At 35.5% G+C, this 72,089-nt stretch overlaps 1 protein-coding gene across 1 annotated transcript; it reads left to right on the top strand.

Annotated features, from left to right (window-relative positions):
• The first annotated feature begins 17,063 nt into the window (after nucleotides 1-17,063).
• LOC138694407 (uncharacterized) lies at nucleotides 17,064-43,615 on the top strand. The gene is made up of 4 exons (XM_069818101.1): nucleotides 17,064-17,152; nucleotides 37,887-38,016; nucleotides 38,966-39,097; nucleotides 40,183-43,615. The coding sequence occupies exons 1-4, from the start codon at nucleotides 17,135-17,137 to the stop codon at nucleotides 41,589-41,591; spliced, it is 1,689 nt and encodes a 562-aa protein (XP_069674202.1). The 5' UTR covers nucleotides 17,064-17,134; the 3' UTR covers nucleotides 41,592-43,615.
• Nucleotides 43,616-72,089: the final 28,474 nt, after the last annotated feature.

The raw sequence follows: 72,089 nt of genomic DNA, 5'->3' as shown, positions 1-72,089 counted from the left end.
ACATCGAAAGAAAATTTAGCGCTAAGGATTACTTTGGCCTGAGCCAATATAGCCCCTACCCATGTGAATAGGTGCTATTTATTTTTAGATAGAAAATACTGTCAAGGGGTTCTATAATAATAAAATATTGTTTACATATCTTGTATGCCGATACTTTCAGCTTACAAAAAAATACACTTGGTTGATTTTTTTCAATCACCTGTATCGGCTGGAAAGGAGGAAGTTTACACAATATTAATTTACTACTTCTGCAACAACAAAAGCCATGAACATTGCAAGTGTCCAACAAAGGCCGCTATAGATAGTCCTGAGAGCGAGAGTTGTTCTTAAAACATCTGACTATCGTATGGCGCGTAGAAATGAATATTGTGGATAAAACTCGCAATCCGAAAAATTGTTTAAACTTTTCGTCGTGTGTGGGTCAAAGTAACCCGCGATGGGCCAATCAAACACCGGTTTACGGTACTTAAACTTTTAACGCTTAACTTATGCACCGTAAACACTGAAGCTAGCAAACAATAATAATTATTCATGTACGGTAACTATTTTCTCATATCAATAGCATTATATTAGATATAATACGTTATGTACTGCATACTATAATATATTGAGCGTCTGTAAAGATAATTTTGAAATTAATTGAGACCATACGCCGGTATTTGTATATTCTGAGAAAATATGCCCAATTGATTAATCTCCAGCAGACAGCAACTCTCACCACACAAAGAAGGAAGAAAAATTAATTATGATTTGTCCCATTATATTCTATTGGCGCTGCTCCTTTAATTTTTAATAACAAGAGTTGATACTTCGCAGAAGTTTAGTTTTAGTTCATTATTTTTTTGGAAATTGGAACAAAAGGGACTTAACTCTTCACTTCAAATTTGAAATCAAGTGTTAATATCAAATGTAGTATAAATATACATATATATGTATACCAGAGTTGGCCATGGAATGAGATCGGAGAAACAGAACAGTTTGACGTTATTTATGTGAACTTCTTAGTGTCATTTAAGGTGTTTCGACTTATTTTATGCACGATATACATAGTAATTATTCTTTTTCACACGAAGTAATATTTGCATAATGATTTATTGAATGACTTTTGGAAAATAGTGACTTTTTCGCCTTGTTTCCAGAACTGTTATGTGTTGCTATAGACATTTTATCAACAACGTCCAGTTTTTATTGATTTTGCATATCGTGATATGAAAGTTTTATAGTTCTGTGCTGTGTCTGATATAAGTTTTGGAATATACTGTTGGTGAGACTATTGCGATATATGAAACTTTACAAACACCATATATTATTATTAATTCATTAATTTATAGACCCTTACCTGGTCAAGTATAAGCAAATCTTTGATATTTCCTACTACATGGAGGCTGTAACAGGAGACGAGTCAACCGACATAAATAACATTTATTTAGATACTTGTAACTCAACGCAGGGTCCTAATCAAATTTAGTGTGATCATTGTGGAAAATGTTTCTTAAATTCAAGAGGAATAGCCATACATATTAGTAAATCTCACCCAGATATTAATCGAGAACGTCTCATTCGTAAACAACCCCAATGTTCAACCATCGTGTGGAAGAACAATTCCAATAATTTAACTAATAATTCTGAAAACCATTCTACTGCTAATACAAGTCCTTTATCCTTCTACAAACAAAATCTTTCTACTTGGAAGGATAAATTTAGCGCAGAGTTATCCGATAATGTGTTCGATGATGTGACACAGCAATTCTTGATTTTCTTATCCGAAGCAATTGATTATCTACCCGGACCCAAACATCCAACCAGAAAATATTATGAAGCAAGAAAACTAAAGAAAAATTTAAATAACCAGAGGACTTACAGCAGATCCACTAACCCAGAAAGAGCCACAAAACGAGACCGACAGAAAAGAAAAAACAGATTTCTCTGTGAGAAAACACAATTCGACTACTTCAATCAACGGCGGAAAGCAATAAGAACAGTACTGAGTCAAAATAAACCAACGTGCAAATTAGATGTTAGCGAGGTGCAACAACTTTACAGTTCAAATTTTTCTCAACCAAATAACAATATTCGATCAGAATATCCATTCCATTACACCGAAGCAGACATACTCGAATTAGATGAAACATTCCAGAAATCTATTACCAAGTCAGAAGTTGCGCTTTCAATATCTCGAATCGCGGTGGACACCGATCCTGGCCCAGACCACGTCCTGATGAGAGTTCTGAAGGATGATACTGCTGTAGAAATCATCTCCTCCATAGCTACAAGAATGCTCCAGACTGGTCACGTACCTCCATGCTTCCAGACCGCAAGAAGTGTTCTCATTTACAAATCCGGTGACGAAAATGACTTTAAAAACTGGAGACCAATTACTATTTGTTCCGTGTTACGTAGGGTAATTGAACGCGTCCTCGATAAACGCCTTCGAGAATATATAAAGTTCAATCCTCATCAGAGGGGATTTACAAATTCTCCAGGAACAATAGTTAATACATCCCTTCTCAGGTCCATTTTAATGTCCGCAAAATCTAAAAAATGTGATGCAACTGTCGTTTTCCTAGACATTAGTAAGGCATTCGATAATATTGGGCACTTGCACCTATTAAACACATTAGATAGCTTGCTTATTCCAAGCTTGTTGAAAACGTTAATTTTGAATCCTCAACTAAATAATTCCACTAGAGTAGAAATCAATCATAAAAAACTAACCCCATAGATTTACGAAAAGGAGTTATGCAAGGATCGCCCCTTTCACCCGCATTATACAATCTATGTACTGATCACATCCTTAATGAATTGTCAGAAGACTCGATCGCTGCCGAATACGGTTTCAATCTTGTTTCAGGTTTAAAACCCATTACTATACTTGGTTTTGCAGATGATACTGTTATCATAGCTAAAAGCAAAAACTCCGCTTTAGAACTCGCAAGGATGGCTATTGATCGTTTCAAAGCTATTGGTTTAGATATAAATGTCAATAAATCTGTAGCTATTAATATTTCTCGCGGTAAATTGCATCCAAATCAACTAAACATTTCTGATGACACTACTATTACATGCTTAACTGCAAATGAGCATGTACGCTACTTAGGTGTTAATTTTTCTGACGTCTGTATATTCGATTCCCAAACCGTTTTAAACGACCTGAAAACTAGATTAGATTTGCTCATTTCGTCGCCTTTATTACATCCTGATCAAAAGTTTTGTATATTAAATTCCTCAATTTGCCCATCATTAATCTACACATTTCAGACAATGCCCTTGAAAACAATACCCAATACCTTTTTAGATAACGCTGATAAAATTATTAAAAGCACTCTTAAAGAAATTTTGCACCTACCAGCTGACACACCCGATTCTATGGTATATACACATCGTAAATATAAAGGTCTTGGTCTTTTTAGGGTACGCTGGGAATCCACGCTACAACATATTAACGGCTTACGGGTATTACACAAAACTAATGATCCTTACATTACTTCCACTAGGGACCTTATTGAGGAGAGTAAAGCATGTTTAAATAGCCTTAAATTAACTCCTGCTAATTCTTTTTTAAATAATCGTGAAAATTTTGTGGACTCTCGAAAAGTTAGAGACGCTTTAAGAGAAAAAGAATTTGAAAATTGGTGTACGTTGCAACAAAAGGGTAAAGGAGTGATTCTTAACAAAGAGTTCCCCCCAGCAAACAGCTGGATAAGAAATCACAAAGGTATAACCCTCTCGGAATGGATAGACGCCCTTAATATGGTAGGCTATGTCGCTCCGGTCCGAGCTGTACCGGGTAGAAGTCGGGATGGTACCCGCTGTAGGCGCTGTCTCAGCGAGATTGAAACTCTTCCCCATATCCTTGGCTTTTGCCCCTATAGTGAGGCCCTTCGCAACATCCGTCACCATGCTGTCCGTTCTATGCTGGCCGAGGCACTGAAGGAAGTAAGGTTTACAGTCCATCAAGAGGTGCAGGGACTAGCCACACAAGGAAGTGTTCGGCGAATTGATATCATTGCCATTAAGAACAACTCGGCATACATTCTCGATCCCACCATCAGATTTGAGACACATACAGATCAACCGCATGAGGTGGACAGTGAAAAGAAACGGGTCTATGAACCAACAATCCCGTTCTATAAAGATAAATATAGCCTGTCCCACATTGATGTAAAAGGTCTGATGGTGGGAGCACGAGGTACCATACCCTCCTTCTTTGCCAACAAATGTAAAAACCTGGGCCTAACACACAGCATTGTGAAGGAAATAGCCATTAGTGCCCTCAAAGGATCGGTTCAGATATTGAGAAATCATTTGTATGGGAGTGATAATGGAAATTTCAAGTTATCTTAACCGATGGCTGTTGATTGGTTTAGATATCACTGCCAATACGTAAATCCGTACTATTATTTTTCTCGCGGTATATGGCATTCATATCATTCTAACCCATCTGATGATATTTCCCTCCCCCCTTTCTTAACTGTAAATGAGCACAAACGCTACTTAGGTGTAAATTTTTCTGACATTTTCTATATTCGATTATCTCATCGTTTCAAATGGATATCATTTTACCTTTTAGGTCTGTTTCCAAATTATATGTAATACGCTTTGTCAAATCTGGCAACCTTTTCATAAGGGAAGCTAACTTTCTTCTTTTTCTTCTTCTATAGACTGTTGTACCTTTAGCATAGTGTACCTTTGAACATTTTTTGCTACCTAGAGGGCTCAAACTGAAGTAGATTGTAGAGAAAGCCGCTAAGTAGCTCTGGTCGTAGTTTCTGTTTGATTTATTACAAAGTGTGAATTCTGTGGATAAAATAATTTTTTTAGCACCAAAAGTAAACATTTCGTTCATTGATATATGTTTTCTAACACAAAACCAGATTTTATTTGTTACTATCTATCAAGTACAGTGTGTTCCCTATCATCTGGTGAGTAATAACATATTTTAATATCCATGATTTATTTGAATCTCTAGTTTTGGGAGCCATATTTGTTTAAATATGCACCCTCCTGTACCTTTGAACACAAAACATCTTGTACTATGGAACATGTTCCAAGGTACATGATACTATCGGCTTTTGTTTTTCTTTTATTTTAAGATCATGTCACGAAGTAAGTCTGAAGTTAAGAGGTCCCCAATTGATCCGGATGCCTTGAAGAAAGCTGTTGAAGCAGTTATTGCTCCTCCAGGAATTAAAATCTCAATCAGAAAAGCCTGCTCTGGTTTAGGGTTGTAAATACATTTTAAATATGATTGTCAGTTCTTACAGCTATATTCCCACCTATATTCCATGTGTTCAAACTTACAAGAGTGTATGTTCCAAGGTACATGAGCCTGTTGTACCATTGAACACATTACATATCCCGTCATTTTATTTTTTCCATCCTTAATAGAGCTGTAAAACAGGAAAATACATACAGGAAGTTGTAAAGGAAACTTCAATTATTATTTCAAGCAATTTTTCATTTAAACATTTTAATTTCCCAAAATTAAAAAAAAAATACAATGTGAAACGTATTTAAAGGTACAACAGTCTTCCCTATATATACAGTATATATATATATATATATATATACACAATACTATCATTATGCAACGAAATATATGAGAAAGAGTGGACAGCTTCAAATACTTGGAATGTACTATAAGCAGTAACATGAGCTGCTGCTGCAAGGAAGTCAAAAGGAGGATAGAAATGGCAAAGGAAGCTTTTAATAGAAAATGGAACATCTTCTGCGGACCTCTGGGTAAAGAACTAAAGAAGAGACTAATGAAGTGCTTTGTATGGAGTGTGGCATTGTATGGAACAGAAACATGGACATTACGACGAAGTGAAGGGAAGCGAATAGAAGCATTTGAAATGTGGATATGGAGAAGAATGGAATGTGTGAAGTGGACAGACAGAATAAGAAATGAAGCTGTATTGGAAAAAGTGGGTAAAGAAAGAATGATGCTGAAACTGATCAGGAAGAGGAAAAGGAATTGATTGGCTATTGGCTGAGAAGAAATTGCCTACTGAAGGATGTACTAGAAGGAATGGTGAACGGGGGAAGAGTTCGGGGTATAGTCCGGATCAGCTTACTTAATACCCTAAGGATGAAACCTAACCATTTTTTCACTATGCTAGTGGATTATAGTGATTTTTTAGCTATCAGGTTGAATTTTCTTTTACAAACTTCGTTTCGAATTTCGGGTACTGACAAACACTACAATTGGCAGTTTTTTCTAACTGTTATGTTGGCAGCAATGATTTCGGTTTACAGTAAAGCAAACTGATGAAAAAGCAAGTAAGAAAATACACTTCTAGATTAGGTCTCATGAATCGTAAACTCTTTAGTCAAAGCAAAAAATTTCGTGTTGCCTGGTAAAATAAATTGTAATATTAGATCATACTAATCCTAATTACCAACATAATATGCGAGAAGTCCAGGGGGAAAACATATTATTTCATAAATAAATTATTGAACCATCTAGGAAACACCTCGCAACATAAAGATAAGATGTGGTAAATAAGCAAGACATTGTTATTGTTAACACTATATTATTATTATTATTATTATTATTATTATTATTATTATAGTACGTAGAATTGTGATTTTATCCTCTTTGGTAATATCTGGTATTAGTTGGCAACATTGAAGAACGACCACATTAGACTTTTAGGAACTACTCTTACGTGATCCTCACTATAGAAGAAGATATCAGATGATAGACGACATTAAGATATATGGATCATATGAGGAAACAAAGAGGAAGGTAGAAAAAAAGAAAGACTGGAGAAAGCTGGGTTTGCAGTGAAAGGCCTGCCCTTGGGCAGAACACTATATATATAAACACTAATATTATTAATTGCACCTGTATGTCAATACGATTGTGTATTGTTATTTCAAATTTTCAGGTCATAATTTTCAATTTTGATGTCATAGGCCTATAGTTATTTGCTTGATATTTTTAAATAATCATTAATAATCGGAATTCCTTTTCAATCGCTTCCATTGCGTAACTGACTATTCACACTTCAATTCTACATTTAGAATAGAATGTTTTATTTTATTTTCGCTGGCAGAGTTAAGGCCATAAGGCCTTCTCTTCCACTCAACCAGCGTCAATCAATATAATAGTTACACACATTTTTTAAATTATGAATATTTACAATATACTTAAAAGATTCTCCAGCGATATTCTTCAGTTAAGTTTTAACGACTAGTACATGTTTATTTAAATTGAGAAAAAAAACTTACAAGAAAAAGCCATAACTTAATTTATGAGCAAATGTAGCCTAATCCAATTCAGTCTATATGTAATATGTAAAGAATTATAATAAAGTTGAGATAGTAATTGGTTAGAATGATGAGAATTAACTTAATAGAGGTTTACTGGAACTATGTTATAGGGAGCAAAATATAAGTCTAAAATATGAGCCGTAAGTCAAAAATAGGTAATGAGGGTTAAAGTAAACATTCTGTAAAATATAGCGCAAAGTAGCAATTAATATTCAATTTATTTAAACTATTAATAGTTAGTGGATAGCGCGAAAGACATGTTAATTGCTACCTTGTGCTGTATTTTACAGAACTTTTACTTTAAACTTCATTACCCAATTTTGACTTACACAACTTCTGCTCTCAACGGCTCAAAAATGATATAATGAGAACATTAATGTAACGAGATTTTGTCATTAGAGGTTTTGTGTTCTATTTAGGGAAATTAATAGTAATAATAATAATGGACATATGTTAGTTTTATTATAAGTAACAAATATTAATCAGTACCTAATTATTCTATTAAGAAAGAATTTATGTAATTTTGACCTAAATGAAGTTATTGTCCAACAACTCCTTACATCACTCGGAAGCGAGTTCCAATTTCTAGCAACTGAAACTGTATAGGATGAAGAATATAAAGATGCCTTGTGGTAAGGTATAATGAGTAAATTTTTATGATGAGACCTGGTACTTACATAATGATATGCGAATAAATTCTGGAAACGAGAAACCAAGTAGATTGGGGTAGCGTGCGCAGAATTTGAAATAAGAGAATAAGAGAATGCAGGGCTCGTCGATCGCTTAGCCTTAACCAAGAAAGAGTTTGAAGAGACGGGAAACATGATCATACTTATGAATATTGCAAATGTAACGGACGCACGCATTATGCACACATTGTAGCCTGCTGCTCAAATTTGCATTTAAGTTAATTAATATAACATCGCATTAATCGAAGTGTGGCATCACGAGTGTTTGTACAAGGATTAATTTTAGTTCATCAGTCGCTTTAATGAGTGAATAATCGGAAGTATTTTTAGAAGTGTGATTCACTTGTTAATTCCATTCCAGGTGACAATCCATATAGGCTAAATGCCAAGGTTCTTCACAGTCTAGCTGTATGGAATAATAATATTAGCCTATTTACAATTTACAATTATCGGTGGCAAATTTTGTTTGTCACATTTCGATCTTTGATCTTCCATTAAGATAGCCTGCGACATACTTGCAATTAAAATAAGTCCGTACGTTTTCGACCATAAGGATATTGAATTCAAGTTATCATTAATTTTAATTATAGCGTCATTTAGGTAGTTAGGTCGAGTATGCAGACAGATTTGTATGTCGTCAGCATAAATATGATGTCGGCAGTATGTTACATTAGAAGAAATATCATTAATATAAAGAGAAAATAGTAAAGGTCCTAGGACAGAGCCTTGTGATAGCCAGTCCTCGTGGTACACCAACTGGAATAACGATTATTAATATACACGCACTGTTCACAAAAGTAGGAGTCCATCCACGCTAAAGCATTATCAGAAAAATGCAGTGCTCTTAATTTTGCAATTAGTAAGTCATAGTCTACAGTGTCGAAAGTTTTGGAGTAGTCTAAAAGTATTAGTATTGTGATCTATCCTTTGTCTAAAGCTTCACACGTATCCTCAGTCACTTTAAGCAATGCATTGGATGTGCTATGTCCCCTTCTGAAGCCTGATTATTAATGATCAAGCATATTGTGAGTATTGAGGTAATCCGTCAAATTTTGTTTGTGCACAATTCGTTTCAAAGCTTTTGAGAGAACAGGAAGAATATTAATTGGTCTATAGTCATCAGGTGTTACGGGTGGCTTAATTTTAGGGAGAGAACGAACAATAGCCCTTTCCATAAGTCTGGATAATGTGAAGTCATTATAGATGCATTGGATATATGGGTTAGTGTCGGGAGAATTATGTCTATAATTTATTTTGTTCAGAAGTTCTATATTTATATTGTCTACTCCTTGTGATATTGACTTGATGCGCTTTAGTGCTGATTTTACGTCAAAAGACGTTATGTAGGTAAAGAAGAACTTGTCTAGTGTTGGGATGGATGTAGAGATTAATGTAGAGATGTTAATAGTCTGTTGTTTCGTTGTGGCATCAGGTGCGTGGATATTGGTGGATGTGAAGTACTGTTATGAATCTAGAAAATGAGTAGGCCTATGAAAATATAAATTCACAATTTGGTAGCTCTACTTACTGGTAAGGGCTGCAAGTCAAAATAATTACTATTACCTTTCTGTTATTTATAAAACCCGTCTTGCGTACAAAGTAATGGCTACGAGACACTTGTAGACACTGAAGAACTGCCGGCAAGAATCCTCGTTGTCTGCGACTTGTTCAGGACGACACTAGGGATGTTAGAGAGGAAGCGACAAACCATAGTGCGACTCTATAGTATATTCTTTCATTCAACGCGTTAGTCGTTCTTCTAAGCACGTTACATTTTACTGTAATCATTCGCTATTATGTTAAAGTATAAGACTTAGCAACTTTGAAATAATTAAATTAGCAAATAACGCTACGAAATAAATCCCGTACCTAAGAGGTCTAATTACTCACTTAAAAAAATAAATCCCTGTAACGCAGGAGGAACATTACTCAACCTGAGTTTCTAATTTCATATTCCTCATTTGGATCCCATATGTCAGGGTAGGCATGTATCTTCGCAGGCGCTCTCAAGTTACAGGAAAAATATGCAGTTGAAAAGTGACGTAACACATGATTAGGTAGCTATTGATGTACTTAGCAGTTTGACCACAGCTGACGTACTGTAACTGTATAGGTCTCGCAAGCAGGGAATACCGACGGAAGGAATGCGAATCAAACAATGCGATAAGGAAGAGCGGGCGATAGGAAAGGTCATGAGATAGCTTGAATGATATTCAAGAGTACAGTCGGAAGAGAAATGACATCGACAGAATCAGTCTTGCATTTGACAGTTACATTACGACTTTAGTTTGTTCCATTGCATGTGAATGCGTGTCTTGTATCGCACGGTATCATTATTTCATTCGTAAACATATGTTGCGCGTTTAATTAGCTTCAAATTTTTCTCTTGCTACGTTCTTTATTTCCACAGCGACGTCCTCATCTGTTCATCTTCTTGGAAGAGACAGTACTTCCATCGACCCGCGTCTCTCGCCCCCTCGGCGTGCCTACATACACACGTCAAAGCAGACAGCAACGCCACCATTGCTTTTCGGTAATCGTTCCTTGCGCGAGCTATACCATATGTAAAAAGTTGGATTTTCCATTTAACTATAGTTCGTTCCGTATTGTCCAACAGGCGACATAAATACTGCCGGCAGAGAGAGAGAGAGAAGGTTAATTGCTATTTGACATAATGGCAGAGGTCTCATTCCACGCTTATCTTGAAGTTGGGCTGTCTGAAACGTTCTACCCTCGCTCAACTTCAAGACAAGCGTGGAGTGAGACCTCTGCCGTCGGTTGAATAGCAATTATATATACTTCTCTCTTCCTATGTCGGCAATGTTTACGTCGCCTGTTAGACATTATGGAAATAAGTATAGTAACAACTGCACTAAAATATTTTAAAATTAATAATAAAAAGTTGTGTACATATTATGCACTAAGATCTTAATAATTGAAAGCATAATAAATAAATATGATGCTGTTAGGCACGCCTGAACGCCACGCTTGCCCTAAGTTTTCTCTTTCTTCCTTTCTCCCTTGGCAAGTCAGCAACTTGTCCGTCACATTGCCACAGACTTTTCTTGAAATTTTCAATCAGTCTATCTGTATGTTTCTCTCTCTCTTTCTCGGTCTCTCTTTTGCACAAGCTTATCGAAATTTTTCCTACTAAACCGACTCTGTCCTCAGACCGTTTCTGAAGCTGTATAAAGCGGACATTCTTGATATTTTCGGCGCTGTGTGCCTCACCACCTGTCCAGAAAGTATTTCCCTCTGCCTCTGTCCAAGCTTCTTGTTAGATGTCACTATTAGTTTTTGGGGAAAAGACAAGACATTCTAGGCCCCTGACCAAGCCTGACCCTGACCCTGACCTGACTTCAATCTTTGGGGCTTATACCCAAGTACTCGTCGCTTACGTTTCTCACACTAGCAACTATAATCAATCTTCTCGGATATTGGTTCGAAACCCGAATATCCTCTGGTAATTCAAATATTTTGACTGTTTAGCCTGTTCCTATTAGACTAATGAATTTGTGCGCCGCATCGGTAACTCACAATCAGTTGGAAAAGTAGTGGCTTACAATTCTTGCGGATCAGAGTTCAAATTCTGGAGTTGGCACAGTCGTATTTGTGGTGGACTAACAAGCAAACATTCTGTTGGGGTCAGACACAAAAGTTAAATTTTTTTCTTCCGTCATGTTTATAATATCAAAAGGAATGCTTATGCAAATTTTGGCCACTCGACCGCAATTACGAGGGCTGTAAAAAAAAAGTTCGCCGGGAGCCGTTAACAGAAATAAAACACAATTTCATTGCAAAATTTATTGAATCAAACACAGTAATCGTTGAACTATTTTTCAACATATTCCCAACGGAATGGAGACATTTGTCATATCGTGGAATCGACAAAGAGGTGCAGACTAGTGTCAAAAGCCGGTTCCGAACCCAGGCAGAGGACTTCTACGACACAAAAATTAATCCCGTGGTATGACAAATGTCTCAATTGCAGTGGGGGATATGTTGGCAAATAGCGCAACAATTGCTGTATCTGTTTCAATAAATCTTTCCATGCAGTTGTGCTTTTTTCTGTAAACTGCCCCAGGGAAAACCACTTTCTGGACGGCCTCGTAATTGCGGTCCAGTGGCCAGAATTTGTATAAGCACTTCTTTTGATATTATTAACATGGTGGAAGAAAAAAAATTAACTTTTTTATCTGCCCCCAACAGAATGTTTGCTTGTAAGACAATGTTTCTAAGGGCTTTTCCTTGGGGTTCTCCTATTCCCCTCCAACATTCCACCGTCATTCTCCATTTCAGTATTCATTACCATCATTTCAATAGTACATTACATAGGCGAATCGGTAAGTTAAAAATTGAAGAACAGCCTACATTACTGGATGAGACGCCTGAGGCTATCATCGTTAAATGACAGTATTATCCAAGTGTCATAATGATATATGTGCGCACAAGCAAAACAAAGAAGCTGCAGTTGCAAGATAGCACTTTTGGAAGAAAATACCATTGTCAGAACTTTGAGATTTTTCTGGGAAAAGGGCTGGCAGCAAAGGATATTCATAAAGAAATGCTACCCGTGTATGATGAACATGCCACGAAAAAGCTGACTACAGCTGAGTGCAGAAGTTCTCTGAAGGGCGGACAATTGTTATCGAACACAGAGTCGGTCGACCAGTGGAGATTGTCACGGACGCAAATGTGCAACAAGTTGACGACTTGATTCGAGTATACAGGATGAAGGGACCAATATGCTAGGTGGGGTAGTCACAGGTGGTGAACTTTGGTTGCATCATTACCAGCCGAAACAAAGTATACATCAGTGCTGGGATAATGGTACACTCGTGCAGAAATTCAGTCATCTTGCAACTGCTGTTTCTTTGTTTCGCTTGTGCGCTCACACTGCTGATGATAGCTTTAGGCACCTTATTTAAAAATTAGGTCGCTCCTTCAATTTTTAACTTACTGTCCCTCGTATCTACAGAAATGGTGTGGCGTGATGTACTGTACTGTTGTTTCGCTTGTGCGCTCATACTGCTGATGATAGCTTTAGGCACCTTATTTAAAAATTAGGTCGCTCCTTCAATTTTTAACTTACTGTCCCTCGTATCTACAGAAATGGTGTGGCGTGATGTACTGTTGTGACTGGCGTAAACATGGCATCAGCTGAGGAGACGTAGTAAGATACTCAGGGGATTAAAGAGAGCTCTAGCGAGGCGTCACCGGGTCTTGAACCTATATAGCTGAATCTACATAGTATCATATAGCTGAGTCATGATATATACTAGAAACCGATCATTCGGTCTCTCAGCAACCATTCTCACATAAAAAAGAGTGGTAACACAAAATAAGCCTTGGACTGCGTTGCTAGTCTTCTGGACCATCCTTCTTATAAAGGAAAAAAACCGGTTCTCGCCAGTCTTTGCGAGAATGCATTTCTAGTACCACCTCTTTTGCAGTCGGCTATCGCGACTCCATCTCAGGGTCGATAGTAGGAATTTCGTCCCTCCTTTTGTGGCTAGTCATCGCGAATTAATTTCCGATTAAGTTTCGATAACATATTTGCAATTCGCCATCGGGTATGATTACAATTAGTCTGATAGTCAGTAAAAGGAGTTACATCCCTTCCGCTGACGACCATCGCGAGTAGTTAAGTTTCCGAGTAAGGGTTGATAGCAGAAAGGCCGCGGAACCTTTCATCCCGTCTTTCGATAGCTCGTATATAATTCGCAATATTCAATCTTGGGAACGAAGGCATATACGACCTTGACATTCCCATTTCCTCTACCTATGAACTAGTGGTCTATAATTAACTAATGCGAATCTGACGGGGAAGGGGAAGATAGGTGTGGTGATTATGAGTTGTGCTCATCAGGGACAGCCGTGCTGAGGTACGGAACACTCGCGCCATTCACATGAGTGCGGCCAAGTTCATTGAAGTGGAAGGAGGGATATTTGAAAATCTGCTTTCAAATTGAGGAATGTTTATTTTATGTTTAATACAGTATTTTGAATTCATATTTCTGTGCATTTTAAGTGAACAATTCTCATTTCTGCTCAAAACCACTGCCAATTTCATAGGATTCAATGAGCTGTAACTCCTTAACGGTCGACAATCGTACCTATGTTCACATGATATTTTATGCTCCAAATGGCCTATAGAACTGATTCCTAAAGCGCTGCTCATTAGTCGTGAACAATCCTGTATAATTATTTGTCCCAAACTACTAGTCGAATTTTGTTCATAATCAGTAGGCCTATCTACGAGGCAATTCACGTGAGAATAACACATATAAAATACCAGTTTAGAAAAAAAAAATAGTAGCTCAACCATGGTGAGTCCATGTGGAATTTGTGGTGGACAAAGGCGGTGTTATGTGGTACGTTTTCGCGAAATATTTCAGTTTCCCCTACCAGCATTCCATATTGTTCCATTAATCATCATAATCATCACAATGGTGCGATGTAGATCATGCTCCATGGTGGATGAAGGGCAACGCTCTGCGGCAAATAGTTTACAAGTACTGCGTATTTCTCCTAGATGTGGATACTGGGTGAAGAACTCAATAGTCTACGTTACACTAACTTACATACAATTTTCCGTGAAAAGCTGATACGACTGCATTGACTTATTTCTTCGATGGTATTTAATCTAAAGAGTTCAAGATAATCAAAATACGTTTATAAAAACATATTTAATTAATCAAATAGCAAATACTACAAATAAAGCCATTTAAAAAAATAAAAAATAACATTTATAATATTGGAATAGATTGATTATGGGATAATTTTGCAACCAGAAATAGCATTGCTACTTTAAATTTAATTAAATCAAGATGTAACTATATAACAAAACAAAATGACTTTAGTAGTATTAATGAAATGCGATCTCTATTATTTTTCAATGATTATAAAAAAGTATGCGGACGGAGTGAATATATAGACAACATGAAAATGAAAGAAAGATTTAGACTGGCCTGGTTCAGACTAGGGACTTGGAAGTTAAGAAATAAAAGAGGTAATTTTCCTCAAGGAATATGCCCTTTATTGCGAAAATAGAGAAGATGATATTCATATGTTTCTTGAGCCATTTTACTAAAGAAATATGTGAAAAATTCATAAAGGAAAAATTCTTATTAATGAACAAAGAAATTGCAATTAAAAACTGTTGACCAATAAGAACGTGAATGTACAAAAACAAACAGATTTTTATCTTTTTAGTTAGAAATAAAAGAAATGTAATAATTAATGAAAAACTGGAAATGAATGGGTAAATTTAGATAAGAAAGATGGATGTCATAAAAATAAACAAGATGTACTGGTCGAAACTTGCACTAAAACAATAAGTAAATGTAAGATAGACCAAAAAGTTTAGAAGATACCTAGACCAAATAATATTAGTAATGATAGAAACTTTATTATTAGAATTGTATTTAACAAATTTCTAGCTGTGTATAACTTGGACATATTGTTTAGTGTATGTATTGACTTTGTGAACTACAGAGTGTAACAGAAGTTTCTGTAACAGTGTGTTAAAATTATTCTCTTGTTTATTTTCCATTTTTTCAGAAACCAAGACCAAATTTTATGGTGTAGGATTTGGAACTACTTGATTGTGGTGTGATGCAATCCTTTATTAATAATTTGGTTGAAAATGTGATATTTACCATCAAATATTTGAAAAAAAAAAATAAAATTTTCACTGTACCAGAAACTTTTGTTACACTCTGTATTATTAAAATTATTAAATTGTTATTTCTTCGAGGGCTGATCCCTGCGCTTTAGCTTGCTTTGGCCCATTCTGTGTCACAAATATGCGATGATTGTCTAACTCCGACAGTTCCTGGTGGTATTCGTGAATACGATGCTTACTGATAGACAATCGTGCCTGAGCCAGGTTCCATTCCCGGACGAGTAGCTTGATAAACACCAGGACCGCAGCTCCAAGCCCCTCCTTTATCAGCATCGAAAATCTGTACAACACCCAAGACTTCACACACGCCTATTTTTAACTAAGAAAATGATAGATGAATTGAGGGTAGATGGAAGGTGTTGGTGAAATAATATGAGGTAAACGGAAGTACCCCGAGAACAACTCTGTAATATATGATTTGTCCGCCACAAATTTCATCACGACCTAGCCAGGAATGATCGATGATAGCTGATGACGATGATAATTATATTGCTGAAGACTACCATCGCCATAGTTCTTGTAGTCATCATCATCATCATCCTCATCATCATCATCATCATCATCATCATCATCAGCTACTGTGCCATCTTGACGACGACTTAACGAGGAGAGAAACACTTTGGACATACCAGCTGGTGATGTACTCGAAATCTAAATTTGTATTTTCCAGCGGATACTTAAATAAACCATAAAATGTACAATAGCATTGAGAAACGTCAAACCATATGAATTGTACAGGGGAAAAGCCTGTGAATGTCACATTTCTGTCAAGGGTGAGATAATAATCTAATTCAGTAGCTATATTACTGCAAAATTATTGCTGTTACTATTGAAAATGAAGGAAAAGTTGACTGCATCTATGGTGATAATTCTCTTTTTTACCAGTTTTTATAAGAACAACAATAAAGTTTGTAGTAATCTATTGAATGAGATAATGACATCATCCTTAACAGAATTGTGACATTCATCGTTTTCCCGTGTATCCTTCATATATTAAGTTCGTTTAAAAATTATTTATCAATTAATTAAAATCTAAAATTTCTTCACTAACAAAGGCCCCTTGCATTCGCAGAACCATATGGCATTTTTGTTTACTCCTTGACCTATCCAGTGAGGACCGACTTTGACCACATTTTACACTGCGGAAACCTAAAACATCTGTGCAGTTCCTATTCACTCGCGAAATGTTATGCGTGGACTTTCCGACACGTTGTTATGCATGTCAAATGCTGAACGGTTACAATTGGTAATGAACGTGTCTTATATCTTTCATCTCTATTCAGTTATTTATTATAACTTTGTTGGAGTCAAATATGAAAGTTTCTACACTTGCGGCCGAATTTTGACTGTAGAAGAGTCCCCACCTCACGCCACCGCACACGGAGTGGGGGTTGCTTAAGAGATGCGCTCGTGCGATCATGTCTTTCTCTAGGTGCCGGACTCCGCAGGTAGGGAGTTGTGAGGAACCCAAGAAGACGACATGGGCTGGCTAACTCAGGTCGGTGCAAAATAACTTCACACGCTTGCTTTGTTCCCCGCGGAGAAAAAGACCAAACAAATGTGCAAGTGCAAATACGACATAATTTGTATAAGTCGCTGCACAGATTTATGCCCGTAAATATGTACTTTTTTATGAATATATGCACGTGTATACTAATGTATATTATAAAATGTATGTAAATATTAGACCCTATTTTGAATGCAAGATGTATCGTTTCTTTATGTGATTCAACCATGACACAGTAATTCTACTCCGGTTAGCGCGTCTGGCCGCGAAACCAGGTGGCCCGGATTCGATTCCTGGTCGGGGCAAGTTAATTGGTTGAGGGTATTTCCGGGGTTTTCCCTCAACCAAATATGAGCAAATGCTGGGTAACTTTCGGTGCTGGACCCTGGACTCATTTCACCGGCTTTATCACCTTCACCTCATTCAGACGCTAATTAACCTGAGATGTTGATACAGCGTCGTAAAACAACATACTAAAAAAAAGTAATTCTACTCATACTCAGCAACAGCTTCACAAAATAACAATAACCCTGATAATACAAATTCTTGTACACAGTGTTTACTTGCAAGAATAGAAATCGGGCGTAACTTTATATACAATCTACTCTCAACAAAAGCTTCACAAAATAACAACACTAATCCTAATAATACTAATCCTTGTACACGGTGCATACTTGCATGAAAAGAAATCGTCGGCCTCGGTAGTGTAGTCGGTATAGCGCTGGCCTTCTGTGCTCGAGGTTGCGGGTTCGATCCCGGCCCAGGTCGATTGCATTTAAGTGTGCTTAAATGTGACAGGCTCATGCCAGTTTACTGGCATATAAAAGAACTCCTGAGGGACAAAATTCCGGTATATCGGCGACGCTGATATAACCTCTGAAGTTGCGAGCGTCGTCAAATAAATTATAATTTAAATTTCAATAGAAATCGAGCGTCAGTTTATATATATACTGTCTACTCACATTCAACAACAGCTCCACAAAACAATAATTGTATTATTATTAGGAATATTCCATTATACAATGGTTCTCCTTCAACCCATACCAATCTATTGTTGCCAAATTCTCTATCCATATCATCATCATCATCATCATCATCATCATCATCATCACTTAGTCTTTTTCTCTGCACGCTCCGTCGAACCCCATCCAACTCTCCAGGTTGGGGGTTGTAGCGAGGGATTAGCTTCTCATTCTACGTTAAAATGTTTAATTGCTAAAAGATCCAAACTTAACAAAATAATAGTAACAATACTAATTCTTGTACACGGAGTATACTTGCATGAATAGAGATCGGCGTAACTTTGTACAATCGGTAGACCTATATTATGTACGAATGCTGAAAGCATGCATAGGCCATGTATTTAAATATATGCAAGCTACATTTATCTATGTGTGTATATTTGTGTCTAGGTATATATCATTAGCATAGCGTGACTTAGAGAAACGGGAACGCTACAGCTTAAACACTGATTAAGAAAATATTATGTGTATAAATTATCATAATAGTAGTATTAGTAGTAGTAGTAGTAGTAGTAGTAGTAGTAGTAGTAGTAGTAGTAGTAATAATAATAATAATAATAATAAGTGAAATAATGTAAATATCATAATTTAACAAATTAGGAGACCATGAAAAAACAGGTAAGTGACATAGTGAATTTTTAATTTAATCAGACCAAATCAAGAGTAAAAGAAGGTTCACAAAATGCATCCTAAGTCAGCTGCTCGCACAGGCAGGTTCCGAGACCAAAGTCAACGGTGAAGTCTGAAAGAATTTCCCAGCCGGGCTAAACAGATAGACATTTCAAGTACAGTGAGGGAAAAAAATAGTTTTCTTTTCCTTTATACACAGGAGAGGTCGAAGGCTAGGACTGCAGCCTAAGGGCTATTGTGCTTTGTCACTCCAAAGCTTCCTGTGCAGTAATTGATTTGGACTGAAGAACTTCACGCTCATTCTTTTTTAAATTATTGTTTTGTATTCCTTATTATGTTTGTAAAATTGAATTATTAACCACTAGATTAGTAATTAAAAAATGAAATATCACTATTCTTTTTCAATTGTCTATATAATCCTGTTACATTAAATTCTCTCCATAATTCGGACTTTCATTAATTGATACTGGGTTTTCCCCCAATTAGTCCGACTTAGTGAGGTTCTACTGTGTATTTTGATAATGGTCTTGACAATAAAATATCTAACAAATCTAATAGTTCAGGTATGTCACTCATTTTTATACATTGCAGTGCTTTACTTTACAAAGATATCCAACTGCAAAACACTCTGAAAAACATGATTGCACTACCGCACTTCAAGCTTTTCTTGTTTTCGTACGCCAGCGTAAGGGCAATGACTAAGATGTGCATCTGAGGTACTGCGAGGTGGTTGCGTGTATGCGCGGATACGTCATCCTCCAATGTCAGTACAGGTAGGGAAATGCTAGACCCGTGTGTGTGTGTGTGTGTGTGTGCGTGTGTGTGTGTGTGCGCGCGCGCGCGTGCGTGCGTGCGTGTACACAACTCACGGTGTATCTTGAAATCAGAGTGACGTCAGTGGATGTTATACAGCTAACTACAAATTGATCACATATGTCTGATATACTGTCGGTGACTCAGGAGAAGACGAGAGCGGACTGAGGAGGAAGGGATGTGAACAGATAACGTGCAATACGTGCAATATTTGTAGTGCAGTAAGCGGAAACATAGGTCTCCTTCTGTTCAACTTAGCTTTAATTTCCATACGCATGGTTACTCATGTTTCCTACACTAGTAATAACCTGGCTACTGGGATGCTTATCTGAGCGATGTTTATAATAATCAGCAGCAATAGTCAAGAAGGTCACATTCTTTCCGCTCGTCTTCTCCTGAGTAACGGACAATAGGTCTAATCGATATGTTGTAGTTAAAATCTAGATATCAGTGTAACGCATGAACAGTAGATACTCTCCACTTTCAATCTAAGGGCCTATGTCTCAAGTACAGAGTGGAAGGGGACCGATCACTAAAAATTTAAGAGGTGATTCTTCACGTTAAAAGTAACAAAATTTTATTACACTTTTCTATCGATGAAGCAATGTTAAGCAGGAAAAAAAAAATAGTCTTTGCCCAATCTTTGCAGCGCTCTATTGCGGTAACGGCCCAAGAGAAACGGCTGATTCCTATGCAAGCAGATAGGTAAAAATAATCTGAACAGTTAATGTCTTGAATCTTTTTTTTTTTTTTTTTTTTTTTTTTTTTGTAAATTAAACAGTTTAGCCATGCATTTAAATTGAATAATAGTGAAAATCGTTTAAATAAACATTGCAACCCAACGCACGTCACGTGTTACCGACTCAGTACAGCAGAGGGGGAGAGGAAGGTTAGGAGTGCAGGCCGAGCTTGCATAGAGTTATTCCAGTAGCCGTGATGTTGCTAAATGCTTCATAGAAACGTAACGATTTCCACTAAAACGGTGAATATTAGAGATGAAACTTATTTGGCTTTTTCACAAATCCCCTCATGATTTATTGCCAGTTTCATTTTGGTGCAGAGGTTACCAGAGGTATACAGAGTGCAGCAGGACCTCAACGACAAACTTTGAAGAATGATAGGTCACAGATAAAGGATCACTTTTTCTTAAGAAACATAATTATGTTCCATGACACGTTGTTCATTAATTATGCATCCTTTTTAGAAGCACATTCTACACCGCGCATGTTGCATAATTGTGCACCGCAAGTCCTTATCATCTCTGTTACACTGCTACAGTTTGTTGTTGGTCCGTGTAGTGTACCTTCATTCCGCGTTATCATTCCTATCATAATACAGTAAGTAAGTAGGTTTGTAGTTCTGTGTAGTGCGTCCCCTGCGATGGCTGAGCTGTCAGATCTTCAAATTTTGACGCAAACGATCCGGGTTCGAGTCTCGGTGACATCATAATAACACTTCTGGCGGACAAGGTCGCAGTTGAGATTTCTCTCTGTGTTCTCAAGTTCCCCATATTAGGTATCTACATCATTCCGCCAGCATCTCTCCATTCCGTCATCATTCTACAGCAATCCTCGAACGCCGGCTACCTAGGGACTAATGGGGTTACCTGTTTCGAAATCTGGGCACAAAGCGAACTTTATAATAACACAACTTGAAAACTTGTAATGCTGGGTCGTAGTATCCCCCTCCCAAAATTCGGTTCATTTTATTCTGTGTAATGCGCTTCGAAACCATCTTATTCTTGCCACACTTTAGTACCCATGTGGTTTCTTGTTCTGTGTAGTGCGCTTTCAGTCGTCTTATCATCCCTGTCACACTTCAGTATTCATGTAGCTTCTTGTTCTGTATAGTCCGCTTCAGTCAGTCTCATCATCCCTGTCACAATTCAGTATTTATGTAGCTTCTTGTTCTGTATAGTCGGCTTCAGTCAGTCTTATCATCCCTGTCACACTTCAGCATTCATGTAGCTTCTTGTTCTGTATAGTCCGCTTCAGTCTGTCTTATCATCCCTGTCACACTTCAGCATTCATGTAGCTTCTTGTTCTGTATAGTCCGCTTCAGTCAGTTTTCATCATCCCTGTCACACTTCAGCATTCATGTAGCTTCTTGTTCTGTATAGTCCGCTTCAGTCAGTTTTCATCATCCCTGTCACACTTCAGCATTCATGTAGCTTCTTGTTCTGTATAGTCCGCTTCAGTCAGTTTTCATCATCCCTGTCACACTTCAGCATTCATGTAGCTTCTTGTTCTGTATAGTCCGCTTCAGTCAGTCTTATCATCCCTGTCACACTTCAGCATTCATGTAGCTTCTTGTTCTGTATAGTCCGCTTCAGTCAGTCATATCATCCCTGTCACACTTCAGTATTCATGTAGTTTCTTGTTCTCTGTAGTGCGCTTCAGTCAGTATTATCATCCCTGTCACACTTCAGCATTCATGTAGCTTCTTGTTCTGTATAGTCCGCTTCAGTCAGTTTTCATCATCCCTGTCACACTTCAGCATTCATGTAGCTTCTTGCTCTGTATAGTCCGCTTCAGTCAGTCTTATCATCCCTGTCACACTTCAGTATTCATGTAGCTTCTTGCTCTGTATAGTCCGCTTCAGTCAGTCTTATCATCCCTGTCACACTTCAGTATTCATGTAGCTTCTTGTTCTGTATAGTCCGCTTCAGTCAGTCTTATCATCCCTGTCACACTTCAGTACTCATGTAGCTTCTTGTTCTGTATAGTCCGCTTCAGTCAGTTTTCTCATACCTGTCACCTTCAGTACCCATACAGTTTCTTGTTCTGTGTAGTGCGCTTCAGTCAGTATTATCATCCCTGTCACACTTCAGTACCCATGTAGTTTCTTGTTCTCTGTAGTGCGTTTTCAGTCCGTCTTATCATCCCTATAACACTTCAGTAGCCATGCAGTTTCTTATTCTGTGTAGTCCGCTACAGTCTGCCTTATCATCCCTGTCACACTTCAGTACCCATATAGTTTCTTGTTCTCTGTAGTGCGCTTCAGTCAGTATTATCATCCCTGTCACACTTCAGTACCCATATAGTTTCTTGTTCTCTGTAGTGCGTTTTCAGTCCGTCTTATCATCCATATAACACTTCAGTAGCCATGTAGTTTCTTATTCTGTGTAGTCCGCTACAGTCCGTCTTACCATCCCTATCACACTTCAGTACCCTTGTACTTTCTTGTTGTGTGTAGAGCGCTTTCAGTTAGTCTTATCATCCCTGCCACACTTGAGTACCCACGTCGTTTGTTGTTCTGTGTAGTGCGCCTTCACTCCATCTTATCCGACAGATCCAACGTTACCTTACTATGCTCGACAGAGCTGGACGATCTATTCTGTGAAGGTTTAAAAATGTAATTAGGTACAGGACATGGAACCTGAACAGCTGTTGCAAATTATTGCCATAATACGCGTGGAAAATCAAATTTCACTTTTATGAAAGAAAAAAAAATAACGAAGATGCATAGCTCCTAATAACGTGTTATAGTGCATATGTTCTTTAACAAAAATTTATCCTGTCTGTGTGACCTATCATTCGTCAAAAATTATTGGGGAGGTCTTGTTACACATTGTATGTATGTGCTCGTTTGGTTGTAAATAGAAATGCACATGTGTATTTGTGTCATAAAAATGGAAGTTTTATTTATCTGTGTGATTCTATATTTACGAAAAACATCAGATAATTTGTACAACATAAATTAACTGTTATGCTAGATTAATATTATAGTTAATGGTATAACAACAAATTCTTTGAAATAAATGTCGGTCTTCTCTGGCAATTAAAATACTTACTGTCGCCTTTTTTAAGAGTTTTGCAGGATGTTAACGACCCTGTCACTTAACGACGGGGCTCTAGGCAAAATTTACCGGTTGTTCAAAACACCACTGCGCTATACTTAGGGGCCAAAAGAAGCTCTCTGACTACTCTATTGAAGTAGAGGAAAGGAAAATTCCAGAATTGGTTTCCTATCTCCATTAAAGGCTTTTATTTGCATTACCGTACGAATACATCAAACATCCCTTCAAATCAGAGGCATATGCTTGTCTTCTAGCTGAAAGTACACAAATTATATACAGTGAGGATTATTTTATGTAAGTTATACGATATTTATGAACAAAGTATGTAAGCATTTTGTACAGTCCAACAATATTCGTGCATGGCGCCCGCTGGTGCTTGTTCACAACATTGAGATGAACCGTCAGAGTTAATCCTCTAGTGAACCCATTGCAAACGCTTGTAAATCGAAAAATGTCGGTTAAGTTATTATAGCTGATTGGACATATGACAACTCCATTAAAAATACAGCCCTGAATGAAAAATAAAATCCATGGTGTGATAGCCAATGAAGGGCCAAGTCCGATCAACCGGCTACTGGCCTACGTCCACATATCTCAGCAGAGATGAATGATCATCAATTCAGAACGGATGTACAGTGTGGTTAGCACGATGATTCGCCCAGCCGTTATAGCTGATTTCCGCTACCGCTACCTATCGTAGCTCCCAAAATCCATCATGATGCTGGATGGGCCCCAGTCCCATATACAGTCCCACACTTCATTATAAAATTCTTTCCCCATGAAGACTCAAACCAGCGCGCATTACATAACGCTATTCCTAGGCATAGTGCTTTCTTTAGACCACGACGCTACGATACGGGACGACAACTCCATTGTAATATTTTATTTTATTTGCTATCAGTTAGTATATTTTAGTAATCAAGAGAGAATTATGACTCAATATTATCCAAAATATTGGTCATTTCTGAAAAAATAAACCACATAGTAAATAAATTAACAGAGAATTAATTAAGAATATAAATTGTTAATGAACTGATAATCAGAATGAAGGATTAAAATTAAATTAAAGAAATCCAGACAAATATGTAAAAAGAATAATCAGTACACAAACAAGAAAATAAACAATGTACAACTCAACCAATATGTCCAGACACTCCCCCACTCTTTCTACAGAGCTGCGCACGAGATGGGATGAGTCTACTTACGAATTATAGGGGAATGGGTTAGCCTTTGTCTTGATCTCGGTAGACACACGTCCGACCTTCCCTTCTAGTCCTACCCCGTCCACAGAAACGTTGTTCCCCTACCGCGCATCGCGAGTGACTTGATGCATGAGCTGTAGTAATGTAATATGATGGCAGTACCGGTGTTTAACTGTAGTTTTAAAAAATTTAACATTTGATGATTTTTTATAGGAGATATATACTACAATGCGCTGAGATGAAGTTTATGAGGTCAGTGGCTGCGTTTATTTTTATTCATCGTCAGACAAAAGCAGATATATGGAAAGAAACACGCAAATTAAATCACTCTAACAACTAAAACAGACCCCAGAAATAGTGGCATAAAGGGCACTGCGATGCTGGTAGACATAGAAGAAGGCGAATAGACGATCTCTCTTAAAACAAATAATTGAACCTGTTCTCTGATTTTGAAATAAAGAGAATAATCATTTTCCGTACATGAAGTCTCAGCGTTATTTCGTAATGATAGACACAATGCATGGCATTATAAGAAAAATGTGTCTATTAAATTGCTTTTTATGTTATGTTAAGTGATATGAATGTGGAAGCATATCTTAATGAGAAAGTACGTAGTTATAAATACACAAATGTATTAGATAATATATGGAATATTGTAAACGTGTATTTTCTCGAAACCCACTTCTTTCAGGAAACCACGCACAGACATTGAGAAAGTGAAAGTTTAATTATAGGTTTGAAAAATAACACAGAGTTGATGACCGGAAAAGCCCATCATTTTCTCACATGCATACTTAAGAAGGAAGAAAGGGAATGGCATTTATCCTATCTGATTTACAAAATTTAAGATGATGACGGGACAATGTTACCACTCCTATGTCACTTGTAACACCCATACCCTCAAGTTGGAAAATACTTGCTTACTAGCTGTGTATCCCAGGCCGTGTCGTGGCGAGGGAATGTCGGGTCAAACGATGTCACATGTAAACGACTTCGAGTTTCAAGGTGTGTTGCGACTTAGTGAATATTGTATAGGAATCGAAAAAGAGACTTCTACATAATTGGTGTCTGTTTAACAATAGGTGAAATGGGCGGAGGAAGATAGAGACTGCGACCATCATCCATCGTCTTAATTATCGCATTAGCTACTGTCGTAGAAGTAATTCATGTATACAAGTATTTTCAGCAGTGTCTAATTTCAGAATACTATTGCAACTACAGAAGGGTCAAAACGGCCAAAGAAACTCAATATTTCTTATTTTTATCTTCTTGGTTCTTTCTCCTCCTCTTCCTTTTTTCTCTGAATTCATTTTCTCACTTCCCTTTCTTCTTTTCTAACAATAAACCTTCAATTTTTATCAATTTGTTGTCAGCCTTCACTTATGAAGTCACAGACTGTCAATCAGAACTGAGAACTTTGTTTCAATTTAGTAATATCTGCAGCGTTGCATTAATTTTGCATTACAGATATCAGAATATTTGTGTCTTGAGCATTTAGATCATGGTTTATTCAGTATGTATACAACCCCAACTGAAAGTGTCAGTTGACTGGAATCCCTACGGGTAGTAGTTTTAGAAACTCATTTTATATATATATATATATATATATATATATATATATATATATATATATATATATATATACAGAGTGGTAGTGAAATAGACTTGCAGATTTCCAGAGCTAATAGATCATGTTGTATGTAACAAAAAACTATATCATATTGGTGGAAAGTTCATAGTTAAAAAAAAAATCCCAAATGTTTAACAATTTCTTATTCGGTAACTATTGCGAGTAGATCGTGATTTTTGCCCATATCGATAGGAAATCTAATAAATAATAATTTATCCCTCTGCCGTATTTCATAGCGTGCACGGTTTACGTGTAAATTTAATTTAAAAAACCCATAAATTCAAACCATCGCACGAAGCGTGGCAACATCTTGGCAGCTTACGTACGGAGACTCACCGAGTTCGTTGACCTCTTACATCTGTATACGAGCAGAATGTTTTAGCGACGATGTTACCAGACTGCAGAAACTTCAAAGTTAATTTTCTAATTAACTATGCATTTAATCACAAAACGTAATATAGGTTTTACATGCATTTACGTGTACCCTATCGCCTCTTTTAATCTGCAAAATTATTTCACTTTCCCCCTGTACATATATATCGTTTTAAGATGTTATATTATAAGTACCAGGTTTTATGGACCCTTGCCTTTTCCAAAAAAATATCATTACACTAATTGAATTACAAGTAGGTAATATTTTTAAATTCATTAATAAGACAGTCATAGACGAAAGTATTTGCTTGAAGTTATGTTATTTCTCTTAGTAAAGGGTTGGCACGTTTTTTTTTTATTTTAGTGAATTATTTTACGACGCTGTATCAACATCTCAGGGTATTTAGCGTCTGAATGAAGTGAAGGTTATAATGCCGGTGAAATGAGTCCAGGGTCCAGCATCGATAGTTACCCAGCATTTGCTCATATTGGGTTGAGGGAAACCCCCGGAAAAAACCTCAACCAGATAACCTACCCCGACCGAGATTCGAACCCGGGCCACCGGGTTTCGCGGCCAGACGCGCTAGCCGTTACTCCACAGGTGTGGACGGTTGGCATGAAGAAGTACCTTATTCATATAAACAGTCTGTAGATTTTTAATATGAGCAAGCAGGAAGGGTATGTGAAGTTTATTTGTAGCGTTTGACATTGTTTGTGAGGTAGTGCGCACCAGTGATTGTTCTGCAGACAGCTCTTTGAATTCCTTTCAGCCTCTTGAGGTGACGGGGATGAGCTTGACCCCGTATCTCACAACAGTAGTCGATGTATGATCGGATGACTGATGTATATAGGTGACTTTCACTTTCCTTAAAGTCAGGCTTTTTGAAAAGTGGATAGAGAGCCATGTAACTTTGAAATGCCTTGTTTCTTATGTTTTGTATGTGATCCCTGTAAGATAAAAGTTTGTCTAGAAGTATTCCAAGATATTTAACTGATGTGGTAAAAGGTATTATTTGGTTTTGAATACTCACTTGATCTATAATCCTGGGAAAACGTGTGAAAATATCATCAATTGAGATTAATCTCCATTTGGTTGTCCATTGTGTTAATATGTTTAGGTAATTTTGCATGTTGATACGAGCTACATGGATATTAAAATGTCTAGTAAATATGACCATCACCAGGCTTCGAGACTTCGGACCCAATAGAGCAGTTCAGTGGGAAATCCGCATAACGGCGTACTGAGTATAGTGGTAAAGCGTAGGCTACAGTGGGTGGGGGTACTTTAGAATGAATGCCAACAAGTACGCAAAGAAAAACGTTCTAGATTTGAAGCTTCTGACGAATAATTTGGTTTTCATACAAACCTATTTTCAAACTGTTTCTGAAACTATTACACGGTTAGAAAAGTCAGAGCAAGAGATGCCGGAAGCCCTCAAATTCATTGTGGAAATGACACAGAAAATTAATGAGACACCAAGTACACCGGTTATTGAACGTGTAAAACAGAAGTGGAAATAAATTTTATGTAAAAATAGCGGATATGGATCATTGTGTAATATAAATATTGCAAATTAGTACACATAGAGTCACCCGAGAATAAAGGACTGTCTCTTAGATGCTGCAATGATGTTAGGCCTTTTCTTTTTGCTCCTATCACGTCTTGCGACGTAGAGCGCAGCTTTTCACAGTACAAATTGTATTTGGCAGATAACCGAAAAAGATGTACATTTGAGACACTGAAAATGTATCTTGTAGTACATTGCAATTCGGTACTACAACTGCAGTTCCTAAATATGATCAATAGGATAGATGAAGAAATTAAAATTGCTACATGTTTATTTCCACCATTAACACTGTGTATAATTAATCACAAATGCTTATAAAGGACAAGAGAATAAATGCTTTCCACATTCTTTTGACATTGTCATTGTGTAATGTATATTTACTTTCAAAATGTAAGATGTGTGTGTTTCCCCATACTACCGTACTCTACTCTAAATAGCAACGTTGTTACCTCTACACATATCTACCTTTCACTACCTGCAGCGAGTCAACAACCTATAGTACAAGCACAGTAAACTTATTGTATCGGGTCCAAAGTTTCGAAGCCTGGTCATCACCATAGAGACTAAGTAGGCAGTCCGGCACTGCAGATATATCCTGGACATAAATGGAGTAAAGAACAGGCGCAAGAACAGATCCTTGAGGAACGCCTGCGTCGATGTTTCTGATAGCAGAGAAGACTGCTCCTATTCGAACTTGAAATTTACGATTTTGAAGGTAGTCAGCTAACAGATGAATGTAAGTTTCAGGGAAGTTTAATTGATGTAGTTTGTATATCAAACCATCGTGCCATATCTTATCAAACGCCTATTCGAAGTCCAGAAACATAGCAACAGAAACTCATAAACGTAAATTACATGTGTTCAAAACCAGAAAGGTATATTGTGTGAACCCTGTATTATTGATGATCTAACTAAAGTTCGCGAACTATGTTAAGTCCTCGCTCTAGTACTGAGTTACCGAAGAAATCGCTTTTTCCATTACTCTTCTTGCTGATAAAATGACTGGAATAACCATAATCAATGGTTTCTCCTTTAATATTTTCGTTTTAATTTCAGTATGCAATACTGCAAAATTTAATTCTTTTTTCTTTAAATTAGCAGTAGACCTACAGGGATAATTATCATCATTATCATTATCATCATCATTGTCATCACCATATTTATCTTTCATTCACTTTTCTTCTCCATTACCTTTCATTTCCTTCTATAGTTCTACTTTTCCTCATTACCTTCTGTTATTCTTTATATTCATCTCCTCTCCTCTCCCCTCCCCTCCCCTCTTCTCTTCTCTTCTCTTCTCTTCTCTTCTCTTCTCTTCTCTTCTCTTCTCTTCTCTTCTCTTCTCTTCTCTTCTCTTCTCTTCACAAACGTATGATCGTTCATTTACGTATATTAGTCATAATAATGATAATCATATATCAACATTTCTTGTAATGCTGTTCTATTAACACTTTTGCCCACTTTTAATTACTCACAATTGCATTACTGGAACTCTTTTTAAGTCAGTATGGTATTGTGAGTTCTTAAGAGAACATAGGACATCACATTAACACGAGACGACAAGGGATTTCAACCCTTGACCTTTGCGTTCACTACAGCTGGCTATTATTTCCAGCATGAAATTAAATTGCACGAGTGTGAGACTTTCTAGGAGCTGGATGTACGCACATCCCACATGTGAGAAATGCGTTCTGGTTTGGTGCAATAACCTCCACACAGTACTACTTTTTCGTGCCCCATTACGTAATTCGACGCCTTCAAATTATTTAACTTTCATCTTCTTCGCCTTGGGATGATGCCAGAACACCTAACAGTTTTCTATTCTGAGGTCGTGACGGAATGTAATAGAAGAGCCAGACTTGTTGGTGCAGGTAATCATAGCTTACGCTAGCAAGGCCAAGGATACCATGTGAAGGATTCTGGAAACTCAACTATTTTACTGTTGTCGCTATAGGCAATATATTTCAAATTTATATACTACTAGTGGCTTGTGCAGCAATTGCTGCAAACTAGGTCCATAAAAAGTTCAAATAAAAATTGTTCAGATTTATTTTCAATGAAGAATACCAGACATTTTGATAGTCATTTGCTTCCATAATAGTGAAACATACTCCCTCTGAATGTTTTCTTTTTTTGCCAAACCCTTTTTCCTTGAACCTATCCGTCTTCAGTTCTTGAGTTTCAATGCGAAATCACTAGTAACAATGTCAGGATGATCAGTGGGTTTTTCATGTGGGAGTAATGCAGTAGCTATTTCGGGTCATTGCGGATTGTATATGAAAGTTAAGAAAATGTAAGGTTTGTCATGCTTTGAACAAAAGACTTAGCATCTTGTTATAGCTGCTGCATGTTTCGTGAACTACCCTGAAATGTAGAGGGCAGAATCACTTTTTCCCACTAAGAGAACTTGCTGAGGTGATAAAGAGACTACAAAATCTTGTAGGCCTCTTATTTTATCTATAAGTAATACCTTTTGGTCTTTTCTTATGAATTGTAATTTTTTGCGCTTCTTCCAGACAATACTGGTCTATCAAATACTGCTGGATTAATTTGTGTAACAATGAATGTTATTTCGTATATTTTCTGTAATATAGGCTGTTGTGAGGAATTTATTGCTGAGATGTGGAAAATGAGGCGAATGATATGTCAGAGTTGTAGAATCTTATATGCGCCCTAAATAAAAAACTGTCCATCGTAAATCGCTAGCAGTTTCAGTGTTTATTTTGTTGCTGGTTGCGGGAAATAAACTTACTCATCACGGTAGCAAGAAGTGAAATGGCATGCTATTTTCCCTACAACAAAATATGCTTGGCAGCGATTACAAATCTAATCAATTAAACCAAAGAAATATGAAATTTATTTTGATGTAGTTTAAAGACGCAGCTAAAATAGGATCCATGACTCAATTACTACCAAGGAAAGTTAGAGAATCAGACATATAAATATCTATATCACACTGCCATTACATATATGAAAAGGACCCACAGCACTTGATTAATAATTGTAAAAGTATTTCATTTTTAATAACAATATTGTTACCTTACGTAAGTTTCATAGTTTTCAGTAACATAAGTTTATATAGGCCTATAGCCGTTACTCAGTAAATTATAGAAATGAAGATCTAATTTAAAATATTCTTTCTCTGCGTCTACTTACATAAAGCCCCAAAAGGTTTCACTTTCATATATCAGTATAGCATTATGTGTTGCATTAACTATAATAATATTTCATTTTTAATGGTAATAATGTCACCAAACATTCTTAAGTTTTAGTTCTTAATATCCAATACACAGCTGTACTCGGAAAACTACAGACCAGAGAATCAGACCTGTAAATTATTTTCTATACGTTATCAAAAAATTTTACAAATGAAGATCGACATATTGGCATTATGATGGAAAAGAATCTGAGCCGTCTGAACTCTATGTCAGCAATCCTGTAGGTCATGGCATTCGTGTAATAGCCTATTGTTTATTGTAGTGTGTGTTTTATTTTATTCTGAAATGCAACACGGCCGACTTGATGCTCGCTTCGCTTAAGGAAGCGAACATCAAGTTGGCTGTGAATGCAATTAATTAGTTCTCAAAACTGACGAAAGATGGATTTTGGATAAAAGGAAAATGATGTAGGAAAATTGACATTTCACTGAAAACTACTATTTTTCCGAAAAACTTTGGGTTCCAAGCTTCAAAATGAGTGATCATTTATTAAAATCCGTTCAGCCGTTTTCCCGTAATTTCCATTACCAGTTCAAATTATATATATAGATGTAAATAAAAAGAGGCACCTTATGCATTATTTCTTACTTATGGCTGCAAATAACAATAAACATCATTTAGAACATTTAATCTACGAAATGGTTTACATGAGAACATGATGGTAATGGAGATACATTCTTATGGGAAATTCCTTATTAAATGTATTTCGAATTTATGAATTCAAAATTTTTGGCTCCATGTACAGTTACTATGAAGATTATGATGGACGTAGAGACGAAGTATGATCGCCATCAACACCATTCTCATAATTAACACCATCAACACGAGCAAGCAGCCCATTTAATCACGGGTGCACAAAAAAGCTTATTTGGACTGAAGTGCTTTGGAATAAATTTTGTGCTGCCCGATAAGCACCTCTACATTTTAAAGTTAAGGTTTTCTTTACGAAGATTAAAACCTTGGAAAAATAATCTATAATTCGCAGCGGATAGGGACACTGTGAAGGTACATTCTCTCAATACTTTTCGTCTTGAATATTTTCAATGTAGCATCAATTTGATATCAATCATCGTATCATTAACTTATGATATCTTAAGAGTATCAGTCATTAAAAGGAATGTTAAATTAAGATTTACACATCTGAGTAACATCTGGGGATCTATATAGGGTGAGCCGTAAGTAATGTCATTAATTTCAGCGGGTTTTTCTTCGAAATATTACAAACAAAAAGGTTTAATACATTTTTGTTCGTGTTTGCTTCCTTTTCGAGTTAAAATCTGTTTTATATTGAATATTTCTTAGCGTGTTTTGGGAAAGCCTTTGATTTAATTCCCGATATACTTGTTCAATTTAAGAGAGCAGTGTATTATAATAAATGATTGGAACAATTTTTGTTTTGTCCTTTAAATGTGCAGAAATTCGATCCGAACAAATGTGTGCGTGCGTGTGCGTGTGAGACAGAGTTTAACAGGAATGAGATCGCCTGAGGGACGTTACTAAGTTAGTTTTAATGTAGGATTCCTACAACGCACCCGCATTAAAAATCCAGTTAGAAAATTTCATATTGAAGGTAACGATTAAGAAACAAAGATTTGTTGAAGGAAAAGGTAGAATATTTGGACTATATTGTTGATGTAGGCTTTTAAAACATTCCAGTAAAAGAATCATGCAGATATTTAATTAACTGTATATTTTATTATGTAAATGCTGTACAGTTGTAAATAAAATATGCAAATTTCAGATTATTTTACAGGTATTTATTAGTTATTTTAATATTTTGAATAGTGTTTTATAAAGTGTAATGTATGTATATTAAGCATGAAAAGCTTTGTTCATTCAACTTTCAAAGAATACGGTATCAATATCACAATAAAAATAAATAATAATATTATCTTCTTCAACTCTTACTCAACTCAAAACAATAACTCAATAGCTTCAAACAATAAATGAAACAAAGTACAAACTAACTGTAGCATTGTTGTTTGCCATACCATGGCCCACTTCAATTTATGCACTGTATGCATCTTACGTATTCCACAGAAACTAATTCAGGAGAATTCTAACGGTAGGCCTACAAAAGGAGAATATGTATTGCCAACCTCACAGTACAAACGAAAAAGGTCATTATTTCGGACATCTTGGAGAGAACACATCATTATGTTACTTTGTACAATAATTATTTCAGTTTTAGAATTACTAATGTTTCCCATTTGTTAACTGACTTCTGTATCACACATATTCATTCTAATCTTACATTAGTTTCTTTTTCTATACATACTTCTACACCTGTCCATTGATCTCAAATTTACAGCCTAAATAACTCAAAGGGTTTTAAGAACGATACCAGCAAGTAATCAACACACCTAACCTTCATTCTCTTTCGTACCTTGACCTAAGGCAATATCGAATCCACACCACTTAAGTCCACCTTTGTGTGCACACCTGTGGAGTAACGGTTAGCGCGTTCTGACCGCGAAACCAGATGGCCCGGGTTGAAATTCCGGTTGAGGAAATTTATCTGGTTGAGGTTTTTTTTTCGGGGTTTTCCCTCAACCCAATACGAGCAAATGCTGGGTAACTTTCGGTGCTGTACTCCGGACTCACCTGCATTATTAGGGGACGGATATTGAAGAAAAGTCATCTTCTCATTTTTCGTTTTAGGACGATGCCTATTAATATAAAAATCCTTTCTATGTTAATATCAACATAAAAAATTAATTCCTTGTTTTGCATTTTTTTGCATTTTTTGACTTTTTGAACTAGGCCTACTAGGTCATTCTTACACTTTTCGGCATTTTTGGTCATGTTTAATATATTGAAGAACTTTTAGATCATTTTGAATGCATTTTACTTCCTTCTTTACATATAGGCTTTTAAATCTTTTTCTAAGCAAACAGATGATTAGTAGGCCCTACTAGTAATTGCCTACTGAATAAGTGAATAACAGTGAAGTTTAAGTTTTATAGTTTGAAACAAACTGTAAAGTCCATCCCTCATTTCACTGAAGGCTTCACCTCACGCAACAGAAGTAATATAAAATGCTTGACTACAGCTTAGTTAAGTGAGGGTTTTGACCGCTACTGTTCTTTTGTTGGTTCGAATATGTCTTAAGAATATTTATGTTTGGAAGGGAGGAAACTTTCACTGTTTCCTCCCCATCTGGAAGGTCTGGTAACAAAAGTGAATAGCGGAAGGACGAAGAGACGGAGAATGAAGGCACTGACATGGACCACCCCTGATTAAACTACAATGTAAACCTCATTAAAATCTTTTCCCTTAAAACTTTCATTTTATTGCATGCTCTTTCCCTTATCCTAGTCAACTCCGACATTTGCAAGGCAGTCATTGAAACAGGGTGACTAATTTTTAAGAAGTGGTGCGAATACGATGAATAATATTTAAATGTCATTTCTTTTAATTCTACGCCATTTTTTTTTCATTATTTTAAGACCATTTTAATGATCATTTTAAGTATATTTTTAGGTCATCAACATCCGGCCCCTAATTATCACCTTCATTTCATCCAGACGCTAAGTAACCTGAGATATTGATACAACGTCGTAAAATAATCCAATTAAAAATCTAGTTGAGAAAACGTGTCAGGTTTACACCTGACACGTGTTCTTCAAAGGTCGTCAACTCCATGAAAGAGTACATTAAATTTCGTGTTAACTGCAATGTAAGCCATGTCTTCAGATAATGACTTTTATGCTACTCAAAAACATATTTTCGCGTGAAATGCAGAAGTTTTATTAAATACTCGAGGATTGACACTTGTTTACACAGTCACGACGATTATTGATGTTAAGATCGAAAGAAATATTCTAGAATTTGCCTTGAATAATTCACTCTTGCAAATGAATACACTGTGTTATTACAGTGTCAAAGACAATAACTTCTTCATCCGTATAATTAATGATCTTATGGTTTAGTATACACTAACTTATTATAGTTAATCTAACATAAGAAGCAGTTCATAACTGCATTTCTAATGTATTTCTACATAAATCACTTACGAGTAGACCTACTTATCATGGCATTACTTGCAAGATGACTGGCGGTCATCATTAAGGCATCCCGTAGTATAAAAAGAGTGTGACGAAAGTGACGCATAGTTTCTCATTATACGTCTTAATCATTCTCCAGCAATTCAGTAGGCTCTTACTTTTATCAGGTTGCGAATTAAATTCCTATTAAAGTTTTTTCTTCAACTGTCATTTAAAAATACATAATTATTTATTTAATCTGGCCCTCTCTTCCGACGAGCCAGACTCTTATTGAATACAATAGACTTACACATGCCTATGGATATAAATGAAATTATTTCCTAAGCACCAAAATAAGAAGCTACACTTTTGTTTTGTGGATTCCATACCAAAAACATTCCAAAAGAGTAGGATATTAACTTTATTAAAAAATTGTACGGTTTAAATCACTATTATTTGTTCATAAATTTTAGGATGGAGAAATGCTTGTAATTCTAATCTCACTCCACTAAAACTTATTCAGAAAAGAGTAATTAGAATATGCCTTAATAAACCAATTGATTACTCATCCGAGCTTTTGTTCACTGATTTTAATGTTTTGAAAATTAAACAGATTTATTATATTGCCTTATTAAATTTCATACATAAAAATCGTAATAAATTCAAATTGTATCATCATAAATATGAAACTAAAAGATCCGATTTTTTTTCGACTAGAGGAACCAAAGTGTTTCACAAGCACAGGTCTTAGCCATGGTACCAACTTTGGTCCAAGGTTAGCCTATTTAATAAAATAATTGAAAAATACCCAAATTTGGAAAATTTTAGTATCAGAAATTTAAAAAATAGCATTAGGAGTTAAAGAATATATGTTGATTTAATATGTGTATGTATTTATATGATTTAAATTGTTAAAATTGAAATTGCATTTTTAAAGTTAATTTACTCGTATCCTTATTTTTTTTCTTGACCCACTTTGTGTCAAATAATTACCTTTGTATGTGTTAAATATGTGGTTAGATAACTCCCTGAGCACGAGTTTTTACTCCTTCAGGGAAGAATTAAGACTATTTTTGTACCTGTTATTTTACTAAAAATAAACAACAATAAACAACAACAATTATAGTGTATGATTCTTCTCATGTTTTTCGCTTCCACGCCCAGTTTACTCCTTCATTAAAAATCTCTATCTTACTAAATAAATGTTCCAACAATACAATAGTTCTTTGTTTGAGATTCGCGCCTTTCTTCCAAACAAGGTTTTATACGTCCATAGTGATTACGAAACTTGACGACATATTGAAGGTGACATATGCACTTTTTGACGAAACTTCGTATTATATAGCACTGTTGCTATTGAACCCTGACTTTCAGCTGAGATGAGGGGGATAGGTGTTATGACTATTTCTCTTAACTCTGGTCACAGACAGGTGTATAGCATTTTTGTATTATTTAATGTCGGTTGTACCTAGATGTCCCGCGTCATATCTGTGTGCCTAAGGCTTCAAGGCTTGAACTAGCGTTAAGGAATGAGCGCTGGTTAGACTTTTTATTGAGGAAGAAATTTTCTCTTGAAATTTCGGCTAGTATACGAGACAGTTTATCACCCAGCATCGCGATTAATTTGGAAACCTATAGTGAGTAAGGAAAATCCGATTTCGCAGGATCATCATGCTAAGAACACGTTACACGTTATCCCCATACGGGTTGGATGATCTTCCATCTGTGCTGAGGCACGTGGACGTGAGGCCAGCAGTTGAATGGATGGCCTTGACGCTCAGTGGGCTGTAGGCAAACGGATTTCCCCCACGTAGGTTTTTTTTTATTTGAAACATTTTAAATGTGGACATGGGGAACAACAGAGCTTGTGAAATGGACAGAGAGAATATGAAATGAATCCTAAACGTACATTTTGAGTTATTAAAGGTCTGTTTCTCCCAGATTTATTTAATCCGAAGATTTTTCTTATATCACTTAAGTTACTTTTCCTTTTCTCTATTTCCATAACAACCAGGGATACGTTAGTTTTGAAAGTGCGTGAGATATATTTAAGCCTTAATACTCTTGCCCGAAAAAGTTTTCAATTCAAGGTATAATTTTACATAGATTGTAGTTTTCAATTGAAGATGTAATTACATAGATTGTAATTAGTTTTTAGATTAAGGTACAATATTTTTTGTACCATTTCCGTAATGGCTACGATTAGCTTTATTAGTTTTGTAACAGTTTTATCGATCTCAAATATTATAAAAATATCCGTGAACCAAATCATTGTTCTTTTGGTGGAAAATTGTTGGCTTAGTTAATCATTTTGAATTTGGTAAGATATTCTTCCTGTAGTTTAAAATAGATTACCACATACCCAATATATATATATGTATATATATATATATATATATATATATATATATATGAGAAACGTTTTGTGAAAACCTAAAAGTAATATTGAAGCAATGGAATGTCAGTTTTAATGATTACTTTTCAGATGTTCGTTGCGTTCATTGGCGTCTGCATTATAACCTGTCAAATAGAAGGAGATTTCAATGCTGAAAGGAGTCGTCCGACGACGTCTGGATCCAATTTGGAACTCACCAAGTCTGAACAGCAGCAGAAAGGTTCGAATTTTCTATTCTTCTATTTAAGTTTTGTTTGAGCATTACATTAAATTGAAATACTTGACTATATAACATTTTACAATTTTTAGATTCATGAAAAATTGGAACAAAGACGTATATTTTAAATGATTTATCAAATTACTACGCTTATTACTAGTTTAAAGTTCAGTGACTACTTGTAACATCATGAATTAGTCAAGTGTATTGTACAAAGGTGAATGAAATTTGAGTTACTCAAAAGTACTTTACATGTCTAATGAAATTTGAGTTACTCAAACGTATTGTACAAAGGCGAATGAAATTTGAGTTATTTAAAAGGTTTGTACAAGTCGAATGAAATTTGAATTACTGAAAGGTATTGTACAAAGGCGGATGAAATTTGAGTTACTGAAGTCTTGAGACAGTTGATTAAACAACATTATATTACATTTCGTATTTTGCAATTGTGGTACCTATCACGTATATACTGTATACAGGGTGATTCACGAGGATTTACCGCCACATACGGAGCTTATTTTCGAAGACATTCTGAGCAAAAGTTGTCATATAAACATAGAACATAACAATAAAATTTATTACAAGATACCAATTAATTGTTAATGATCTTTGGTGTAAAGATATTAATTTCATAATTTCGTATGATGTAGAGTGGAACTATGATTGACTACTGCCATAGTCCATTCTAATTATTACAATGTCTTCGGAAATAAGCTCCGTAAGTGCTGATAAACCCTCGTGAATCACTCTGTATATTAACACAGGCACGTAAAAATATGTTTCGTTAGAATCATTACCTACGTTACTCTGGAAAATTTGAAAATATGTTCTCAAACAGAGACGCTAATATAGTTACAGATCAGGCTACTAGGCTAGAGACTTAGTTCTCGGTCTTTTACGATATCGTATATAAATGTTTCAGTGATAATACGGACTTTTTTTTCGTTTTCAGATGTGAAACCCCTCATCGTAGGAGAGTTCAGATTCATAAGCAAGGACGGCACGTCACAGTATTTATTGGCAGCTTCCGACGACGGTGGCGACTTGAAAGTCCTGAGTGTCAAGAATAGTAGCGACGTCCCTCGTAAGTTATTTGTAGCTAACGCTCCAATCATCTTTCATGCCCGAAACTGAAAGTCACCTGCTTGGTTAGGCCAGATTTTAATTTCTCGAACATTGAAATCCTTCGGTCGAACCTGTCAGTACTTTCGAAATGTCGCGGAAATTAAACCTCCACACATGGTTACATATCCCAAAGTTATTTTCATATGTCCATCGGCGTGAAACCGCAAAATCTCATAATTTCGTAAGTTTGTATTTGTTTGAGCACAGACACCAGAATTTGAAAAGCGTAAATTGCTTAAAAAGAAAGGATGAAAATAAATAGGAGAAGTAAAGGAACATTTCTATTACAGAGTTGCCCTTAGGAAATTCGAGCAACGAATTTCAGGAAAACGCCGAAACATACGTGAAATCCTGGGTAAAATTTCAAAGCTGCTTGGGAATCACAGCCCTGGCTTCTAACCTTTATTTTAAATTCATTGCTCTATGTTGTATTAGGTATAGAGGTAGCATAATGACCTAGTACCCCAGATTTCCGTCATATATCCTTCTATAAAATTGTAAATATATCAAATATCAGATCTATAGTCCAGATAGAGGTACAGGCTAAGACCTAAATAAGGCTGGCATGTCTTAAAAATAAGTTTCAATTAAAGATATCTTAGAAAATAATATTGGTGAAAAATGTAAATGTTTTCGAAATGATTGAGGTGTGCAAAAGTATTAATGCAATTGTCAAAAACATCTGTTACCATAGCACTCTTAAATATATTTCTTAAACGATTAAGTGTGCCGAGTAACCTGCGTACATCAATTTACAATTTTAAAATAGTAACCGAAACATGTTTTCTATGGTAACTAAAGAAACTGACATGTTGTTAGAAAAATAATCACACAAATAAGAGAGATGAAATAGAAAATTTTTTCTTCTTACATTTTGATTGTGTATTAAGAAAAGATGATTTTAACTAGTTATTAGTAACAGCTTCTATAAGATCTTCGACACGAGTCATTTTCCATATTCTATTAATAACGAAAACCGTCAATCCTAACTTCAAACCTCTACTCTTATTCTAAATTGTGTAACTTTATAATGTTATTTTACAGGCAGCAGTGGTGTACTAGACAAATACCAAAACCAACCACCCGGTCAAGAAGATGTAATACGCCTCTCGGAACCCAATAGAGTTGGTCGAACAGCAAATCCACGGGGATTCGATCAAGAATATAATTCAGAATCGAGATCTCAAGAGGATAGCCACGTAAGACAATCTCGTCAAAACAGAGAGGGCTATCGCTACGAGAACCCAAACAATTCTGTGCGCGGAGGTAGTCGTGATAAATCTTATGATTTCGAAGGAAATGTTTATGCAACAAAAAACTATAATACTGCAAATAATTTTAGAGAATATGAAAGAGGGCAATCAAACAACAGAGGAGGCACGAGAGAATGTAATTGTAACAGAGATCAAGCGGAAGATACCCGAGGCAGTTTCCAAGGTCAACAAAGTTTTTCAAACCAATTTAGGGGAAATACATATTCAGAGCAAAGGAATATTAATCGTGGAGGATTTCAACGAACTAATGAAGGACCATCCAGAACAAAACTCCCGATTCCTGTTTACGGTACTCCTAACATAGGAGCTCCCCAAACAAGACCATCGGAAAACAGACTAACCCAATTCTCTGGTCAAGGACGGTCAGAAGAGGTGCCAAGAGGAAACAACAGGCCTTCATTTCAATCCGAGTTCAACCAAAGAACATATCTACCACCAACAAGACCTTCGTCTCCACCTCAATTTAATAACAGGCCTGCACCTCCACCTCCACCTCCGTTAAAACAGAGACCTTTACCTCCACCTCCACCTCCGTTTAAACAGAGACCTTTACCTCCACCTCCACCTCAATTTTATCAAAGACCTTCACCTCCACCTCAATTTTATCAAAGACCTTCACCTCCACCTCAGTTTAATGACAGACCTTCACCTCCACCTCAATTTAATCAAAGACCTTCACCTCCACCTCAGTTTAGTCAAGGACCTTATGAACCACCAGGACAACCTCAGGCACTACCAAATGACAGAGATTTTGTAGGGCAACCTGAATTTTCCCCGAGACGTCCTGACGAAGGACAGTTTGATGGATTTGTACAGGGACAACAAGACGTTTCTTCTGATACAAGATTCGACGGAGGGTTTTCACAAGAGTCAGAATTTCGGCAGCATAGTGACAGAGTATCTAGTGGGCAAGTATCGCAAGGCTCTCAGAGTGGGCAGATAGTTCCTCAGGAGAGAAATTACCCAATTGGTCTCCGTATCTTTGTTAAACCAGGTCCGTCATTGGCGGAAAGATTCTTGGGTACCAAGTTACCGGGTGAGCAACGGACAGAAGACGAAGGATTCACGGTAGTAGGGGATGTGGATATTCCATACAACACCTCAAATAGTTACGTTGATGCTGGCTTGTATTCTGTGAACACATATTCCAGAACTGTCGCTGACTTCTTTGAAAATTAAATTATTCTTTTCTCACCTTTCTTCATACAGAAAATAAATAATTTTATTGTAAAAAGTTTATTCTGTTCTTAGTATGTCGACAAAAACTAAACATGTTTGAAATTTATTAAGTTCACAATCCATAATTCTGTGTCACGTATGTGGTCGTGGACTTAAACTCCAAAAAAAATTTCTACTGTTTCTTGCTCTGTAGAAATTCCAAAGAGTCTGTATTCTGCAATATGAAATGGTGCAGTACCTTTCAGTTGCTTTCTACACTAGTAATAGGAATAATTATTATGAACTATGGTGAAATTAGAGAATCGTAGAAAATGTGAATATTTAGAGATCTTTCCCAACAATTTCCTCGTCCACCATAACTCCATTAGGAATCGCTGGGATTTGAAATCTGGTCCCAAAATGAAAGGAATTTGTAGTCCATACCACAATTCGTCAAATTTTGCTATCCACCACAACTTTTCTCACATTATGTTTAATGTCTTCGAATGATTTCAGCCCCTCATACAGCTTCACATTATAAAATAACAAAAATAAAACACTTAATCAAGGCTCCTTTAGTGCAAGTTAAAACATGGGTAATTGTTTTAAAGTATATGTTGCAACAACAAAAATACATTGAATCACACAACTTGCGTAACAGTAATAAAAAGGATGCGTCTTAACGCGCAGTCTACAATAGAGTAAAATGAAAGACAAAAATTATGATTAATCGGATTTTTATTTACTAAAAATTAAGAATTGTGTGGAAAATAGCAGAGAGGATGTTTGTACGTTGCAAGCGACTTATAGGTCTGTTTCACAAAAATCCGAATTCTAACAGAGAAGGAAGTCCCATGGACTGAAGGAATACCAGTTGGGAATGAATTCTATGGTGCGTGATAAAAGAGGCATAAGTAACAAATTGTGAGTTTTCAGTAGAGCAAAAGAAAGGTTTGAAATGAGGACCAATATGCTTAAGATGGGTTGCAAATCTGACGCACTACATCACTATATAAGAGGATAGACATAAGCCCTTTATACAATCTGAAGAAGTACATTTTTTTTCTATTCATATGGCGGTAACAACTCTAAATCACCAATGTCTTACTTACGTCCTTTTACAGCACACCATAGAATTATGAGTAGAAAAATTTTTATCAGGTAACTGATAACCTCAGAGGAAGTCTGTCTGATATCTAATTTGTCAACAAAATATTTTATTAGACCTGTCTAGGACAAAAGGAGATTATTTTCATGGTAATGCATCAAAGAAACTATGGAAGCTGTGCTCGAGATGAATTCTTTCAAAAATATGTGTGTATTTTTAAAACATAAAACCTTTATACTTATTAGCATATATTTGATGTACTGCACAGACAATTTAATAACTTATATTGTTTCAATTATTCGAGAAAATAAAAACAATGAAGTGCAATATAACGCAAATGTACCCCATTTACACACCCCTGAAGGCGTTTGAGTGACGTGGAGGTGGAGTTCCAGCCTGCAGCCATATTGCTCCACCGGCTGAGCTACTCGGCAGCCGTAATTGCAGAAGAAACTTGTCCAAAACAATATGTAATCGTTCTGAGGATTATACCGTTCAGAGAACATCTTCATTTTACTCTGTACTTTTAGGAAAAATAATGGGGATAAGTATATTATTGTAGGTATTTTGTTTTAAACGCTTCCTCTTTTGTAAAGCTTGATAACGTAATAGTTCCTCAACTTTAAAAAGGAAACCTTCAGTTAGGAAGCATTTAATAAAATACAAACTACAAATCACTTCATAAAATTCAGTTATAATAAAAAGAAAAGCATTCGTACAAAACCAATTTCTACTTTATTCGTAAGTTTTATTTAACATATGTATAATGTAAACAGTGTGTACAAATATGTACTATAATAATATGCTATAGCGTATCTGTATTAAAACAAATTACAATGTACACTATGTTACATGTATAATATAAATACAACAGCAATGTACAGTGCATTTTATATTTTTAATAAAATCTAATTAATAAATGTTAGCATTCACTTTATACTTTTTCCTCTTTTCCTGTATCTATGTTACATTCAAGGCACTAAGAACACTTAATAAAAAGAACTTCTCTGCTGATTCCAAAATACAGTCTCAGTGAAGATATCGGATCACAAGTTTATTTAAACCTAATAAACTATAATATAAGATACAGTTATTTGTCATTATTGTTCATGTAAAGGTGAAAAAAAAAACAAAGTAAATAATTGTGTTTCATTTCGAGCAAATAACTTGTCTTTATTGTCAAATAACTAATTCACGTCAAATACGAAGACTTTTATACCCGCTTGGGCTGATTACGTGGTTGGGTTTTTTCCAAGGTTTTCCCCAACCGTTAGGTGAATACCAGATAGTTTACGGCGAATCCTCGGGCTCATCTCGTCAAATACCATCTCGCTGTCACCTAATCCCATCGACGCTAAATAACCTCGTAGTTGATACAGCGTCGTTAAATAACCAACTAAAAAATAGACTTTAGAGTATAAATCTTGGTCGGCTGGGTGGCGCAGTTAGTAGGGTGTCGGCCCTCTGTGTCCGAGGTTGCGGGTGCAATCCCGGTCCAGGTCGTTGGCATTTAGGTGTGCTTAAATACGACGGGTTCATAGTATCAGTAGATTTACTGGCATGTAAAAGAAACCTGCGGGAAAAAATTCCGGCACACCGGAGACTCTGATATAACCTCGGCAGTGCGAGTGTCGTTAAACAAAGCATAATTTAATTTAATTTTACAAATTCTGAGTCGCACTAAACACAAGAAAGGTCAATATTGTGGGAGATCATAGTGCCGGTCATTTTGAAGAAGAAAGTTAATATGAACATGTGGTCTATAGTGAACGGTCGTCGAGATACACAGAACTACTGGAATGTAAAAGAAGAACTAAGAAATATACCTACATGAATCGATGATTCCAGAAAGAACTTAAGTCCAGAAAACCTGTTTTCTGATAAAACTGAAAAAAGAGTGTTTAGCATTTTCTGGGCTTGTTTCTTTAAAAGTATACATACTGTACATGCTCACTAATTAAACATAAAATAAAACCAATTTCACTTGTAGTTCGTGTGCTAATTTTTAAAACTGTTGGACCTAAGTCTTTTCTGAGATCAACAGACATTAACCTTACGGGTATTAACTGCTTAATTAATTATTTTAGTAAAAATACATCCAATATGCAATAAAAAGTGTATTTAAGTGTGTTATTTAACATTAAATCTTTTATTTTTCAAACATAATTAATTTAAAACATGTGTTAAATAACAAAAATATCAACAATAAAACAGAATATTGATTTTAAGAAAATTATTGGTTCTTAATATCACAGCATAGGTATGCATGAGGCCTGTAGAGTCATACATAACTCACAATACCCAAAAAATTACTTATTATTTAACAATTCATAAACTTATATGTGAAACAAACTATTTTACTTAAAAACAGTCATTAAAATTTAGAATTATAACAGATGGTATATATTTAAAATAATTCTGCCAAATGGTAATTAGTGAGATGCAAGTTTTTGCTTAATTGCGAAAAAAAAACAAGTTTTTGGATATTGTGAGTAGTGAATTATGATTCTAGAGGAGCACACGTTTGTCAACATTTGATTGCAGAAAGGCACCCCAGTCCTGGACATTTCTGCGCTCAACGGGAAAAAGAGAGCAGAATTTCACACATTAGAAATGCTGGACTGAGTTTCCTTTCTTCAGGAGTTATGAATCTGGTCTAAACTCGTTTTCTTAAAAAAAAAAAGTGGACTCAAGCCCTTTCTGCAATCATCGATTCCCATATAGGTGATAATTAATTAATGATTTATTAATAGTTCACAAATATATAGTGCATACACTCAATAATTAAAACTATATACAATAAAATTAGAAATTTCACACAAATATACAATTTTTAAACGCGATTTTTATAATTTAAATATTTAATTTATGTTGTTTTATCCTGCACTTCCGTCTAGTTTTAGTGCAAGACTTAACCACTCTAGTTTATTGTAAACCTTAATATTTATTTACTTGCTTAAGTTGTAATTCTCGTTTAACTCTACAACGTGCAGCCAGTATATATAAATCATTCATTATGCTATTTTCTTCCATTCCTTTTTCACAACAAAAATATTTATAAACTTCGTATAAGCCCTTTCTATTTGACAAGCCTACATTTCTTAATTTAATTTCACAGTATTCTTTTGACATTCCTTCAAAACTATTAAATTTATAAATAAAAAGGATTGCTAAGTAATTTCAAATGAAGTCAAAAATGTTATCAGTTAGTCTTCAAAATGCGTATCTGCCAAATTTGAATTTGTTTGTTAATTCCGTAATTTTACTATCATTTAATAACTCCTTTCTTTTACTTCTTATTTTAGCTACTTTATCTGGAATTTTGATTCACATATATTTGATGTTATTTTTGTTAAATTGGCAAATGTTTTGCAATACATTTTTACAAAAATCCCATTGCCCATCTCCATAAATTTTTCAACTCTTGCAAGAAGATAACATATTTCTTGCCGAAAGTTCATGGTGACGTTTCTTGACGCCGATAACAACATAATCCATTATGCGAGCAAGCGGTGCTTGTAGTGGTAGTGGTAGTGGTAGTGGTGGTGGTGGTGGTGGTGGTGGTGGTTCTCTACTAATCCTGACAAGAAAGTCGCAAAAATCGCCAGTACTTTTGGTCCATCCATACGATCGTCTAAAATAATGTAACCCATCAGCATGTCATGTCCCGCGCCGTAGCGTCGTGGTTAAAGGCATCATGCCTAGGATTCGTGTTATCAAATTCGTACTTATTCGAGTCCTGATGGGGAAGGAACATACTGATGAAATTTCCCAGTGTATGGGACCGGTGCTCACCCAGCATCTTGATGAATTTGGGGAGATACAATAGGTAGCAAAATCCAGTTACGGAAACAACTATAACGGCTAGTAGAGTCATCGTGCTAACCACAAAATACCTCCATTCTGGCTTGATGAACGTTCACTTCTGTTGAGGCATGTGAATATGAAGTCAGTAACCGGCTGGTGAACCTTGACCATTCATAGACTGACGCGACACACACTTTTTTAACCAGCATGCCATCCATCATACCACACCACACATTGATCGAGAAACAAAGCTGAAAAATTTTGTCCATAATACGATATGGACTTTGATGTTTGTTGTTGCTTACCCAACTGTCTTAAAACATATTTGATCCTCATAAATGACACCAGTAAGGCATCACTCATAAGGCAAATAAGCCAGGAGATAACGGGATATGGTGGCCAGTTCATTTCCCCCTCAACTTCACACTTCACTCACTAGAACATATTACACTAATCAGGTACCGGTATCAGATTGTTCTTTCTCTGACACATATCGTCAAGTGAACTGCGTGACAATAGGTTTTGGTGTTTGGAAAACCGTAAATAACTGTTTTATGTATTACTTCTCCTTTTGGATGAAAGTAGCTTGGTAAGATAATAGTATTACTTGAATCAATTTATGATTGGTTTGTTAACAACGATAAAATCGCAGGCTCTTGACATTGTTCCCTCCGAGATGATGGATACACGGCAGAAATTCGTCGTATGCTATTAGTAGGTCTGTACTACTGGACAACAGCAGTAACGTTCTCCACTTCCCCCACATTCTGTTGACGTCCTCGTGCAGATGGTACATGAACACTGGTAAGTGTACCAGTTTCATGCAGTGTATTGAAGACTGGCAAACACACTACGACCAGAAATTCTGCCCTTAGTGAAGAGTCGGCAGTCTACAGCAGCAGTGGAACTACAATCGCAGAAGTTGTAAACAATCGGCATATCTACATATTCCGCGCTTGTGTAGTGTTGCATCTTAAAAACCAAGTCTACGTACAACGTCACTATCATAAAATAGCTTTAATAACACAGCCAATAGCAAAAGGCAGCGCTAAAGTCACAATCCACAATAAGAAATCAATAATATGTACGTAACCAAGTTTCCATGGCAATGTAAGGCTACATAAAATGTTCCTACATCTGCAGCGCCAAATTTAAGATACTGCACAGATTACATTCAAATAGTTGACAATGGTTCGGTATAGAGCAGTTAATGGGAGCTGTAAAAATAATAATAATAATAATAATAATAATAATAATAATAATAATAATAATAATAATAATAATAATAACAATAATAATAATAATAACAGTAATAACAAAAGCAACAATAACAGTAATAGCAATAATAATAATAATAATAATAATAATAATAATAATAATTCATTCATAGTTTTACACTACAAACCCAGCTTTCTCCAGTCTGTCCTATTTTCTGTCTTCCTCTTAGTTCTCCGCATATGATCCACATATCTTATGTCGTCTAAAATTCGATCTTCTTCTGCCCCGAATATTTCTCCCATTCACCATTCCGTCCAATCCATCCTTCAGTAAGCAGTTTCTTTTCTGCCAGTGACCCAACCAATTCCTTCTTCTCTTCCTGATCAGTTTCAGCATCATTCTTTCTTTATCCACTCTTTCCAACACCGCTTCATTTTTTTATTCTGTATGTCCATTTCACACGCTCCATTCTTCTCCATATCAACATTTCAAATAATAATAATAATAATAATAATAATAATAATAATAATAATAATAATAATAATAATGATTTCTTAAAGTTGTTCTATGAAAATTTAAAAACCTCTATTTTGCGTTAAATAAAAACAAATTGATACCAAGTTTCATGTTACTATGTTTGCCATTCCTTTCTACGCCTTAGATAAGGGGCCGTATTAAAGCAATGCGAGGAAAAGTGGGGCCTCATCATCAAAAATCTTCAGAAATACTAATATCGACCACATATCCATACCAACCTTTTGTTGAAAGTGAGTGATACTATGAACTCCCAGAATATTGAACTTTTCTCCTGGGACACACTGTATATTTTCCGTATTAATCTACTAACACTCTGAATACGACTAAAATTCTCAATAAGATTTTGGAGGAGAGTTATACAGATTTTTAAAATCAGGAATCAATTAAATTAAATTTGTTTATGTGCTCTAAAAGAACATACAGAGCTTATGCTATTATCAGGTAGCTGTGCCATATTCACGACTGTAAATATTTTACTACGGGCAGTACTTTCAACTAAAGAACTGGAAGCTTTGAAAAACTTTCAGCAGGTTCAAATGATCACAGCCAGTGTTATAATGTCTCTTTACGACAGGCGATAATAGTGACAAAATGCGATTAGGGATTTATAACACAAATTCAGAATTCATATAGGTATGTAGGATCCACTGGCATAATCCAAAACGTTATATTAAAATAAATCATCTGTCAAGTTGGTGTGGTTCGTTTAATGTCAAGGAATTTAAAATCTTGAAAATTTACATTTTCTCCACGATCTTGAGACAGATTTTCGCAGCATATCAATACTTTTTATAGTTTCTGTAAATGAGAAATTAAGAAACAATAACTCATTCTGTTCTTGTTTCTCATTCGTAAACAGAACAACTTTTCTTCTCTGTCGATTGTTTTGAAATAAAATTTAGTAGTTCTACCTTGTTCTTGTAAATACAACACTAGATGTACCAGCAACAATGTGCTTACTGCTTGAGAGATGAAGAAGTTCGAATCTTGACGGCTTATCCCATTCACTTGTTGAATCTCGTTTCCGAGGTCCATCTGATCTGTCTGATTCACCCGTCTGTACCGATAGCCCAAATTGCCTTAGCAAATCAAAGTTACGTGATTGTCCATAGTACCCGCGCTGCTCTGGAAATGCTATGATGCTAGAGGATTTCATTTGCTGATGTTCAGATATCTTTAATCTTTCTGTCATTACAGATGGCCCATGTATTTGCAATTCTTCTCCAAGTAAGGACTTTTCTGTAACTACAGTTTCTTCATAAATTTGCAGTTTGTCAAGTAATGACTTTCCCTCTTCTACAGACTCTTCAAATGAGTGCAGAATTCGTTCAAATAAAGACAATCCTTTGACCATAGGCTGTTTTGACGCTGTAGTATTTTCTATAAGATTTGAGAGATCTTTTTCTTTAGCAATCTGAGAGTTCTCACGACTATAAGATTGTCCAAAGAGTTTTTCGGTGTTTAGTACACTACTTTCATTTCCATTCATAGTGAGCTTCATTTCTTTCATCTCGACCTCTGGGATATGTAATATCTGAAACTGTCCTCCTTGTTCGACATATTCCTGCATTCTTGCGTCTAATCTCTGCTCCTGGCCTGATTCTACAGGTAGAACTACTCTACTCTTGTAAGGATCTCTTCCTTGTCCAGGTTGCGATGCTTTCCTCACTTGCTCTCGTTCCATACGTCCTCTCTCTTTACGTCTTGTTGTCAGAGTTCTCTGTCTCAATGACTCAGTTTGTCTGGGAGGTCCTCTTTGTTTCTGACGTACAATTTTCCTCTGTTCACTTGCTCGAGTATCAGGAATTTCCTTCTGTCTCGTATCTAATAGATGAGCTCTGGGATGTGCATCATTTTCACACTTTTTTATAATCAAGAGAAAGTCCACGGTTTGCAACAATTCTTCAGCTTCTTTCATGTGTCTATGCGTCTTGTCTTCATCATTGTCCTGTTGTTCGCTTTCGACAACTGGTTGCCCTTTAAATAAACAAGCGATGAGTATTTTTTGCATTTATCCTATTATAAACACACAATCAGATTATATTAATTGGGATAAATGAATTATAAACGATTTCTCTGCAACTTTTAGGTTAATTTAATGATAAAATATTCTTACAGGACGGTCAATCATGTGCGCGTCTGTAACACTTCCTCACCTATAACCAATTAGTGGATATAGAAGCTAACTTAAAAACTAATAGATTGTTTTAAGCTAATGCTAAGCCACACATGTATCAAAATCTAGATTTATCTATAAATTTCTTTATAAATATAGTAACAATTATCCCTGAAGACCTTGTACCTGTAGATACAGTAAATGATTATGTCCATTGCATAAATGATGTCATTCCTACTATTTGTATAACATTATTAACCAATGGATGCAGATAAACAATAACTTTCAAATTATATCTGGGCTGAAGTACATACATTATCCAACTCTGAACTATTAACTGTTCTTTCTTTTATCAACTTTACTCATTGGTATATACTTCGTCCTGTTGCGGAAACAAAATTTTGTAAAATTCTTCCGATTTTATAGCAAACAAATAAGTCTCATACTTTTAGATATTGAGTTTCATCAGAATAACAAGAAGAGACAAGAAAACTCTCAAATCAGATGATGAAAGAAAACACAGACAACATAGAAGGTAGTAAAAATAATTATTTGCAAATATGGAATTGCAAGGTTATCATCAGCAGAATAAACAATAAAACCACACAAAAAGAAGAAATGATTTACAACTGTAACTAAATCAATTTTTATCTATATTTTGTCATTCTCAATCATTAAATTATAGTGTTTTACTACCATGTCACCATCTCCATCAACACAACCAGCCCACTCGCCAACATCAAAGCCGGTGCTTCACCTTTGTAGTGACAATATCAGAATTTATAGATTTTTTAAAATTGTATTGTGTTATTTTACGATGCTGTATCGAACTCCTGCGGGACAAAATTCCGGCACATTCGGCGACACTGATATAACCTCTGCAGTTGCGAGCGTCGTTAAATAAAAAAAACTTAACATAACGATGCTGTATCAACATCTCAGCTTATTTAGCTTCTGAATGAAATGAAAGTGATAATGCCGGTGAAATGAGTCCAGGGTCCAGCACCGAAAGTTACCCAGCATTTTCTCGTATTGGGTTGAGGGAAAACCCCGGAAAAAATCTCAGCTAGGTAACTTGTCCTGACCGGGATTCGAAACCGGGCCACCTGGTTTCGCGGCCAGACGCGCTGACCGTTACTCCATAGGTGTGGACTGAATTTATAGATCCAATTATCATATGATCATCAAGATTACTCGAATAAACAAAGAAAAATTTATGACAATAGATGAAAAAAGAAGTACCGCAACATATTTTACGTGAAATTCAGAGTGTATATGTAAAATCATTCGTCAACATAGAGAACAGAGTAAAAAATATCCATTACACAAGATGTGCAAAAAGAGTGTTCTTTATATTCACACTTTTTAACTATTTTATTGAAGATATCATAGAAAAAGGGAAGAATGTTTAAAAAATAAAATACAAAGATTTGGCAGTAAAAATTGTGTTGTCTGCAGGTGACCAAGCCATTAATTAATACAAAATGTGAGAAAAGACCACAAACACACAATTTTAATATATCAACAAATTAGTATTTAGTATTGGTATTTATTTATTTAGCCTGGTAGAGATAAGGCCGTCAGGCCTTCTCTGCCCCTCTACCAGGGGATTACAACTATAATATGAATAATAAAATTACAATTAATATTACATTTACAATTACAATTACAATAAAAATTAAAGTATGACAAGATTACCTGATTAATGAAAGCTGGACATTTTATCATAGAAGTTAAGAACAAAGAATATTTTTGTATTTACTGAATTACAAATTAAACCTACAATAACAAAATTCTATAGTGATGAAATTACCGGATATCGAAATATTTTGTGATAGATTAAGAGAACTATTTACAAGAAACCATGTCTGAACGAGTCTCAATTACTGACCAAGTGCCTAGTAAGTTGGAGTTCGAATTCAATTTTATTTCGACAGTCCCTGATGCTAGCAGGTAACGAATTCCAGAGTCTTGGCATGGCTATTGTGAAAGAGGATGAGTATGAGGAGGTGCGATGGGATGGAATGGTATGGTATTGTTAGTATTGTTTCATGGCGAGAGCGTGTGCTCAGATTGTGGTGGGAAGAAAGGTAAGTGATGCGAGACGACGGTACGAAGGAATAGAAGAGTTCAAGATTTCGAAGAGAAGGAGAAGTGAAAGTAAATTTGTTTTCTTATCTAGTTTAAGCCAACCTATTGTTTCCAGGGAAGACGTACGCACAAATTATGAGCGCGTTGAAGTTTCGTTTTGTTGTCGCTGGAAAGGTCAGCCAGGAAAATGTCAGCATAGTCAAAACAGGGAAATACAAGCGTCTGCACAAGGGACTTATTTAGCAAGAGGGAAGATGAACATTTATCCTTTTTAGCACATGGATAATAGAATATACTTTTCTGCAGGTTTCTGTGATTTGCATGTCCCAGTTGAGATTATTATCCATGTGAATGCCAAGATTTTTTACCGAAGAACTGAAAGGGATATGCACTGTACTTACTTTAACGAGGGAAATGTCGAGGTGCTTTACAGTGTCGGTTTGCCGTTTGTGTCCTAATATAAATGCTTGTGTCTTTCCAGGATTGATATTAAGATGGAATTTCTTTGTCCATGTCACAATCGAGTCAATGTCTCCGTTCAATTTATCTATAGAGTCATTTACTCGGTCTAGGCGGGAAGAGATGTAGCATTGAAGGTCGTCAGCATACAAGTGATAGTTACAATGCCTTACAAGAGATGTAATACCATTGACATATATTGTGAACAACAATGGTCCGAGTACCGACCCCTGTGGCATAAATCTGATGTTATGTTAAGCCAGGAAGAGCATCGATACCCGGATACAACACATTGTTGTCTTTCCCGTAAGTAGGATTCGAACCAACTCACAGCAGTCTCCGACAAATACAGATTTCTCAATTTATGGGTGAGCAGGTCAAAATTTACAGAGTTGAAAGCTTTGCTAAGGTTAAGAAGTGTTAGTATTGTCACAAATAAAACTATAAAAAAAAATCAAAGGAAAATACATTATTCGAGCGCTAATTATAATAGGAAACATATAAGTCGAACAAGTTACTAATTTTTAACACTGTGTGTAGACTAGACTTGAATAGGTTCGGAGATGTTGAAAATAGAGTAACTGTAAATACTTATGCAGCACAATTAAAATAACATAAACGGGAAAGCCACAAGAGAAACTAAAATATAATTTTATAACACAATGGCAGTATGAATGTATCTTCGTTGGAGTACAAAGGCAACGGTTGGAGGTGGAAGGAATGAAATACCTGACTGCTATCGTAAGATACAGAAAGATGGATCAAGAAGAAGAATGATGATGTTAAAATTTTTTGAGAGTGATAAATAAATACTCTTTTATCTATGGTCTATTACGAATCCGTATATTTAGTATAAGGTGAACAGTTACGTTTCTCGCGAGGTGATTTTCGTCTTGTAGACTAGAGTACTCCCGCTCACCGATTACGGTGTCTTCGAATGGAAACGAAACAGTAAAACCTTACGTATTTATCACTTAAGATACCCATTAAAGAACTAATTTACTCACCAATATTTTACCAAGGGAATGGACAAGTTGCTTGTATGCATGAAAACTTCCAAAATCACTCGTTGCATTTCCCATAGAAAAATCGAGGCAATGTTTTCGTGGATAGGCCTACTGTTCTTCAGTTGTTTCAGAATGCGAAGATATTTTTAGAGACGGCTGATTTTCACAATGAAGATATATGCGAATTGCGCTCAATTGCAGTAAAAACAAGTAATATGTTTAAAAGCATGTCAAGTAGGCTATGTTATTGTAGTTTTTACATCCGCGATAAAATGCGAAATGTCTTCCCTGCGAAATAAATATTGTAGTTTTTATATCCGCGATAAATTGCGAAATGATTGTCTTCCCTGCAAAATAATTATTGTCGTTTTTATATCCGCAATAATATGGGAAATGTATGTTTTCTCTGCGAAATAATTATTGTATTTATATCCGAGATAAAATGCGAAATATATGTCTTCCTTGCTAAATGATTATTGTTGTTTTTATATTCGCGATAAAATACGAAATGTATGTTTTCCCTGCGAAATAAAGGTGAAATTACATTTTATGAGACTTTCTTTTTGTAAAAAAATCAGAATCCAACTAAAGGCCCCGACACAAACAGGTTTTTATATTTTCTTTTAAATTGTTTGCGAACCCTCCATATTAGCTTTTACATTACGAGTGCACAAGACCTGCGCTCTCTTAAGATGCAGTGTTCACTCACAAACAAGTTCTATGTGGCAACGAATGATTGTCTTGAGCAACAAAAATGGGTCGAGATAAAATCACATAATGTCTTTTGGTATGTGTCTTAATGTTCATAATTACATATCATTTTATAATTATGTTCCTTACTTATTTATTACGCACTTTCAAGAATTCTAACTAGAAAATCTAGAAAATGCACCTGTTAACATACGATGACATTGCATTTATACCATTAAACTTTCCATAAAAAATGTTCCATCTCAAAACGCTAAAAGCGCTAAATTCTAACTTTCAAAGTGCTATAAAATGCTATACCATATTTGATTTTTAAAATGCTAAATTTTTTCCCTCAAGTTGCTAAAATCTGCTAGGGGAGAGTCGGGTAGTATCGGACATCGGGTAGTATCGGACAGTGCGTTTCTTTCATCTACCACCATATGGTAGTACCTGAATGACATGGTTACGTTTCTCTATGCGACATCACAGAAACGTAACCATGTCAATCAGGTACTTTCATCGTGTGGTAGATGAAAGAAACTCACTGTCCGTTATTACCCGATGTCCGATACTACCCGACTCTCCCCTATATCTAATAAAATTATTTTGTACATCTTGTTATTTTTAATTCCCCCGGATATATAACCGCATGTGATATGAAGTATGGAGATCTAAAGGGCCACATGTTAGTGCTAATAATTTTTATCGCCGAATTGCTCACGACGCGACGAGACATTGACTTAAGTGTTCTGACATAATATTGATGAAAGCAGGAAAAATTTCACTACTTCCCACTTAATTAATCAAAAATGGATTTAGAAATCATCATATACACATCGACTATAGCAATTTATTGAAAGAATTATCTTATTATTTCTCTCACTACTGATATTGAGGCCTAGACATACAAGTTTAACAAAGTCTCACTTGAAAACAAAAGGAAATGAGGGCCAATCTCTTCGCCATGCACTTTATTCACAAAGCCAACGCCTACATAGAGGACCACCGAGTTTTAGGGTACAGTTCTTACATCACAGCAAGTTGTTACGGTTTTATCTTTAATAAAATTTAATAACTGTACATACTAAATAATAAGAAATCTCCGTGTTGTATGGGAGACGTCGAAACGATTTTATAGAGGAATAGTTGATTAATAATGCCATCCAAACGTTCTTCATTAGGAAATCCTTCGCTAGCGTCCACATTTCTGTCTTCAATACTCCTTGTCTCACCAATTTAATAATAATAATAATAATAATAATAATAATAATAATAATAATAATAATAATAATAATAATAATAATAATAGATTTATTTTCCCTGGCAGAGTTAAGACCATCAAGCCTTCTCTTTCACTCAAACAGGATCAAAGCATATACAGGAAAATACATATCGGCATACAAGTATACAAGTACACAAGTAAACTTATACAAGTATTTATAGATAATTGTGAGAATTGGACATATTTGACATATTTTGTCTCCAAGGATTATTTTTGGGACTGGCTTCGGACTTCACGAATTGAATTGCATAAAACCATAAAACATAATCTTTGGAATGGATTACTTAAATTGATTTATTGCAAGCTTTGTGGTTACACCAGGGCTGGGCACATTACATGATTCTGAGAAATGAGCACTGTGTGCTTTAAAGAGCTGGTCTTGCGAGCGTTTTGACGTATGCATACTATACGTCATTCAGTGTCGGTGCAATGGTGACTCTGGGCGAACTTTGAAGACGGAGCTTCCGCTCATACACTAAACCGTCCCGCTATTCCCAATGCGTTTACTGTATCATGGGGGGAGGAGTTCTTTTTGGTAGAGAGCAGTGGATTAGCAAAGTGTTTAATTTGGCATAAAACACTCCAACTGATTAAGAGGTTCAATATCCAACGACATTATTCTTTACAACATGCTACTGAATATGACAAATATGATGGTAATGAACGCCAAAGAAAATGTTTCTCAGGTACATTATATTAGAGTATCTATTTGATATTTACATTGCATTACAGGTTATTATACATTTAGTAATATATAATTTTAAATTATACAAGTATTATGATATATCATAATATTTAGTAATATATAATTTTAAATTATACAAGTATTATGATATATCATTATATTTGTATAATTTAAAATTATATATATTACTAAATGTACTACAATAACTTATAATGCAATATAAATATCGAATAAATACTCTAATATAATGTACCTGAGAAACATTTTCTTTAAGTTGTATTAATTTATGGTCATATCATATCATATCATATCATATCATATCATATCATATCATATCATACCACACCATATCATACCATACCATATCTCATATCATATCATATATCATATCATATCATATATCATATCATACCATACCATACACCATACCATACCATATTATATTATATTATATTATATTATATTATATTATATTATATTATAGTATATTATATTATATTATATTATATTATATTATATTATATTATATTATATTATATTATATTATATTATATTATATATTAACAGAATGACAATAATGCACATAGTGAATCGGCTATGAGAATTAGCTACAAAATTTGCCACGAAATTGCAAAGGAATTGAAAACATTCAACGAAGGTAACTTCATCAAGCGATATTTAATTATATTGGTAGATGAACTCTGTCCACAGCAAGTAGGGGAAGTGGAAGCCATACGCCTGTCTCGTAGAACCGTGGTGAGGAGATTGCAGTATGTGCGTAGGGTTATGTAAATAAGCCTAATGATTTGTGTGTGTGTGTGTGCATGGAGCGAAGTTTATTTCATTAAATTAATAAGAGTGTTATAAAGTCTGTACTGTACAATGGATTGATGTAATATCCTTATAAACTATTATGTACTGACAGACTGAATGACTAGAACAACCGTGGCTCTTGTTATATTAATGCAGGGAAGGTAGCTGTAATGCGAGTCCGCCACTGCGTGAGCGTTCTGCTCTGGCTTGGAATTGAAGTGTCTTGTGGAGCGAGACCAGCTCTGGCAGACTAAATGGAGCCGCTCTCATGCCCAGCCCTGGGTTACACAGTAACGAAACGTAAAGAAAAGGAGGGAAACAGAATTCTAAAAGATAACCTTGAAACTGATATAGGCCTATTTGCCTATACAGAAGAATAGAGAGGCTATTGAAATGCAGGACATGAAAAGAAATCTTACATTGTGCATAGCATTTCATTACTGAAAATAGAATTTTTATGGCTGTAAAATATTCAGATCAACAAAGAATAACATTTCTATTATAAGAATCTTTCTTCTTATTTGTTGTTGGGTGCATTTTGCTTAACTACTCGTACATATGTATGCGTGAGAGTGGTGTGTGTGTGAATGTGTATCAGATAATATTACCTTTAAGGACTTTATTATAATTATTTTAGACATTATGTAATGACGGCAAGAGTTTGGCGCCCTAATTTTATTCAGTCATAGAGGCTTATTACCATAATAATTATCATTATGAGTTTGATCAATGATAATAGCAATAGGAAATCAGACTAGACGGATATCTCGGTCTAATTATAATGTATTGAATTTCGTTATTTAAAAGGTCACAAGTAGAAGTAAAATCGTAATAAACAAGTAAAATCGTAATAAATAATGAAATAATCAAATATACACTTTTAACTACCTTGGATGTACAATTTCATACCAAAATAAAAATATATATGGACGGAAAAATTTCAAAGTTTCTCCAATTATCAAGTATAAAGAAAATTCTAAATGAGTCCAAATCCAAAAAGAAAGCAAATTTAAAATATACAACAGTTTAGCAAAACCTGATACCTATATTTTATACGGAAATGAGATTTGAGCAATAAGAGAACAATGTAAATCCAGAACTGAAGCTGCAGAGATTAAACGTTTAAGAAAAATTGCAAAATACAGGCCTGTAGAAATATCGAGTAATTTTATCATAAGCCAAAGTCAACTAATTTTGGACAAAATTCAAAATTACAGTTGCAACTGGACTGAACACATTCATCTAATGGACTAAAGTAGATTATCACATTGAATTCTGAAATACAGGACTTTGTAAAAGACGTCTAGACTAATACATTATAGGAATCGGAACAGATCACGGGTCCTACAACGCTGATTGTTTGATGATGATAATCAGATTATGATAATGATAGCGATAGTGATAGAGACATGATGATGATGATGATGATGATGATGATGATGATGATTATGATGATAATTTACTATTTAAGAGTGAAATAATTTAATTCATATTTTTGGATTTATTGAAAATAAGTTAATTCAGATATTCCTATAGAAGGATAAAAACTACGTAGCCTATAATGAAATACTGAGAAAGGGAGATAGTCTTACATTGCGTATAGCATGTATTATTGAAGCGGGTTATTTATTTATTGCAGGTTATAGATTAGATTTTAGTGAATGAGCATCAATTTAAAACAATTTCTATGAGTCATGTAGATCGTTACCACAATTTTGAAAAGCATACATATATTGTAATACCTTCGGTGTAGTTTTTTCTATCCGTTGTCAAAAAAAAGAAAGGTAGTCCTTAGTTTTCTTAACAAAATTCATTTTAACAGAGAATATTACGCATCAAATTAAGACCACGCAAGGTAAAAACGATTCATGTCCATTTTCGGCGCAGGAGCTGATTCTGCCAGCTAGTGGCTTAGCTTGAACACTATCACGTGCCTAATGCACGAAATGGAAAAATGATCAAGTGGTACGAAAATGCTTCTTCTCCACGTAATACTGGACTTATCTCCACCCCACAGATATATGATATGAAGCGCTCATCCTCCTTTGTCATATACTTAAATATTTACCCGTAATGCCGTCAGACCAAAAACCACAAAGAATCATAGATTAATGTGTGACATTAGATTGCATAAATGAGCAGTAAAATGTGGAGGGTTTAAGTACAAATCTTTGGCACAATAGCGTTGCTACAGTCCTTCAATAACTGAATAGTACACTGTTAACTTATTCGGACCTTAGGTAACTCATTTGATTGCGTACTGGTTGTGAAATGCACCTTAACCAGTTTAAAATGTTTGCATTTCTGGCAGCACATTATTTTATGGGAAATAAAAATAAACATAATTAAAATTATCATGGACAAATTTAAAACGTTTCAGTTTTCAAAATTGACATAAATATAAGTAATAATGGGCTCCAAACGTCCTATTAGGCGAAATGTTAAGCAAATACGTTATGTATTATTACATTATCATAATATCCTAAAATATAAAAATAATGTTAAATCACAAACACCAAGAGACATACAAAGATATTTTATGACTAAGACAAATGTGGGGATGAGCCCTAAAAAGAATGGGTCACGGATCTACATTCCCTTCCTCCTCAAGACTCCTGTATTTTTCCAAACTCTTAATATATTTTACGAGATTTTCAAGATCATAAAAACAAGCTACACTATCATCGTTACCATTACAATAATATTAATTATTTATTTTCATTTAATTTAGCATGTTAATCAAAAGCAAGTAGTCAATATTAGGTTCTCACGAGCATGGTTAAGTTATAATTGATACAAAATTAATAATTAATTACGTGATAAATATGTACGTAAAAGGATGACAATTATTGGCAGTTTTAATGCACCTACGGACCTAAAACAATAGGTACAAAATTTTTGTTGTAGAAATAATTTGGACTTTCTTTAATTGCTTATTCAACGACGCCTTATCAACTGGTGTGGTTATTTAGCGTCTAATTGAAATGAAGGTGATAATGCCAGCGAAATAATTCCGGGGTCCAGTACCGAAAGTTACCCAGCATTTGAGTGAAAACCCTGGAAGAAACCTCAGGCAGGTAACTTCCTAACCAGAATTTGAACCCGGGCCCGTTCGTTTCATGGTCAGGCATGCTAACCGTTACTCCACAGTGATGGTCAATTTGGACTTACGATATTATGCCTTTCATAGGAACAAGAAAGGGAATGTTGTTTTCTTAAGATTCAGAAAACTATATTATCTTTAAACAAGTTTAGGTTAACGTGAGAAGAGACCAAAGTTCCCCATTTATAAACAGAACGTTATGTGGAACTACATCGAAGTTAATGTGCTCATAAAGTTTACTATCTTCAGTCGTATACAGTATGGTATATTATGGTATGGTATGGTATCGTATCGTATGGTATAGTATGGTATGGCTTGCAGATGGAAGTCGAGACAAATCCATGTGACCCTTATATGTACAACCTCCAAAATTTCACATAGGTTGTCGTATTCACGTACACTGATCCTTTATGTGCCGCAGATTCATGAAAAGTATTTTATTGCTTTTCTTTCCTAGCGAAGAAGCTTTACTAATAATTTTGACCACCCTTAAAAATCATTATACTTGAGCCGGATTTGAACTCTGTAACTAATAGACCAACGACTTTTCAGTGAACGTTCCAGGATACCAAAACAGATGCTACGGTATCTATATCCCCAGTGCAAGAAGATCTGTGAGACGACCATTCCGAACATGACAGGAACCGTAACAGAACTCTAGACCTATTACTTGATAGGCAGATGATGGTAATGAATCTAATTATTTCAAATCTAATGACAGGTATTTTTGTTCTCGACACTGGCCAAAGAGTCCCTCCGTATAAATAACGCCTGCAATTATTTTAGAGGCCTTCGCTGTAACGATGATAAGATAGACCTAGAATAATAAGCTATTATGATGATGATTATGATTAATGGAGAAATTAAATTTGGCACCAAAGACGGTGAACGAACATCTTGAAAATCCTTCAGAACATAAACAACCAAAATAAATTAATAATAACGCTTTATATTTCCTACCAAATTAATTATTATTCAATACATATTAATTAACTGAACAAATTTGATTACCTCATTAATAGAAGTGAAATTTTTAATGGAAGAATACTCCTCGAGCACCTGCTCCGAATATGGTCTTTGTTCACGGCCAATTCCATTTGCTTTCCGGAAAGAGACAATCTGGTGCTCGGCTAGCGATGCACCAATCTCAAATTATAAATTATAATAATGTTAGGGTTTTTAAGAAAAACAAAGTTAATGTGATTCCAGTTTGCAATAGCAACTAACAAGACACTAGAAAAATTAATGATGATGTTGTCCCAGTTCCAACACATCCTAACCTTTCTTCTCGTGGAGATGCTGCACGGCTCCTATTTTGAAAGTCAGTTCGAAGAGTCGCAGTTCATCTGTTCTGTTGTCTCTGGCCACACAGCACGTTATTATAACACCGATCATCAAAGACATCTGCAACAAACCAAGTTCAGTTCACTCACTCAATCTAACCTCAACCAATCTAATCAATTGTCTCCGTTCAATACATCTCAAACCAACTTCATCAAATCCAAAAAAATCCAAGTCCCATTCAAATCAGTTTCGTATGATTCTATCCAATCCAACAAATTCCATCCATTCAAGCTAATTAAAACCATATTGCATCCTGTTCAATCTAAATTTACAGCAACATAGTCACCCGTTCCCATAACTGTCATTGCAACCAGGCACAGATTCACACAGATTTCATTTAACATGCGCCCATACATGCAGTCAGTTCACTGAACTATAGAGCATTTCTTTAATAACTCTTACATGTTACACATGAGTGCATATTTTAAAACTAAGTTTTACGTTTACATTTCTTTTTACCACAATTTCCCTTGTTCTTTTAATCACTTGAATATTCATGACTCGTGAGCAATTAAACTTTACCTTACACAATTACAAAATGGAACCCGTACGAAAACGGATTAACAAAGAACTCCTGAGTCGTGATAATTATATAACATCATGTTTATCAAACAAAACATCTCGCCTCATTAGCATTACCAGTTTGCGGTTGCATCAAATTAGAATACTACGTGGGTTGGTGGCCTGATACATCTTCATTTAGCTTCAATGACTAAGCAGATTCTTTTACACGGATAAAACCATCATTACGTTATATTAGCAAGTCACTCAATGTAAAAGTCTTTTCTCTACAGGACGATGTGGAAATAAATCCAGTTACAGTTTCTCAATATTTCGGGATGCTCCTTTCCAAAAAGAAACATTGCAATCTATACTCTTTGGCTGATTTCCAAACTGCATTTAGATTACTCCTAATCAGTGTAACGTCAAACGCTGGCTTCTTCTTACAAAATAATCCCACAGATGACAGTATTAATTTATGTAAAATTATTTACATTTGCAATAGAGTGTAATCTTGTATAAACTGATATGATTGTAATTGGCGATGCATTGTATTCGTAAATATTTCACGTCATGTTATTTTCACAAATAATTTTGCAACAAACATTTATGAAATTATTTATATCCAGCACAATTAAAATATTCGTATTAACAGACCTTCAATTATTCCACTTACATACTAATTTATCCACATAAGGGAAAATATAGCTAATATTGGGATGAGAAAATCAATAGTGACAGTTGTAAAAACACTTAAATTCTTTTACTAATGTGACTATGTGAATTATACTTCTGATACATGATGTGAAAAAATACTTGTTGAAACAATCAAAATATTTTTTCATTATAAATTAATGCTCTTTCTAACAAATTTAATTGGACTTATAACTACTTAGGCCTATGTGGATTTGTTACATTGAGTATCTTGGAATAGTAGCTACATGCACCGAGTTCCAACAACATCGCATTATTAACAAGAATTTTTAAAGTGACATACATATAGTCATTTTAAATGATACCGTTTTCGGAATTAAATAAGGCCATATGAAACTGCTACCATCGTAACATGTATACATAAGTAGACATTATATAAAACATGCAATTGAGTGCCGATTCTTTTCCTGGGGTAAAATACGGTCGTAGCATGTCATTCCAAAAGTCATTAAATCATTGTAGGTGGTAGGTGTTTAATAATACTAACTTCACAGAGTAAATTCTTCAGATAAAAGGAAAAGAATTCCATATGTCATTTTGCTTTGCTTATTTTTATTTAGTGGAAAATCTATTTTCTTTCTCACATCGCAGTAAATTCAGTAGCATCTGCCAACCCATGAAAACATCCTTGCTCCGTAGCAGTGAGGGCAGTTATATTCGTTGTCAACATCAGACCTGTTTCACGATGTGACTGACTTAAGTAGCCTTTAGGACCCACGAAACATTTCATCTTTACGTGGTATTTAGTAGCTTATTTTAAACTTGCGCATTAATTAATTTGTGAACTCACTGTGAACTACACAAGTACCGATAGTTAACATTGGCAATGGTATTAAATTACAGCAAAAAGGAAGAGGTGTAAACTAATAACTTGATTGTGAATGTAAACAATTCAGAAGCAAGTTTTAAATAAAAATATTCCAAGTTAATCTCAAAAGTTGATTTGAAAATTTGTCTAAAGTCACCTTCGTGCTGCATTGAATTGAAACAATGAGAAACGTTACTTTCTTCAGTGAACAAAAGTAAAATTTGAGCCAAATGTGGAGGTAACATGAGATTTATCAAGAATTATTGAAGTTCAATGTTCCTGTAAAAACACAATACACATCTTAAGGATCTCAGATTACAAAAAATACCCAACCACATTAATGTTTTTCCTTTTTTTTTGACGTTTTATCAAGTGTGCTGGTTATCTAGCATCTGAGTGAAATGAAGGTGATAATACCGATGAAAGTGAGCCCAGTGTCCAGTGCGGAAAGTTATCCAGCATCTTCTCTTGAGGGTTGAGGGATTTGAACCCGGGTCCGCTCGTTCCACGGTCAGACATGCTAACCGTTACTTCACAGCCACATTAATGAGTAGATTAAGTTTCAAATAACCAACCAGAACAAAGGATATAGTTCGTAATCCAGTTCACGCAAAGCGCAGCAGAAACAATATACTGTACGTATTTTAGTTTCAATTGCCAAAGTACATTCTTTACATTATTATAATCAGCTCATTATATCGTACAATAGCGTAGAATTAAGTTAAAAATGTATACCACATTTCCATTGCTATTGTTTCTACATTTCCATTGCTATTGTTTACATTATTACATAATATTATCATTCGTTAAAGTTTTCATATTTATGGTTTCATTAAAGGTTACTTTACCACATACGTCAGCTGTTGAAAATTACATTTAAATAAATGAATTAATTAAGTAAAAAATATAACATATTCAATATAATTTTGTCAAAAGTGCTAAAATCAGTTTCGTAAGAAACTCGTATTCGTCGAAGAAATTAAACACAAATAAGTCACTGTCTTGGCAGCATGTTATGGACGAAAGATGTAATGTAGGTAACACTGTCCTGCACACTCCGCTCTGCAAAACGCTCTACGACCTAAGTCCTATGGTACTCAGGCCTTTGAGTGAAGCACTCGTCTACATTTCCGTAACAGCGTTGCCAAACATCCATTACTTAAATTATTTATTAATAATTATAACTTAGTATTAAAATATTCTGAAATCGTGACTTGACGGAAATATTACGCAAAATGTTTGTTGGAACTGACAACTATAATGTAAACTTACTTACAAATGGCTTTTAGAGAACTCTGAGGTTCATTGCCGCCCTCGCATAAGCCCGCCATAGGTCCCTATCCTGAGCAAGACTAATCCAATCCCTATCATTATATCCCACCTCCCTCAAATCCATTTTAATATTATCCTGTCATCTATGTCTCAGCCTCCCTAAATGTCTTTTTCCCTCACTTTATACGCATTTTTGGATTCACCCATACGTGCTACATTGCCCTGCCCATCTCAAACGTCTGGATTTAATGTTCGGAATTATTGTTAGATGAAGAGTAAAATGGTTTCAGTTCTGCGTTGTGTAACTTCCTCCATTCTCCTGTAACTTCATCCCTCTTAGCCCCAAACATTTTCCAAAGTATTTTATTCTCGAACACAATCTCTCTTCTCCTCTCAAAGTGAGTGTGACTCTGATGATCGGGATGATGCCCAACACTGTTCCCCCAACTTTTCGGTGGTCTGCCTGTAGGTCTTCTTTAGTATGGTTTTCGTCTTGTATTCCTAGTCATTCTGCTGTCCGCCATCCTGAAGATGCGGTCATTCCAACCATGCCGCAGTTTTCTCTGTTTTCGTGTTTGGAATTCTGTGTCTGAGGGTGTTCCTTAAGATGCTTCGTCCGGACCAAGGCCTTTATTTTACTATTGTCCGAAGTGTAGGCCATTATCGGCCTATGTACAGGGTCTGGCAAGAAGATCTGACGTTTTTCTTAATGAGACAACACAGTTATATTTTAACGTAAGTTAGTTTCTATTCCTTTATCGAAAAGAGGCATTATTACCATTTACTGATGCAAAAGAACAAAATTATACCCTCCAAATGAGGTCCTTCTGGAGTCTAACTGAAGTTCAGCACTGCCCTACTTACCATGCCTTATAATATTACGTATCCTTGACCTTTCTGTTGACTTACGTTCTGATACTGAAGAAATCGTTCTGAAATTGTTTACCCAAAATAAAATTATGTTACTCCTGGGAATTCGCCCATGTCGACCCACATTGAAATATTGTCGGAACCTACGCTGCGTAAGAACTACTGCATCATTTATTTTGAAGAAATCTCCACGGAAAACGCTCGATGCGATGCGTCCCACGGATCCATTGGAACTGAAATGGCATCAATAATGACTTTCATTCCCTATCCTCCCACTGGTGTGCGACTATCTTAGTTACAGCTACTGCCAACCTAAAAGCGTCAGATCTTTTCTTAGACTCTGTATAACCCCAGATCACATATAACAGATTGCTCATTCCTATGTTAAAATCGGCAGCACTTTGAAGAGAACCACCGCCAGGATCGCCACCCGTCCGCCGTAAACGAACACGAGATGGTAGTACAGTTGCTCATGCAATTCAAATGGGAGTTATGACGTGATGCCATATGTAACAACTAGATGGCAGCATAGTAAACCTGACTAAAGTTGTTACCGTCAAAGTCTATAGGGCCGAGCAATCTGGGTATATATGATCTAGGGTATAACATAGCATAACACATCCTACATACCATACATCACATAACATATTCTACTTAACATACACATACACATACATACATCTCGTCTAGGGTAATGGCACGTTCTATGTTATTTTAGATATATAGTTGTAGACCCTTCATCGTACTGACTGCACGTCTAGGAAGTTTCACCATGTGTCCAACTAATATCAAATTAAACATTCCCATAAAATGGTTTTAAGGTAATCCACAACACAAGTACGGAAAATATACACATGTTACTTGTATGTATTCACACATACATATACAAGGTTGAGAATAATGGAGAGAAAGTGAAAAGAAAGAGGAGAATAACATCACACGAATAATCAAGGTACATTAAATTAATTTGAGAGATCATATAAATCGTGTATCATTAATGATTATAAGAATTCGTATGCAATTGTAGCCCATCATAGAGAAAGTTCCTGAAGATTGTACGAACACTCAGAGAGAGAAGGCAGAATAATTTTTGGAGTTGGAACAAGCTTAAAGCCTTGAACATTAATGCATGTGGTATACGTGTGTAAAACAAAGTTTACTATCGAAGATATTAGGCTATTTTCAGTAAAAATATTCGTGTCCAGTTCCGAACGGTTAAGGAATTACGTCCGTTATGTGGTACAAATAAATGTACACAATGGCTCATGTTACCTCTGACTGAGTTTGTGGCTGTTATGTACATCTATTAACAGGCAGTGCATCTCACTTGATGATATGTGGCAGAGAAAAAACAATTGTAATATGTAGCTAATCGGCGATGTATACAATGAAGGGGGAAAGGAACTGGCCATCCTACTCCATTATCTCCTGGTCTAGTTACTCAGACCTGTCTTCGGGCAGTTGACCAAACAACTATGACTCATGTGTCACAATGTGATTTCCTATGCCATGCTCATCATGGCTTTGATCGATATTCAAGTTATCCAGGAAATCGCAACCAGCTACAAATTCCTAACGTGACGAATGTGGCTAAAATTGGACTTTTCAATCCTCTATTTTGAAGATGTCTCAATATTTTTAAATGATGAACATTCGTATATTGATTTGATATTTATTTATAGATTTTCGACGGAGTTCTGTCATTCCTGTCATTGGGTAGCAAAATGTTTTTGAAATGGACGATTTCTACATAGAAGAACGTTTAAGCTTACCAGGCTTTCACAAATGTTGCTTGATACCAGTTCATTTCTTAGTGTTTATAAGCCAAAGGCATAAGGAACAGTTACATAGAAATTGTTCGAGCAACGCGCGATTCACATTCGAGCGCAAAAGTGTACTGCAGAAAAGTGTACTACTTTTCATAATCTATTTTAGTCATCGGCACCAACTCCAAAAACATACTTGTGTGTCTGTGAGCATAAACTAAACATTTTTCGACTATTATTCTATAAATACATGGAAGGATGATAGTAGGAGGAATAGGAATAAAGTATATAAGATATGCTATGATATGGCGTTGTTAGCAGAAGAGGAGATGATACTAAGGGATATGCTACTGGAGCTAATGACAGCAGTATGGGATGAAGATAAATGCAAACAAGACGAAGACCATGGTCATAGGAAGAAAATAAAGAAGGTAGACTTGCGAATACTAAATGAGGCAGTAGAACAAATGGATAGATTCAAATACTTGGGACGTAGGCCTACTATAAGCAGTAACATGAGCTACTACCGGGATTGTCAAAAAGAGGATAGCAATGACAAAGGAACCTTTTAATAGAAAAAGAAGCATCTTCTGCGGACCTTTGTAAAAGAACTAAGGAAGAGACTAGTGAAGTGCGTTGTGTGGAATGTGGCATTGTATGTGGCAGAAACATGAACATTACGACGAAGTGAAGAGAAGCGAATAGAAACATTTGAAATGTGGATATGGATAAGAATGGAACATGTGATGTGGACAGACAGAATAAGAAATGAAGTTGTGTTGGAAAGAGTGGGTGAAGAAAGAATGATACTGAAACTAATCAGAAAGAGAAAAATAAATTGGTTGAGTCAATACCTGAGAAGAAATTGCCTACTAAAGGATGTACTGGAAGGAATGGTGAACGGGCGAAGAGTTCGAGGCAGAAGAAGATATCAAATAACAGACGACTATAAGGAAGGCAGAAAATAGGAAAGATTGGAGAGTGCTCGGTTCGCAGTGAAAGACTGCCCTAGGGCAGAAGACTTATGTATGTAGTCTATAAATGTAATTCAGAGTATTTCCTTTCCTACATTCTGCCTTTCTCTTTCTCCGCATATGATCCACATATCTTAATGTAGTCTATCATCTTCTTCTGCCCCGAACTCTTTGTACTATCGCTGCATGTTTATTTTAGGTTCAAAAAGTCATAGTTCAGTAACTGTATGACATCTGACCCATGCTCACGTGAATTTTTAAATCAAAATGGTTTCAAATATAATATTCTAAATGTGTTAACTTTCTTCGTGAATTACCCTGTATATATGAACATAGGAAACATAAGCCTACATACAGAGCGGTTCAAAAGAATTAGCCAGAACTTCGGGAGTGTTCACAAGGCTTCTAGTATAGCTTGTGAATTGGAATCAGGTCCACCAGACAGCGGTGATGTGTAAAATATGGAATCAGAAAGTCAATGTTTAATTACATCTGTACTAAAAAAAATAAGCCACAAAAAACTAGTGAAACTTGTAATCAAGCAATCATTAATAATAATAATCAGATTTACGAGCTTCCATTGTCTACATTACACCTATAATTTTCTTACGACACTTGTCACAATCTAACACATAATGGAGTGAGTTTTATTATTCCGTGAAATGTTATGTGTTTATAACGTATGTTTATTAGCGGGAAGCTATTAGTTATGAATTTTATACACTATCCGCCTCGCTTCTTTTTATTTGTATGCGATGGAATATTATTAAGATTGTTTCCGGGAGGTGTACTTCATAAATCTTGTCAATAAAAAAGTCGTCTAATAGCAGCGACGTTTTATTTTGCTTTCTCTTTATTAAATCTTTATTCCATATTTTCTGTAGACAAGAAAAAGTTATGAACATCGATGTAGGCCTACCTTACGGCATTCATTTTTGCTTACGCACCGGATAAGGCAACATTTCGTTGCTAATTAATGATTACATTCAAAGTTGAGTGCTGGATTTGTAGTTTTCTTTCTTTCTTTACCTTAGTTTAACCTCTCCCTTTTAGGTTCATTTATACAACCCACGCCTTACAGGGTCGCGACTTGTCAGGAGAGGAATTAATCTATTGGATCACATATAGTACATAGCCTCCCCGGATGAGGGATCAGCTCGATGCCAGGACCACCTCCGATACAACACAAAAATTTAAAACATTATGAAAGAATTAAGGGAAGGATCGCCGTCCATGGCCGGATTTTCAAGAGGTACAATCCCGGAATTTGCCTGGAAATAACTGAGGAAATCGGATTGCCGGCCCATGGGATCGAACCCCGGACCACCCAAATGCAAAGCCAGCCCTCTACCACGCCGCTAGCCCGCTTGGTTGGAAATGTAGTTGACAAATTAAAACCATTAGACTCAAATTTATATCCAATTACAATACTTCAATTATTAACAATCTAATGCACGAATTCTGCTTCTAGTGTTAAGACATTTTGTGTAATGGCAAGGTCATTATTGATACAAAGTCTAATATTAAACTATCGAAAGTGTGGAAACATTCTTAGTTTTGTAATGCCCACAAAACAAAAAGGTCCTAATGGAGAAAATGTCCAATTGCATAAAGTCAAAATTTAAAATGTTCAGTGTAGACAGAAGGTCAGCTTCAAAACCTCCAATGTGTAATTAAATATGCTCCCCCATACCGAAAATAATCTCTTTCAAGAAAGTAATGTTAAAAATATCGACTTCCTAAAATAAATTTCCGGTAACTATAAAGTATTCGCTGTGTAAAAATGAGTTTATTCAATCCAAATAAATATCACAACATGAAAACTGGAGGAAATTTAATTATTAAAACTGAATCTGAATCAAATTTTACAGGCCTATTATCATATGACCCAAACCAACGCATCCTTGAGTTCAGCGACTTGGACTTTTTGTCAATAAACAGGTTAAACACTGGACGTCAATGTACTCCTGGAGTTTTCATACTTTGGACATGCTTGCCTACTCAACATTTTACCTACTAAATTTTTTAATCTTGGACTAAATGTCTTGGACCAATACTTGTCTTCAATTTTTGTTATGAACATTTTATATATTCGAAACTTTTTTTTTCGCTTTGATTGTGTTTTTGCTTAGGGGACCCATAGCTTGCCGTCATTTGTTCCAACTCTAGGTCTACTAGTGTGATTCATAGATGTCGCTAGTGCCGAGAAGCGTAGACCACTTATATATGTAACAAATGGTAGACCACTATGTTCGTCAAATGGGCCAATGAAATAAAAATCTGAAGTAGAAATATAAATCACGACAATTATATGAATTATATGAATTATAATTATTATTATTATTATTATTATTATTATTATTATTATTATTATTATCATCATCATCATTACTATCTTCATTATCACTATAACATTATCATCATCATTATCGTTTTATTATCATTATTATTATTATTATTATTATTATTATTATTATTATTATTATTATTATTATTACTTGTACCAATGAAAATACTTCCTCGATGAATGTGTTGTGAAGAAGAATATAATTAGTGTTTTCAATCGTGTGTCGAGACTTAACAACTCAAACATTTCTACAAAAATATCTCTTTTTTTCTTTTCCCTTGCCTGCAGTTCTACTCAAATATTTCTATAAACCTTTCCAATCATCATAGAGTTTGAATAACTTATGAACACAGTGGTCACTTTTTCTAGTATGGATTCGTGCTTTTTGCCAAAAAATTAAAACTTCTTGGATCTCCAATGCTACACTTTCCTTTGTTATAAGATTTACAACTTCTACATTTTAGAAGAAAATGCTTAAAACTTGCCGGTTTGAAGGTAGTTTGGCTCCGATGATTTGATTGGAGATGTAGTCAACAAGAGAGACATAAAAGTATTGTCTTAACTTATGTGACGAACTATGTGAAGAGATTGATGCCATTTTACAACTCTAGGAAAAAAAGTCTTGAAAGTCACTTTACACGAGCAGTCAGCAGGTCAGCACAGACAGTTCTGAATCAATAAGTGAAAAATTAGCTATTCATCAACAAGATCATGTTTAGTTTTAAAATAAATGAATAAAGCACATACAATAATAATAATAATAATAATAATAATAATAATAATAATAATAATAATATAGGTTTATCTAATAATATTAGAAAAATATTTTCCGGGCTAAAATTTCAAAATTTCATGGTCGATGAGGGTCGCCTTGCAGTTGTCCGATTGAGCTGAGCTTTATTGGAACACGATAGAGGGGTGGGAGCTAAACTTTTAGAAAGTTGAAAAATAAGGGCCACCCTAGTGTATATTTTCTGCTCCGGTCTTCTTGAAGAACAAATTTCTAA

Source organism: Periplaneta americana, chromosome 2 (assembly GCF_040183065.1).
Source record: "Periplaneta americana isolate PAMFEO1 chromosome 2, P.americana_PAMFEO1_priV1, whole genome shotgun sequence".
NCBI lineage: Eukaryota > Metazoa > Arthropoda > Insecta > Blattodea > Blattidae > Periplaneta > Periplaneta americana.
The sequence above is the reverse complement of the archived record's forward strand: the minus strand, read 5'-3'. Positions and strand labels throughout refer to the sequence as shown.

Excerpts from the sequence above, each read along its gene's own strand:
- LOC138694407 (XM_069818101.1), top strand. Across the intron at positions 38,017-38,965 it reads GTCTGAACAGCAGCAGAAAG|ATGTGAAACCCCTCATCGTA; the intron begins GTTCGAATTTTC and ends TTTCGTTTTCAG. Across the intron at positions 39,098-40,182 it reads GAATAGTAGCGACGTCCCTC|GCAGCAGTGGTGTACTAGAC; the intron begins GTAAGTTATTTG and ends GTTATTTTACAG.